Below are 72,089 nucleotides of genomic sequence, written 5' to 3' on the forward strand. Positions count from 1 at the left end.
TTAGCCACTGGACCACCAGTGAAGTCCCACAAGGGCTTTAGGTGGCCTTTACCCCCTGTGGCCAGTTCCCCTGTTTCTGGTTGAGGATACTCTAGCAACCCTCACCCCACCTCCAGGCTCCCAACCTCCCCTCTCCAGATAAATCCAGCTGATCTTAGACTCACCTTATGCCACGTCCACCATAAAGGTCTAGGCCACCAAACCTCCCCACTGGTCCAATCCAGGGTGTACACACACGCCCCAGTGTCCTTGCACATGCCCATCCCTCTCCTTGCAATGTCTTTTTCCCCTTGTGTGATCAGGCCACCCAAGATGGCTGTTCTCTTGCTCTCTGTACATATCCCGCCTGACCCATCACTGCTTCACCTACACTCTACTCCCAAGACTGACCCTCCCTCTTAATCATAGAACCTAAGCAGCAAATACAGCTAGTGTATACTACATACAGCTAGTGACTGTTCTAATTTTCAGATCCGAACATCTCTACCATGAAAGCTTATCAAAGAGAGCAGTGAGGGGCGTGCTCCTCTGCTGGCTTGCCTGGTAACCAAGGAGTCAACCTGTTGTCAACTTTCCCTATAACTGGTAACCTCTACCTCTCTCTAAGAGCAAAGATGGCCACTATGTCCTGCCCACAAACTGCCACACACGGCGGGGTGGCTCCGGGACCTTGTTTGAGACATGTAAGAGCCCCATCCATAAAAGCACTGATGTCTCTGTCACTGACTCCAGGTCCTTTCTTCAGTCGTAAGGCTGAGCAAGCATAGGGCTGACAAGCCAGTGGTACAGCCCAACAGCCCTCTCCCTCACCTGGTAAACACCTGCACAATATCACCACTAGCATCACCCTAATGGACACTCTCAATCTTCTCAGACTCACTTACCCTGCCTTCCAATGGCACATTGTACGTGCCCCGTTACATCCTTTTAATGCTTCACTGGGGGGGGGGGGGGGGGTGGTGACCATTCACTATGCTGAAGTTCCAAAAGGCAGCATCTTTGTCATCTCTGTAAGCTCGTTAAATAACACTGAAAAGACTCGATCTTCAAGTAGTGAATTCAAACAAGACATGTTGCTTTGTTTGTAATGTTTAAAGATGGTTCTTTTCATCGTAAGCAATTTTCCACCTTTAAATTTTCACAATTGAAGTAAATGAAATATTTTCAAGTACAACGTCCTATGGGGGGCCGGGAGGGGGGTTCAGGATTGGGATCACATGTACACCCGTGGCGGATTCATGTTGATGTATGGCAAAACCAATACAGTATTGTAAAGTAAAATAAAGTAAAATTTAAAAAATTTTTAAAAAAAGAAAAATATGATCAGAAAGGGAAAAAAAAAGAAAGAAAATCTAAAAATAAAGGTATTTTATGCTGGAGGGGCTATGGAGAGAAAGGAACCCTCCTGCACTGTGGGCAGGAATGTAAACTGGTACAGCCACTGTGGAGAACAGTAAGGAAGTTCCTTTAAAAACTAAAAATAGAGCTACAATGCTGCTGCTGCTAAGTCGCTTCAGTCGTGTCTGACTCTGTGCGACCCCAGAGATGGCAGCCCACCAGGCTCCCCCATCCCTGGGATTCTCCAGGCAAGAACACTGGAGTGGGTTGCCATTTCCTCCTCCAATGCATGAAAGTGAAAAGTCAAAGTGAAGTCGCTCAGTCATGTCTGACTCTTTGCGACACCATGGACTGCAGCCTTCTAAGCTCCTCCGTCCATAGGATTTTCCAGGCAAGAGTACTGGAGTGGGGTGCCATCGCCTTCTCCAAGAGCTACCATAGGACCCTGGAATCCGACTCCTGGGCATATATTCAGAGGAAAACATGGCCCCAAAAGATATATGCACCCCAATGTTCATTGCAAGGTTTACAATATAACAGTGTTACAACTGTTTACAATGGCCAAGATATCAGTTCAGTTCAGTCGCGTCTGACTCTCTGCAACCCCATGAATCACAGCACACCAGGCCTCCCTGTCCATCACCAACTGCTGGAGTTCACTCAGACTTGCATCCATCAAGTCAGTGATGCCATCCAACCATCTCATTCTCTGTCGTCCCCTTCTCCTCCTGCCCCCAATCCCTGCCAGCATCAGGGTCTCTTCCAATGAGTCAACTCTTCACATGAGGTGGCCAAAGTACTGGAGTTTCAGCTTCAGCATCATTCCTTCCAAAAGAAATCCCAGGGCTGATCTCCTTCAGAATGGACTGGTTGGATCTCCTTGCAGTCCAAGGGACTCTCAAGAGTCTTCTCCAGCACCACAGTTCAAAAGCATCAATTCTTCGGCGCTCAGCCTTCTTCACAGTCCAACTCTCACATCCATACATGACCACAGGAAAAACCATAGCCTTGACTAGACGGACCTTAGTCGGCAAAGTAATGTCTCTGCTTTTGAGTATACTATCTAGGTTGGTCATAGCTTTTCTTCCAAGGAGTAAGCATCTTTTAATTCCATGGCTGCAGTCACCATCTGCAGTGGAAGGAAAGTTATGACCAATCTAGATAGTATATTCAAAAGCAGAGACATTACTTTGCCGACTAAGGTCCGTCTAGTCAAGGCTATGGTTTTTCCAGTGCTCATGTATGGATGTGAGAGTTGGACCGTGAAAAAAGCTGAGTGCCGAAGAATTGATGCTTTTGAACTGTGGTGCTGGAGAAGACTCCAGTCCATTCTGAAGGAGATCAGCCCTACTTGTTCTTTGGAAGGAATGATGCTAAAGCTGAAACTCCAGTACTTTGGCCACCTGATGCAAAGAGTTGACTCACTGGAAAAGACCCTGATGCTGAGAGGGATTGGGGGCAGAGGAGAAGGGAATGACAGAGGATGAGATGGCTGGATGGCATCACGGACTCGATGGACGTGAGTTTGAGTGAACTCCCGGAGTTGGTGATGAACAGGGAGGCCTGGCGTGCTGCGATTCATGGGGTTGCAAACAGTCGGACACGACTGAGCGACTGAACTGAACTGAAATGTTCATCGATAGACAAATGCATAAAAGAAGACATCGTACATATATGCAACGGAATGTTACTCAGCCACTAAAAGAATGAAATAATGCCATTTGCAGAAACATGGATGGACCTAAAGAGTGTCATACGGAGTGAAATAAGTCAGCGAAGGAGAAATATCGTATGGCATCCCTTATATGTGGAATCTTAAAATAAATAATACTAATGAACATACTTACAAAACAGAAAGAGACTCACAGACTTAGGAAATGAACTTATGGCCACCAGATGGAAGGCACAGTTAGGGACTTTGGGAAGGTAATATACACACTGCTATATTTAAAATGGAAAACCAACAAGCTCCTATTTTATAGCACATGGAAGTCTGTTCAATGCTGTGTGCCAGCCTGGATGGGAGGGGGGTTTGGGGGAGAAATGGATCCATGTATGCATGGCTGAGTCCTTTTGCTCTTCACCTGAAACTGCCACAACACTGTTAATCAGCTATATACTCCAATACAAAACATTTTCAGTGTTAAAGGGGGAAAAATGGAATTTTAGGAGGTAGAGGTAGCAGTTCAGAAGACCAGGTCTTCTGGTCCTTTTCTCGTGGCTGACAAGATGCTCCACCAATGAGGAGCTCATGCCCGTAAGAGCTGGATGCAATGGTCCTTACCATTTGGAAGGCAGCCCACACTTCCCCTTCCTCCCAGAGCTTTGTTCAGAAGCAACAAAGCAGACTACCTTTAGATACAGAAAATGTTCTCTGCCTTGTGCTGGGGCTCCCTATACAGACTTTCCTTTCATCCACCTTCAGAGCATTTTTTTGTCTGGCCTTAAAAACCGCTGGAGATACTTCATAAGACTCAACAGACAGAGGCCAAGGTGACACATTCCAAGCTGACTGAAGGAAGAAACAGATGATGTGCACATTTCTTCAAGGCCACATGCGCTCTGCTTAAAGGGCTCTCAATGAGGGAAAGTTGGGCTTTTACTCAGAGTGGAGGGTTTCCATGAAGTCCTGCTAGGAGTCATCTGATTCACTCCTACTTTAAAAGAAACTCAACACACTGCTGCCTACAGGATACTGACCCTCGTTTTGTCTTGAGGCGGGTAAGAGGGAGTAATCATTAAGGACAGTTGTATTAGAGAAACATATTTCAAGGGATTATTCAGTAAAACCAAGCGATTTCTATACATTGAGTGTGACATACAACATTTTACATTTTTGATCTGGGTCCATCATTTGCATATGAGGAAAATTCTCTCTGGTGCTCACAGTTGAGTAACTGAGTTCACCTCTTTCTCATGTCTACTGTAGGGTAAGGGAGTTAGAGAAGGCGAGGTTTGGAAAAAGAATGAGATCGGCACTTTACAGGAACAGCTCACCTTTAATGAGGCGGTAAGGGGCAGCAGTCAGATTAGTGAGCTGCTGCACTAACCCAAGAAAAGAGTAAGTATATATAGGTATATGTGGAAATCTACTGTCTTAAGGGGGCTTGTTGTTCTCCAAGGTTGTTCAGAGTAGTTCTCTCTTAAACAGCTGAGGCAAGGAATTCTGGAGATAGGCCAGAGGCTGGGACTGCCTGGGAGCCGGGCGTAATCAACTTTAATGTCGATTTTTTTTTCCTTCTGTGAGAGATTTCTTTGTTTTGTATAGAATGGTGGGGAGGACCTGGAGGGGAGTTTTAACTCCAGGCTATTTTGAGCCATGTAATTTTCCTTCATCTACCATCTCCTTAAGCAAGTGATACCTGATTGGGTACCAACTGCCCTGCAGATAGAAACTTGGGGTTGGGGAAGGGTCTGGGAGGCCAGAAGGGAATTGGGCAGTTGGCTCTTTGCTACTTTTTAAGAACTCAATAAACATTTTCTAAACCTGTTCTGATACAGATTCAACAATATGGTGGTAAGTGATCATAATCATCATGGAATATCAAAGACCAGGACTTTTATTATTGTCAGATACTCATGCAGAATTTGATGTGACTATAAACATAAGATGTAAGGTAACTTAATTACTAAGGAATCACCTTTTGACCTGCATACTGCCCCAAGGTCTTGTGCCAAGGCTTTGGACACTGTCATTTACAAGTCCCCGCTAATGTAGTCCAAATTACAAGCTGCAGCAAGACTGGCCCCTTATGCTAGTTATCCAAAAAAAAAAAAAGAAAAAAAAAAAAAACCACACTACAGCTTCCTGGCTTAAACCTGTAATTCAGAGATATTTATTTCTTCCTGTACTTCCCAAAACATAACAGGGCTATAGGGAGAAGAAAGTTGGCTTCTGTACTGACCCTGTTACCTGGTATTCTACTCCAACAAGTATAGCAGAGAGACAGTTTCCACAAAGTACCCTTCTGCTGGTAAAGAAGGAAATGCCTGAGGGTGTTGCCTAGATGTTCTTTACTCAAACTAGCAGTGATACATCACTATTCAAGGTGTGCTGACAACTCTCAAAGTCCTCAGTTTTCTCTCTAGAGAAGTTCACCTAAGTTGCCTGAACTGCACCTCCTATAAAAGCTCAAACAGCCAGAAGAACTAAATGAACTTACCACTTGGATTTCCTTTCTTTCTCTAAAGGCACAAAGCATCTCATCGAAGCTATTGATTCAGTACAATAACTTCGATGGACATCAGCTTTGCTTCTAACCGTTGGCAAAGTGATTTCTATTACAAATTCCATGGGGAGGTTAACTTGTCAAGGACTTTGATGAGCAAGGGACTCAAGGATGTTTCTGATGGTACATCAGTGTGATGTCACGGATCTATATTGAAAGATCATATAGACATCAATCTGCATGATGGGGAGGTCTATTTCCTATAAGGTTTTGGGGGAAGACCTAGAACATTTCATGCAGATTGTGAACAGAAACCCACCCCATGAACTGTAAACTAATGCCAGAGGAAACACTGAGGCAGAGATTTTTGAAACCGGATTTCAGCAAGAAGCTCCATTTCCTCTTCCTTCCCCTCCTAGTAATTAAATATGGAGAAGAGAAAGATAAAGAGGGAGGGATGGAGGAAGGGAAGGGAGAGGAAAAAGAGGGGGAGATGGGGAGAAGGGAAAAAGAAGAACGGAGGGAGAGAGCAAGAGAAAGAAAGAAAAAGAGGGAGGGTGGGAGAGAAGAGGAAAGAAAGGACAAGGGGAGAAAGGAAAGATAAACAGAAAGAGCAGAGGGAAAGAGTGGAACAGGAAGGAATCTCTACACTGCTAAAGAGCAGGGCAGCACGCAGAATTCAGCGGCTACAGAACACCTTACCTTACATGCTTGAAGGCTTGTTAGCAGAGGAGTAAACAGTGAAGTCTCCTTATGGAACTTGGTGGTAGAATTTGTCTCTAGGGGGCTTCCCAGGTGGTCCAGTGGTTAACAATCCGCCTTGCAACGCAAGGGACACAGGTTTGATCCCTAGTCCAGGAAGATCCCACATGCCGTGGAGCAACCAAGCCCGTGAGCCACAACTACTGAGCCAGTGCTCTCGAGCAGGCGAGCCGCAACTACTGAAGCCTGAACACCTACAGCCTGCGCTCCACAAGAGAAGCCACTGCAATGAGGAGCCTGCACCCAACAACGAAGAATAGCCCCTGCTAGCCTCGACCACAGAAAGCCCGAGTGCAGAGTGCAGCAACAGCTGACCCCACCACGGCAAAAATAAATAAATGAATCTTAAAAGAGAGAGAGAGAGAGAGAAATTGTCTCTGGCACACACATGCCAGCACCACCACACTGGCTCCCCATCTTACTTGGCATGGTGTGCTCAACTGTGTGAATCTGTGATCTGGAAAATGAATCCAAGTGAGACGCTTTACTTTCTCAACCAGCTGCCAGTGTCTCTGTGCAGAATGAGCTGGGGAGGCCTAGCTGCCACTGCTGCACTCTCAGAGCCCCTTTTTGACACGTGCATATTATTTACTGCTACCATTAATGGGCCTCTAGGCACTAGCTTAGGACGCTAATTTCTCATATCCATTCTATTTCTAAGAATATCTTCCTGCTTTATAATCTGAATATACAGTGTTTAAGGTTCCAAGTTCTCTTCAAAATAAAGGGACATTACACGGTTTGGTGGGTAGGAAAGAGAAGCCTGTAGTAAGTGTGCTTTTTCATTATTAGTACCAAAAAAAGAGCTCCTTTATTGAGGACTTTGGGATAAATTCATTTATGCTCTTAAAAGCAGGAACATTTATATTTCTCTTGTAGGAACTGGATTGCTTTAATAGATATTTTGAATTGTGGATCAAATTTCCCTCTTTGCATTTTAATTTGATGAAAAGGGTAAGTCTCAAGAGAATGAGAAGACAAATCACAGACTGCGAGAAAATCTTTACAGAAGACATATCTGATAAAGGATTGTTATCCAAAATATCCAAAGAAACTCTGAAAACTCCACCATAAATAAATGAACAATTCAATTTTAAAAAGAGCAAAAGACCTGAACAGACAACTCACCAAAGATAACAAACAGCAAATGAGCATCAGATGTCATTAGGGAATTGAAATTTTAAACAGTGAGATACCACCACACAACAATTAGAATGGTCAAAATCTAAAACACTGACAACACCAAATGCTGACAAGGATGTAGAGGAATGCCGACTCTCATGGACTGCTGGTGGGAACACAAAATGGGACAGACTTTGGAAGAGAGTTTGGCAGTGTCTTATAACACTAAACAAACTCTTTTAATACAATCCAGCAGTCACGCTCCTCAGTAATTACCCAAAGAAAGTGAAAACTTATATTCATCCAAACCTGCAGATAGATGTTTACAGCAGCTTTATTCATAACTGCCAAAACTGAGACGCAATCAAGATACCCCTTAGTAACTGAGTGAATAAACCAACTGTGGCACATCCATACATCCATCCAAAAGAACATTATTCAGCATTAAAAAGCAATGAGCAATCAAGCCATGAAAAAGACTTGGAGGAAGCTTGAATGCACATTGCATGTGCATGCTAAGTCACTTCAGTCGTGTCCGACTCTTTGTGACCCCATGGACTGTAGCCCGCCAGGCTCCTCTGTCCATGGGACTCTCCAGGCAAGAATACTGGAGTGGGTTGCCATGCACTCTTCCAGAGGATCTTCCTAACTCAGGGGTTGAACCTGCATCTCTTATGTCTCCTGCATTGGCAGGGAGGTTTTTTACCACTAGCGCTACCTGAATGCACATTACTAGGGGTAAAAGCCAATCTGAAAAGGCCACACAGTGTATGAATCCAACCATACAGTATTCGATGCTATGGAGACAACAAAAAGATCAGTGGTTGCCAGGGGTTAAGGGAGAAGCAAGGTCAATAAAGTTTAATTTATTAAATTAAAATTTTAGTTTAATGAACATTCTATTTATCATGAGAAAATCAAATGCCAAATAGAACACACAAGAAATTCCAAATTATACAGCAAGAAAACCCTTCCCTGGCTTTCTGAGATTTCTAATAGCTATTTACCTAGTATATCTTAACTACATATCCTGTGGAGTGATCACTAAGCAATGTGATGGTCAGATCCTCCTACCTCCCACCTCAGCTTTTCTTAAACAAGGGAGGATTTTACTTCCTCCTTGACTGACTCTGTCTTCTGCCCCAGGTTGTTGAGGGAGTGGTCCTCCACACCCATCCACTATGCCCATCACCAGAGACAGCAAATGCCACAGGGTTCTTGTTATAAGCCTATCTACTATCTTATGTACTCAGATCTGTGCCACATTGTTTTTGTTTTAATGTAATTTCTTAAAAATTTCAACATGCTCCAAGAAATTCTATATAAGGTTTGATCAGATTCCACAATTACTATACTTTGCTTCTTTGCTTTTCTATGTATATATGTCTGTATGTATACATTTCATAAATCATTAGAGAATAAGTTGAAACATCGTGCTCATTTACTCCTGAATACCTTATGATATTTCCTTAAAAATAGGAAAGTGATGAAAGTGAATGAGGAGAGTGAAAAAGTTGGCTTAAAGCTCAACATTCAGAAAACGAAGATCATGGCATCCAGTCCCATCATTTCATGGCAAATAGATCGGGAAACAATGGAAACAGTGAGAGACTTTATTTTGGGGGGCTCCATAATCACTGCAGATGGTGACTGCAGCCATGAAATTAAAAGATGCTTGTTCCTTGGAAGAAAAGCTATGACCAACCTAGAAAGCATATTAAAAAGCAGAGACATTACTTTGCCAGCCAAACTTTGTATAGTCAAAGCTATGGCTTTTCCAGTAGTCATGTATGGATGTGAGAGTTGGACTTTAAAGAAAGCTGAGTGCCAAAGAACTGATGCTTTTGAATTGTGGTGTTGGAGAAGACTCTTGAGAGTCCCTTGGACTGCAAGGAGATCCAACCAGTCCATCCTAAAGGAAATCAGGCCTGAATATTCATTGGAAGGACTGATGTTAAAGCTGAAAACTCCAATAGTTTGGCCACCTGATGCAAAGAACTGACTCATTTGAAAAGACTCTGATGCTGGGAAAGACTGAGGGCAGGAGGAGAAGGGGGTGACAGAAGATGAGATGGTTGGATGGCATCACCGACTCAAGGGACATGAGTTTGAGAAAACTCTGGGAGACAGTGAAGGACAGGAAGTACTGCAGTCCATGGGGTCACAAAGAGTCAGACACAACTTAGTGACTGAGCAACAAAAATAAAGATTCTGTCTTTCATACCCTTGGTACAAACCTCAATACTACTAATAGTAATATATGCTATGTGAATGATGTGAGCACAGGACAGAAAATGAGTGAGCCAGGATCAGAAACAGCCATCAGCTGTCATGACTCTTAAGTATTCTTTAACCTGCAGCAGATCTATAACCTATGTCTTTCATGAATTTCATACTATTGAAGAATACAGGCTACTCATTACATAGAATGTCTGTTAATCTGGGTTTGTCTGGTGTTGCATCATGGTATTTCTTCATGTTAGATTTGGGCTATGCAGTTCTCAAAGGAATATCACAGAAGTAATATTGGTCTTCCAAGGAGTATCATATCAGGAGCCACACATTATTTGTCCCAACACTGGGGATGTTAACTTCAATCACGTTAACATAAGATGCTTCCCTGGTTTCTCCATGATAAGATTGCCACTTTGCCCTTTGTGATTAATTAGTAGTTTTTAAGAATATATGTTGAGACTCCATAAAGAGGCAGTATCTCAAACTTTCAATGCATGCTAAAACCAATGATGACAGTTTTTACCTGAACCAATAGTTACAGTGATGGTTATCATCCTTATTAATTTATTAATTGGCAAACAATTATGAGGAAAACATTTTCCTTCTTTGCCCTTTAATTATATCAGTAGGACTTAGAGTTTTATCTCACTAATGGATTATATCTGACATTATCATTATCATTATCTTGATGCTCAAGATGTCCCAGCTTAGACTAGTGGGAGTCACTTAAGCTGAATTCTATGTCTTACTGACATGTATCCATCATTCTTGGAGTACTGGCATAAGCCAGACATCATAGAAGAAATGGATAAATTCCTAGAAGCATACAGGCTACCAAGACTGCAGGAAGAAATAGAAAATCCAAACAAATCAATTACTAGTAAGGAGACTGTATCAGTAATTAAAAACCTCCCAAAAAACTACAGTTCAAGACCAAATGGTTTCACTGGTGAATTCTACCAAAAATTTAAAGAAGATTTAATACAACTCTCTTCCATAAAATGGAAGAGGGAGAAACATGTCCAAATTTACTTTCCAAAGCCAGCATTACCCTAATACCAAAGTCAGACAATGACATAATAAGAAGAGAAAATCACAGGCCAATATCCCTGATGAAAATAAATTAAGATCACCAAAAAAATTAGCTAACCAAATTCAACAATATATTAAACAATCACATATCATGACCAAGTGAGATTAATTCCAGGATGCAAGGATGCTTGAACATCTACAAATCTATCAATGTGACACACCAAATTAACAAAATAAAGGATAAAAATCTTATGATCAACTCAATAGATGTGGAAAACCACTTGACAAAATTCAACATCCATTCATAATAAAAACTCTCAAAGCGGGTATAAAGAGAAAGATACCTCAACATAATAAAGGCCATATATGACAAGCCTACAGCTAACATCATACTCAGCAGTGACAAACTGAAAACTTTTCCTCTAAAATCATGAACAAAATAGGATGTCCTCTCAACTTTCATTCATTGTATTGGAAGTCCTAGTCAGAGCAATTAGGAAAGAAAACAAAATAGAAGGCATCCAAATTGGAAAAGAAAAAGTAAAACTGTCTTATCTTTCAGATATAAGACTCCACCAAAACACTGTTAGAACTAATACATGAATTTAGTAAAAGTTCCAGGATACAAAAACCAATAAGCAAAAATCTGCTGCATTTCTATATACTAAAGAAATACCAGAAAGAGAAACTAAGAAAATGATTTCACTTACAATTTCATCAAAAAGAATGAAATAACTAGGAACAAATTTAACCAAGGAGGTGAAAGACCTGTACACTGAAGACTGCAGGAAACTGACGGAAAAAAACTGAAGATGACAAATGAATGGAAAGATATGCCAAGTTCATGGATCAGAAGATTATCATCAAAATATCTATACAACCCAAAACAATCTACATATTCAAAGCAATTGCTATCAAAATTCCAATGGCATTTTTCACAGAAATAAAACAAACAATACTAAATTTTTTTACAGAACCACATAAGACCCTGAATAAATACAATAATCTTAAGAAGAACAAACCTGGAGGCATCATGCTTCCTAATTTCAAAGTATATTATAAAGCTATTATAATCAAAACAGACACATAGATCAATGGAACCAGACAGAGAGCCCAGAAATAAATCCACATATATACAGTCAAATAATTTACAACAAACGAGCCAAGAATGTGTGTGTGGGCAGGGGGAACTTTCTCCATAAATGAGGAAAATGGCCAACTACCAGAAAAAGAATGAAACTGTATCCATATCTCATACCATACACAAAGATCAACTCAAAATGGACTAAAAACTTTAAGATCTGAAACCGTAACACTCCTAGAAGAAAACATAGGCAGTAAGTTCCTTGACATCTGTCTTGGTGACAATTTCTGGGATTTGACACCAAAAGCCAAAATTATGAAAGAAAAATGAGCAAGTGGAACTATATTCAACTAAAAATCTTCTGCACAGCAAAGGAAACCATCAACAAAATGAAGGCAACCTACCTAATGGGGAAAAAATTGCAAATCATGTGTCTGATAAAAGGTTCTCAAAAAAAAAAAAAAAAGGTTCTCTATAAACATATAGAGAATTCATACAACTCAATAGCAAAATAACAAAAAACCAAAAGGAAAATGGGGAGAGGCCCTGAATAGACACTTTCTCTAAGGAAGATATCCAGATGGCTAACAGGTACACGAAAAGGGAAAGGCAAATCAAAACCACAATGAGATATCACTTCATACCTGTCAGAAAGGCTATCAAAGAGACAAGAAATAACAAACGCTAGCTAAAATGTGGATTAAATGGAATGCTTGTACACCGTTGGTAGGAATGTAAACTGCTGCAGCCACAATGGAAAGCGTTATGGAGGTTCCTGAAAAAATTAAAAGCATAACTACCATATGCTCTTGCCATTCTGGGTATTTATCTGAACAGTAACTTCTCTGGGCAATAATTTGAAAAGATAATACACTCCCATGTTCACTGTAGCATTATTTTCAATAGCCAAAATATGGAAGCAGTAAGTATTCATCAATAAATGAATGGATAAAGAGGATACAGTATATATATATACACAATGGAATATTACTCCACCATAAAAAAGGAAATCTCACTATTCTGCGACAACATAAATGGAAACTGAGCGCACTATGCTAAGTAAAATTAGTTACACAGAGAAAGATGAATATCATATGGCCTCACTTACATGTGGAATCTAAAAAAAAATTAACTTTGCAAATACAGAGAACAGATTGATGATGGTGGCAACAGGGGGAGGGGGGTAGTGTAACAAAATGGGTGAAAGAGGTCAAAAGTTAAAAATTTCCAGTGATAAAATAAGCAAGTCCTGGGGATGTAATATATAACATGGTGACCATAGTTAATAATACTACACTGTATACTTGAATGCTGAAGAGAGTAAATCCTAAAAGTTATCATCATGAGAAAAAAAAGCTTACACCCACGTGTGATTGTGGATGTTAACTAGACTTACTGCAGTGACCATTTTGCAATACATAAAAATGTTGAATTACTATGTTCTATACCTGAAACAAATGTCATATGTCAATTCCATCTCAGTTCAGTCGCTCAGGCATGTCTGACTCTTTGCGAACCCATGAACTGCAGCATGCCAGGCCTCCCTGTCCATCACCAAATCCCGGAGTTCACTCAAACTCACGTCCATTGAGTCAGTGATGCCATCCAGCTATCTCACCCTCTGTCGTCCCCTTCTTCTGCCCCCAATCCCTCCCAGCATCAGAGTCTTTTCCAATGAGTCAACTCTTCACATGAGGTGGCCAAAGTACTGGAGTTTCAGCTTTAGCATCAGTCCTTCCAATGAACACCCAAGACTGATCTCCTTCAGAATGGACTGGTTGGATCTCCTTGCAGTCCAAGGGACTCTCAAGTCTTCTCCAACAACACAGTTCAAAAGCATCAATTCTTCAGTGCTCAGCCTTCTTCACAGTCCAACTCTCACATCCAGACATGACTACTGGAAAAACCATAGCCTTAACTAGATGGACCTTTCTTGGCAAAGTAATGTCTCTGTTGCAGAATATGCTATCTAGGTTGGTCATAACTTTCCTTCCAAGGAGTAAGCGTCTTTTAATTTCATGGCTGCAGTCACCATCTGCAGTGATTTTGGAGCCCAAAAAAATAAAGTCTGATGCTGTTTCCACTGTTTCCCCATCTATTTCCCATGACGTGATGAGACCAGATGCCATGATCTTCGTTTTCTGAATGTTGAGCTTTAAGCCAACTTTCACATTCTCCTCTTTCACTTTCATCAAGAAGCCCTTTAGTTCGTCTTCACTTTCTGCCATAAGGGTGGTGTCATCTGCATATGCGAGGTTATTGATATTTCTCCCAGCAATCTTGATTCCAGCTTGTGTTTCTTCCAGCCCAGCATTTCTCATGATGTACTCTGCATAGAAGTTAAATTACCAGGGTGACAATATACAGCCTTGACATACTCCTTTTCCTATTTGGAACCAGTCTGTTGTTCCATGTCAATTGAAACTTAAATTAAAAATAATTTTTAAAGTAAAACTACAGTTTTGCTAAATAAAATTACTTCTTCAAAATAGGAGGAATACCAGATACCACACACTCCAATGTTGAGAGCAGCATTATTTACAATTGCCAAGTCACAAAAGCAACATAAGGGTCCATCAACAGAGGAACAGATAAAAAATATGTGGCATATACATACACAAGAGAATACTACTTTTCCATAAAAAAGGATAAAATTTTGCAATTTGCAACAACATGGGTTGACTTTGAGGGGAGTATGCTTCGTGAAATAAGTCAGACAGAAATTTGCATGATATCACTTATATGTGGAGATTAAAATATACAACTAGTGACTAGAACAAAGAAACAGACTCACATAGAACAAACTATTGGTTACTGGAGGGAGAGGGAAGGGGGAGGGGCAAATAGGAGTAGGGGAGTAAGAGATTAATACAAATCATTATGGATAAAACAGGCTATCAGTTCAGTTTAGTTCAGTCGCTCAGTCGTGTCCAATTCTTTGCGAACCCATGAATTGCAGCATGCTAGGCCTCCCTGTCCATCACCAACTCCCAGAGTTCACTCAGATTCACGTCCATTGAGTCAGTGATGCCATCCAGCCATCTCACCCTCTGTCGTCCCCTTCTCCTCCTGTCCCCAATCCCTCCCAGCATCAGAGTCTTTTCCAACGAGTCAACTCTTCACATGAGGTGGCCAAAGTATTGGAGTTTCAGCTTTAGCATCATTCCTTCCAAAAGAAATCCCAGGGCTGATCTCCTTCAGAATGGACTGGTTGGATCTCCTTGCAGTCCAAGGGACTCTCAAGTCTTCTCCAACAACACAGTTCAAAAGCATCAATTCTTCGGCACTCAGCCTTCTTCACAGTCCAACTCTCACATCCAGACATGATCACAGGAAAAACCATAGCCTTGACTAGACGGACCTTAGTCGGCAAAGTAATGTCTCTGCTTTTGAATATGCTATCTAGGTTGGTCATAACTTTTCTTCCAAGGAGTAAGTGTCTTTTAATTTCATGGCTGCAGTCACCATCTGCAATGATTTTGGAGCCCCCCAAAATAAAGTCTGATGCTGTTTCCACTGTTTCCCATTTATTTCCCATGAAGTGATGGGACCAGATGCCATGATCTTCGTTTTCTGAATGTTGAGCTTTAAGCCAACTTTTTCACTCTCCTCTTTCATCAAGAGGCTTTTTAGTTCCTCTTCACTTTCTGCCATAAGGGTGGTGTCATCTGCATATCTGAGGTTATTGATATTTCTACTGGCAATCTTGATTCCAGCTTGTGTTTCCTCCAGTCCAGCGTTTCTCATGATGTACTCTGCATAGAAGTTAAATAAGCAGGGTGACAATATACAGCCTTGACAGAGCCCTTTTCCTATTTGGAACCAGTCTGTTGTTCCATGTCCAGTTCTAACTGTTGCTTCCTGACCTGCATACAGATTTCTCAAGAGGCAGGTCAGGTGGGCTGGGATTCCCATCTTTTTCAGAATTTTCCACAGTTTATTGTGGTCCATACAGTCAAAGGCTTTGGCATAGTCAATAACGCAGAAATAGATGTTTTTCTGGAACTCTCTTCCTTTTCCATGATCCAGCGGATGTTGGCAATTTGATCTCTGGTTCCTCTGCCTTTTCTAAAACCAGCTTGAACATTAGGAAGTTCATGGTAATATATCTCAGTATTGTATAATAACAATAAATGGAGTATGACCTATAAAAATTGTGAGTCACTCTGTTGTACACCTAAAACTTAAAAAAAAAATAAAAAAAATAAAACTTAATATTTTAGTTCAACTATAGCACAATACAAAGTGCTTTTAATAAAATTTTTAAAAGGAAGGAACATCAGATGCAGTTGTAGTCTTATTAGGCCGGTTTTGATCCTAACAAATGTATTTGTGTTTCATTTCTGTTGTGTTTCATACTGTTGTCTCAATTTAAACTAGGCCTATGATTTTGCTATTCTTTGCCAGATCCTTAAAGATATAAAAAATCACTTTTAGAAACCACACAGAGCAAATTTTATTTTTAAAAAGCTTTTTATTCTATATTAGAGTAAAGCTGATTAACAATGTTGTGATAGTTTCAGGTGAACAGCAAAGGGACACAGCCGTACATACCCTTGTATCCATTCTCCTCCAAACCCCTCTCCCATCCAGACTGCCTCATAACATTGAGCAGAGTTCCCTGTGCTATTCAGTAGGTCCTTGTTGGTTATCCATTTTAAATACAGTGTATGTACATGTTGATCTCAAACTCCCTAACTATCCCTTCCCCCAATTCCCCCCCTACCCTGTAGAACAAATGATAAGTGGTATTGGTTTTATCTTTGTCCCATTTTTACTGTTACTTTTTTTTAAATACCTTTTAAAAATTATTTATTTCTATTTGGTTGCACTGGGTCTTCATTGCTGTATGTGGGCTTTCTCCAGGTCCCACACGTACTGTTACTTTTAAAAGAGTTTAATTCTTTGGTCCTTAGAACCACACTTGATGCTCTAGAACTAAAGGGACCTGCCATATTTGTCAACTAACTGGGGCATGGCATTCACTCCAGATTTTCAGCAAATCTTCACCCATCTTGCAAACAGGACGGCGAATTTAACTATTTTATAGCATCTAGCAGCTGTCTTCTTTTGGTCCATATGTCCAGAGTCAAACCTCACTGCCTGCTATACAGCCATAGTGAAGTAAGATGCTTAGCAATCCTATTTTTCTGAGTTTTCCTTTGTCTCCTTTCTAAGTAGTTAAAAAAAAAATTTAACCATCTTGATAGTACATCAAGTAAGTAAACAAAGGGGAATCCCATTCAAATGCTATCTACCACATGCTGCTGCTGCTGCTAAGTCGCTTCAGTTGCATCCGACTCTGCGTGACCCCATAGCCGGCAGCCCACCAGGCTCCGCCGTCCTTGGGATTCTCCAGGCAAGAACACTGGGGTGGGTTGCCATTTCCTTCTCCAATGCATGAAAGTGGAAAGCGAAAGTGAAGTCACTTGGTTGTGTCCGACTCTTAGCAACCCCATGGACTGCAGCCCACCAGGCTCCTCCGTCCATGGGATTTTCCAGGCAAGAATACTGGAGTGGGGTGCCATTGCCTTCTCCGATCTACCACATAAGTAACTTCGTTTTTATCACGTGGTATATTCATAAATGTTTTACTATACAGTTTGTACACAAATTGGGACTAAAGACTGATGAATTGCCCTCCCATATAACTTACTGCTCAACAGAAGACCATCATAAAATATTTGGCAACTAAGCCTTACTAGCCAGAGAAAGACCTACATATGGTTTATCTCTTCCCAGCACTCACTAAATCAGAGCCTTAAAGAGAAATAGGAAAGCTCAATTTAACATTCTCACTACAGAAGACAAATAGTAAAACAGATGGTAGAATATAAAGCAATTTCAGCTTTTTATCACTTGGGTTCTTCCAGAATTAAACATTTAGACCACGATGATTTAAAAACATATCCGTGCAAAAGCAGGAAAACAGAAAAGGCATCCCAATTTTCATGGAATGCAAGCCACAGTCATGGAAATGGAATTTTCATTTGGACCTCAATAAAATCAGAGTGTGTGAAGACTGACTTTTTAATACAAAATTAACACATGACCCAAAGCACTCTGGTGCCTTCTGGTACCCAAATGGGATATGTTTTCAAAACTATGGTATTTTTTTAAGGCTGACTGAACTCTCAGCTGGATGGCAATCTTAAAAAAATTAGTCATATAATTGACTACTTTTTTAATGTTCATTTGGATAGTAAGAGCCAAGGGCAGCTGTAAAATAAACACACTCCAAAACCCTCCAATTCAATTTCACTGTGAAATTTCACTGTGAAATGTAGTCAGAGGTCCATTTGCAGCAAGTCATTAACCAGTATGACTCCAGGCTCAGCCCAAAGACCCAACAAGGAAAGTGGAGAGAACAATAGAGGACGAATGAGGGAAGACAGAGGAGCCAAGAAAAACTTGGATCTTGGGTCCCCTAAATCATCACTGGCTAACCTAAGGAGCCTGATAACACACTCATGGAGAAAAACAAACATTCTCTGAACACAAACTGTCCCAGACTGGCCTTCCCACATAATTACTGCTGCAATGTAACTAACAAAGTATGAAACTATTTCTTTTCTTAAGCAAGAGCAACACCAAGTGATTACAGTAGTGAACTGATTTCAAATAAAATGGAAAATTCTGCCACAGTTCTGTTTTCAAGAAAATCAAACATAACTTGAAAAGCAAATTTAAGCTCTATGTACAAACATTGTCACTTGCAAGGATGTCCCCTGCAGTGGCTTCGATCAGTAAAGAGTAGCAGTCCCACGTCTCTGCAAATGGCACAAATTTTGTTTCTTTTTACTGCTGAGTAATAGTCCATTGTGTATATATATGTACCAGATCTTTTTCCTCCATTCCTCTGTTGATGAACATTAGGTTGCTTCCATATCCTGGTTATTATAAATAGTGCTGCAATGAACATTGGGATTCATGAATCTTTTAAAATTATGATTTTCACCAGGTATATTAACACATATGTGGAATCTAGAAAAAATGGTACAGATGAACCTATTTGTAAAGTAGATACAGAGACACAGACGTAGAGAACAAATATATGGACTCCAAGGTAGGGGAGGAAGGTGGGCTGGAAGGTAGGGTGGGATGAATTGGGAGACTGGGGCTGACATGTATACATTACCATATATAAAATAAGAAGTTACTGTATAGCAGAGAGAACTCTGCTCAGTGCTGTGTGGTGACCTCAATGGAAAGGAAACCCAAAGAGAGGGGATATATATATATGTATACACACACACACACACACACACACACACACACGGCTGATTCACTTTGCTGTACAGCAGAAACTAATACAACATTGTAAAGTAAGTATATTTCAATTTAAAAAAGAATTGAAAAAAAATAGCATTCCATTAGAGACTAAGCTGGACAGGAAGGTTCAGCCTCGCCTATCTGATTCTACTAGTTTAAAGAGAGAAATACTCAATGAAACAGAGTTTTAGGCAATTGGAATGCCCTCCCTCCAGAGTTCCAGGGGAAAAAAAATCAGATTCAAAGGAAATAAAAGTTTAGTTTTTATTACACACCAAGGGACAAGTTATGGAACAGGAAACGCTTATCTCCTGGGCCCTGCCACTTTTGCTTCCTTCCTTTTAACAGGTTTGTTAAATCTGTTTGTTAACCCTGTTCTGCGGTACTGAATACAGTGCTGGATTCAGAGACAGAAACACTAACCTCTGCCACTTCCTGACTGTGAATCGTTCACAAAGATACTCCATCTCCTTGCTAAGTTATTACCAGAATTCAAGAAAGGACGTAACAGTCTGAACCCGGACCTCTAAGCTGTACCATACTAGATACTGAGGTCCAAGAGTCTGTCTCTGCTCTTGCATTAGTGGTGGGGTTTTGGATGAGTGTATGCAAGAGATCTGGGTTCAATCTCTAAACTGGGAGAATCCCCTGGAGAAGGAAATGGCAACCCCCTTCAGTATTCTTGCCTGGAAAATTCCCTGGACAGAGGAGCCTGGCTGGCTACAGTCCATGGGCTCACAAAGAGTCAGACGCGACTGAACAGGACTAACACTTTTTTTTTTCCCCCTTTGGGATGAGTACATATGTGCAAGTCTGAAACAAAAACATGTTTCTCTACAGAGCTAGGGAGCAATTATACGAAAATATGGAAACAGATGTGAAAAGCAAACAGTACATTTCCAAGTAAAATTGAAAGAACCTTGGAGCTTATGGAAGATACATTTAGAAGGTGTGGAGCCAAGGGTTTCAGGCTGGAAGGGGGTTATCCTCCATCCCAGAGAACCTTGCCTCTCTCCCTGCTGCTCAGTCAGTCTCAGTCCTCAGGGGGCTGCTCTCAGCTACCCACCAATTCAACCCCCTCAGGGGTCAGCAATGTCCTTAAGGTGTTCCTCCTTTGGTTTTCACACACGTGAGTCTTTACTTTTAATACATCATTCATGAAGTCTAAAAAGCTCTAATATCTCAAAAGAATGAATCTCTAATGGTAAAATTTCAGAAATGATAACAACGCTTTGAAAGTTTGGGGGATGGGGTATCTGTGTGTTCAGAATACCTCTCATACCATACCCTGTAAACAATTACATTCTTTTACCAATCATAAGACCAGACTTGAAGGGGCTGCTTTAACCTGAAAATCTTCAAAGAAAAGGTGACTCTTCACCTAGGTAGCTATATATTTTTCATTCGCTCATGTCAAGTTGGCCTAAATTAAAAATTTTCTGTTTCCAAAAGGCGTGCACATAGCTATATGTTGGTAAAAAGTTTATTAACTTGAGTTTTTAGCCCTGAGATTTTTTAACTATTCAAGAAAACAGTTTCTACTTCCAACTAATGAACTGAAAGTGAAAGCGTTACTCAGTTGTGTCTGACTCTTTGCAACCCCATGGACTGCAGCCCAACACGTCCCTCTGTCCATGGGATTCTCCAAACCAGAATACCAGAGTGGGTTGCCATTTCCTTTTCCAGGAGATCTTCCTGACCCAGGGATTGAACCCAAGTCACCTCCATTGCAGGCAGATTCTTGACTCTCTGAGCCATCAGGGAACCCCAATGAACTGAGGGCTAAGGCATTAAGGATGTAGCTTTGAGCATCTGTGGAGTTCTCCCCAGTTTTGTGAAAGAAATATTTCCCCAAATATAGCTCAGTCCTTACCATTAATACTCTCAGCCCCACAGAACAGGAAGCAGTCTTAAAGCACAAGGGCAGCAGTTATACCATGGTGGTTTAAAATAAAGCTTTGAACTTGGAGTTGCAGTTAAACCTTCTCTCTCACTTAGCAGTCACATGACCTTGGTCAAGTTATCTAACTTTGCTAACATCTGTTCCTCTATCTATAAAACAGAATGTCCACTCATTTTTATGTACACTAAGCCTATCCTTGTTTATCACACACAAACGTGCAGGTATTTGAGTTTCAGCTTCAGCATCAATCCTTCCAATGAATATTCAGGACTGATTTCCTTTAGGATTGACTGGTTTGATCTCCTTGCAGTCCAAGGGACTCTCAAGAGTCTTCTCTAACACCACAGTTCAAAAGCATAAATTCTTTGGTGCTCAGCTTGCTTTATAGTCCAACTCTCACATCTATACATGACTACTGGGAAAACGATAGCTTTAACTAGATGGACTTTTGTTGGCAAAGTAATGTCTCTGCTTTTTAATATGCTGTCTAGCTTGGTCATAACTTTTCTTCCAAGGAGCAAGCATCTTTTAATTTCATGGCTACAGTCACCATCTGCAGTGATTTGGGAGCCCAAAAACTGAGGATGGGGAAAACCTTCTATGCATCCTTGGAATTCTCACCAACACTTTGCAACAACGTCTAGACCCAATGGAGTCCTCTGCTATTTATAGCTTTCTTCCTCACCTCACTCTCTTACAAGCTCAAATTTCAGACTAATCCATTCATAACCAAACAGTCACCATTAGGGATTTTTAACTGAGGTCATCAAAAAGCTTATAAACAGTTACTTAAGATCAGTCTCTTGAAGGGTCTCCTGACTGGAGATGGAACATCTACAGGATATTAAACTCATGGCATATTAAATAAAGATTCTGCATGAGTTTACATTTCCTCAACTGTGTACACTTTCTAAAATGATGGTGTGCTTCTAAAAGAACAGACTACATGTTATTGAGGCCTAAGCATCAGCAAATAAGGAGGGAAGGAACGAACAGAACCAATCTAACCAACGGAGCCAGAATAAACAGCCCATATAGTTAGGCCTTCCTTTCATTTTTATTTCCTCTTATTTGAAAGGATATTTTCTAATAGAAGCAGAGTTCCTTTGTTTGAAAGCTCTGAATGCTGGGACCATGGTCACTCAACCTGAAGTCATCAATTACCTGGGTATTTTTAAAAATTCTGAAACCCTAGGCCTGGGACTCAAAAGGGCATTTTGAAAGAAGTATAGAGAACAGTTCTTTGTCAATTTCCATTTACTGAAGAATTTTGTATTGAACAGGAATTGGGTTTCCATCTTTTTACGAACAGCTAACAGAGCTGAAAAAAAAAAAAAAACAAAAAGCATTAAGGTAATTATTTTCCTTAAAAAGCAGAAGTGAAACACCAACCCTGGAACTTCAGAGCAAAAAGTCTGCTTACTATCAAAAACAAAAGTTCACCCAAAGGTAAACCAGAAGAGACTGCTGGTCTTTTCAGGCAAAAACAAAGAAGAAATGCATAAGTCGCTGGCTTTGTTACAGCATAATGTTTATAAAACATTTAATGCAGTGTTCTTTGCCAATTAGGAGAGAGTACAGGATTTACCTTTCAGTTTTAATATCTTTGCCTGACTTTCAAACTAGTAACATGAGCCAAAAGGATTAAGGAAACCCTTTCATACATATTTCTACACAACTGTCTTCCTTGGAAATTGTCTTCAGGGTAAAAGGGAATGATATTAGGCCCCTGTAGCAGGGACAAGCTAGATTTCCTTTAGATATAATTGGTACAATGTGAAATTTACTTGTATTTTCATGTCAAAGCCTGATTATCTGACCATCCCCAAGATTCTGTGAGCTACCTAATACTTTTTATATACCTTTAATAAAGCCTTTTCTGTTAAAACTAGCAAGAGGATTCAAAGTTAAAATAAACCACAGAGTCAGTGGTGCCAAAGAGTTTACAGTCAACAGACCCCCAAAGAAACAGAAATGTGAATGATTTTCTCCCTGAACTGGGTTTGAAAGTAGCAAAGATCCTAAGACTTTTAAAGGACCAGTAGTTCATTTTACATGGGGCAAAAGTGTGACCTACATGACTACCTATTGTGAGTCACAATGAGGCACCTACTATTAGCAAAAGACTACATGATCCCTGTTGCTTCCCAGGAAAGCTTAAAGAGAGAAAATGGCAAGCTCAGTATTTAAAATTCTTAGCTTGGGACTTCCCTGGGGGTCCAGGGGTCAAGACTCTATGCTTCCCGATGGAAGGGCTGTGGGTTCAATCCCTGGTTGGGGAACTAAGATCCCATATGCTGTTTGGCCAAAATAAACTCTTTAAAAAATAAGTAAAATTCTTAGCTCTGGGTACAATCATCAAATAAGGGGTTTTTATGACTACCACCCTAAGAAAGAGTCTCTTCTATGTTGCAAGGCTGAGATCACTGAAGTCAAACACAGAAGATGACCTTAACTTGCACCACAGCAATGCAGGTTGATTTCACAGTCCTTCTCTTGAGTACAAGTGAGGGAACTGATCAAGAAAGAGTGCGATCCTAAGAGCTCCAATGGAGTCCATCAGTATCCCAAAAATTAATTTAAAACCACTCATTTCCCCTTGCCAGACAAAGCTGTTCACTCTGCCATGAAGACCAGTCTGTTACCAACTTGCTATAGGAGTGTGTGAGTGCTCAGTCCTGTCTGAATCTTTTGCAATCCCATGTACTGTAGCCCAACAGGCTCCTCTGTCCATGGGTATTTTCCAGTCAAGAATGCTGGAGTGGACTGCCATTTCCTCCTCCAGGGGATCCTCCCAACCCAGGGATCAAACTCGCATCCCCTACACTGGCAGGCGGGTTCTTTACCACTGAGCCACCATAGGTGGCTTGATTGTAAACACCTCACCTAGGCAAGTTCCTTCTCAAGGGGTGCCAATTCTCCCCTTGTCCCATTCTAAATTGCTTCTATACCTAAAACTGGATATATACTCCAGCATGTCCTTTGACGTACATTACAAAATCAAACCATGAGTATACAACAACAAAAAAGGAAAAATCACAAGAATTGGTTAAATTCTATTACAAAAAACACCGAGAATAGATGTGAAAACAGATTCTGGGGATGGTAGATTAGTGGGAGAAGAACATCATGTTAGATTTACTCAAGTCAAAAATACAGAGACAAATAGCAAAAATGCTGGTGCCAATATACTAATTCTGGGTGACCCAGGTTGCTTGTTTTCTTGGTGGTTTAAATCAAATCTGGACTCAATCATGGCCTCCAAAATGAGGCTGAGATACAAGATTATATGTAGTAGAAAAAACATAGAAATCTGGAGGGACAGCTATCACATGCGACATAATTATATCTGTTCCCAATTAGGTCTCCCAAGAAGGCCCCATGTCTTTACCACAGCACTGAGAAATAAATGCTGAGGTCTTCGGAAAGCAGTATAATGGTTGGACTCTGTGGATCAAAATAAACGTGAAAGCTGTCTGTGTAACAGGTCCTACTTTTTCAATAGAGATTATGGGATCCAGAGTGGAAGAGGACAAGAGAGTCACTTTATCACAATAGATAAGACTGGCTTACTAACCATAATAAGCAGCAAGGCTAGAGTAGATACAAATTTAATTTGCTTAAAAGAGTTTACTCCAAAACCACTTGATTGATGAAATTAATGAAAGGTCATCGATATCTCTACAAGACTTATTAAAATGCACATATTCATTTAAGCAAGGTCAAAACATCTACAGGGTGAAAACCACCATAGGATTAGAACACTGAGATCAATGAGAAGTCAGTGGTCACGAACCTGGGAGACAATGCAAGGGATCATCTCTCCAAAGAAGGTCAGGGTTATGTCCACTGACCCAGAACAGGATTAGGGTTATGTCAAGTACTTTTAGTGAATTATCATTATTATGAATTATCTTTAGAGGATCTTAGGGGAAAGTTTGTTTCAAGAGTCTCAGGAAGGCCTATAAATACACCCAAATCTTTCTAAAGAAACTAAAGGGTGCCACCGTTTGGATCAGAAATTGTTAGTTTAGAAGGGCCTTGTTAATTTCAAAATTATAATTGCAAATTGTCTGAAACAAAAAGGAGACTACTGATGCTAAAACCGATGGACCATAGGTAATACCATGACGCCAAACCAAAATTATACCATTAAAAGCTTTAATGTTTCCTAATATTAATAAGCTCTAAATGTAAGAAATTTAAAATATAACATCAACTGTCAAGCTAAAATAAGGAAATCAGATAATTTTTCAGAAAGCAATAAGGAATATATAAAATATATAGAAACTTTCTCTGCAAGTATTTTGTAAATGCATATACCCCTGGAAAACTTGATTAATAGAAAAAGCAAAAATATACAATATTAAGATAAAAAAGGCAGGGGGAGGGGGAGGTGGGAAGGGCTTACCAGGTGGTGCTAGTGGTAAAGAACCTGCCTATCAATGCTGGAGACCTAAGTGACTCAGGTTTGATCCCTGGATCAGGAAGATCCCCTGAAGGAGGAAATGGCAACCCACTCCAGTACCCTTGCCTGGAGAATCCCATGAACAGAGGAGCCTGGCAGACTATAGTTCATGGGGTCGCAAAGAGTTGAACACAACTGAAGCAACTTAGCATACACACACAAGACAAAAAGTAATAACCGCAGGGTTTTACTTTTAATTATGATAAAAATTAAGATTTTAATGATTTTAAAATCATATGAGTATAGATGCAAGTCTATGGAAATGTTGCAGATACAATTTGTAGGTCCCCTCAGATTCACAAGAATGAACCTTCTTCTGAAGTCCTCAATGACCCAGCAGCCACTGCAGCTGTCACCAACACCACCCCATCAGCAGGCATCTCAGATCACTCCATCGTCTCCTGAGGCCAGTGCCAGGCTCTGGAAATATGACCTTCCTCACATCTTCCCATCATGCCAGAAGCCCCGGAAGCTCTAGTCCTCTTAACAGTACTCAATCAGACCCACGTAGGCTCTGATTCCTCCTATCACTGACTCCAATGAATATTCCCCAAAATTGCATCCCACATGGTGGGATCTGGCTTCTGCAGCAAGAGCCAAAGAGGCCAGGTGATGCAATCTGGAATGGCAGAGGGTGAGCTCCCCATGTAGCAAATATTGACCAACAAGAGCAATGAGATGAGAGGGAACTGGCAGATAAATCTACCTCCCTTCCTTCCTGCAACAAACTATTCCTATACTTATTTTCTTGATAGCCTGTCCGGAGTTGCCCTGAGTGACACACCCTTCACCTTTCAGGAGGCAGTGAGCACCAACCTGCATTTCCTTCCTCCCCTTTCACTGTCCCAGGATTGCACCTCCCAATAAACCATTAGCACTCAACCCTGGCTTCATCCTCTATTTTCCAGGGTCTTCAAGCTAAGACAGTGATCAATTTGAAAATGCAGAGAAAATAGTTGACTTTACCCAAATAAAAACTACTGTATTTGACTAATAGGAAGTAGCAAGCTTGAAAAGATTAATAATCACAAAAGACGTTGGAAAGCCAAGGTCTACCACTTTTCAAAAAATAGCAGGCCCAGATGATATAGCAGCTGGATTATCTCTACTTTTTAAAGTACAAATAATTCCTAATTTATGTTATTTATTCTCAACCACAGAATTCATTTTATGCATTATCATGTTCTTATTAACATAACATAATGAAGAAAAAACTCTAGGCAAATTTCACTGATGAATAGGATGCCAACATTTTAAATGCTATCAAATAAATTCTGGCAGTGCAGTAAAAGAACAATTCATCATAAAGATTTTTTATAACAAGAGTTTTTTATTTTTATTTCAGTTGTGCTGGGTCTTTGATGCTGCATAAGGGCTTTCTCTAGTTATGGCAAGCAGGGGCTACTCTTCATTGTGGTGCATGGGCTTCTTATTGAGGTGACTTCTCTTGTTCCAAAGCAAAAGCTCTGGGAGCATGGGCTTCAGTAGTTGTCGCGCGAGGGCTTAGTTGGTCCACAGTATGTGGAAGCTTCCCGGACCAGGGATGGAACCCATGTTCCTTGCATTAGTAGGTGGATTCTTATCCACCGTACCACCAGGGAAGTCCAATCATAAGGATTTTTAAATCATTAGCAGGTCATATCCATATCAACATGTATGAGAGAATTCAGTAATTTTCTCTCTATAGCACAAGATTCTTGAAGACAATCTCTAGGTCCATCCATGATGCTACAAATGGCATTATTTCATTCTTTAATGGCTGAGTAATATTACATTGTATATATATATACCACACCTTCTTTATCCATTCATTTATCAATGGATATTTAGGTTGCTTAGGCATCTTGGCTATTGTAAATAGCACTGCTATGAACATTAGGGTGCGTGTATCTTTTCTCCAGATGCATGCCCAGAAGTGGGACTGCAGGATCATACAGTAATTATTTTTAGTTTTTTAAGGAAGCTCCATTCTGTTCTCTATGGTGGGTGATATTTTTCTATTGTTCTTGTTCTTTAGGACAGCAATTTGCAATGTGGGTAGCACATACTCCAAGGAATAAGCCAACAGATGCACTGGAAAATATATGCCATTTATGGGGCATTTTGCCTTGTTCCTTGAAATTTCCATTTTGCGTGTAGCATCAATAAGGTACTACCATATGTATTATTCAAAAACATCTAGAAACTGTTATGATTATTATTATAATCAATAGAGAAGAATCATTCCATTCAGTTAGCTGTGTTTTTCAGGACTGAAGTTATGCTTTTCTTGACTTATTACAGAAAATAATAGAAAAATATTAGAAAAAAATAGAAAATAATAGAAAGAGTCCTTCATAAGAGAATAGTAAAGACAAATCAGATTTTTCAACCCACTAGTCAGAAGAATGCTTGTGAAACTGGAGTATAACACTGCGGGATTTTTTTCTGTGGCAAGTAGCATGCTCCTCTTGGAGATGAGCAAAACCACTTGACTAAAAGGTCCAATGTCAGTAAGAAGCAGAACTCTTAGAGAGGGTACCTTGAGCCCCCATCTTCTCATTCCCAAATCTGTTGCATCACTTTCATTTATGCTATAGCTGTATCTTTCTGGGTCCCTTAAAACCCTGTTGCAGTGGAGGAGGCAGGGAAGAGTGGCATAGAGTTAATATGGTTTAACTTAAATGCAGAGTACATCCTGTGAAATGCCAGACTGGGTGAATCACAAGCTGGAATCAAGACTGCCAGGATAAAGATCAACAATCTCAGATATGCATATGATACCACTCCAATGGCAGAAAGCAAAAAGGAACTAAAGAGACTCTTGATGAGGGTGAAAGAGGAGAGTGAAAAGGCTGGCTTAAAACTCAACATTCAAAAAACTAAGATCATGGCATCCAGTTCCATCACTTCATGGCAAATACATGGGGAAAAAGTGAAAAAAGTGGGACTATTTTCTTGGGTTCCAAAATTACTGCAGATGGTGACTACAGCCACAAAATTAAAGGATGCTTGCTCCTTGGAAGGAAAGCTATGACAAACCTAGACAGCATATTAAAAACATTACTTAAAAGAAACATTTTGCTGACAAAGGTCCATATAGTCAAAGCTATGGTTTTTCCAGTAGTCATGTATGGATGTGAGAGTTGGACCATGAAGAAGACTGAGCAATGAAGAACTGATGCTTTCGAACTGTGGAGCTGGAGAAGACTCTTGAGAATCCCTTGGCCAGCAAGGAGATCAAACCAGTCAATTCTAAAGGAAATCAACCCTGAATATTCATTGTAAAGAATGATGCTGAAGCTCCAATACTTTGACCACCTGATACAAAGAGCCAACTCACTGGAAAAGATCCTGATGCTGGGAAAGATCAAAGGGGAGGAAAAGGGCCAACAGAGGATTAGATGGTTGGATGGCAACATGGACTCAAACGGACATAGGTTTGAGCAAACTCTGGGAGATAGTGAAGGACAGGGAGGCCTGGTGTGCTGCAGTCCATGGCATCACAAAATGTCGGACGTGACTTAGTAACTGAACAACAATGGGATGGGGGTACCTAGAACGGCTTCAGTAGCTTGAGTTTTAGATCTCCTGCTTCTCTTACTGGATGAGTAAACTTAGGAATTATTTTCATCTCTCCAAACCTCAATTTCTTCACTTTATAAAGAGAACACAGTAATCTCTACCATGCTTACCTCAAAGGGTTATCAAGATGCAATGATATAAAGTATGTCACTATACCTTACAAGTTGTCAAGGCTTTACAAAGCCAGGCACTGTTTTTATCCGTAACATTCAGAGGAGGGGCCTTGGGCAGGCATGGAGCCCAATATAATCTCGGACCTTTTGTATTTATACAGTGAAGGCACTGACACTCAACTCCTCCATTTACAGACTGTTTAATGTGGAAAACCAAAGAAACTGCAGATTCCCTAGCCAGGAGCTGCGAACAGTGAATCCCTATTCCAACACAGCTTAAAACTGAACCAAGGCAAGAACTTAAGGATACTAAGGAAAAAGGGACAGTTTTTACCCATCTGTGGTTATGGAAAGCAAATGATTGTATGCCCCCAAATCAGAAGGAAAATAAGGGGAAAAGATGTTCAGTTTGGGCATTCTTGGAGAAGAAACTGTGTACACAATTCCAAAGGAAATATAAATGTCCCTGTTTCAAAAAGCATCTTTTGGAAAGAAAAACAGAGCCATGTTGCTTCTTTCTAGCCAAGCTCAGAAACTCTTCATTAAGTCTTCTTCATGGGAAGTTAATGTAACGAAAGAACTCCTGGAGGAATATTAAGAACTAATACTTTCCTTGGACTCACTTAATTCTATAATATGCAGATAGAATTTTTACTTTAATAGCCATCTAGGGACTATTTAATACTTTAACATTTTCCCCTAACCATTTCTGCAGCTTATGGTTTGCTACTCAGAGGAGTGGGGGAAAAAATATGACTGGTAATGCTGTCAGGCGAAAAAGGGAAACTTTTCCATCATTCATCTCCTACTTCCTTATTATATGGCTCCTGAAGGGTTGTTGCCTGAAGGGTTTAATAGCCAAGGAATTAATTAAGTCTGTTCTGGTAAAAACATTGCTGCTATGGCTGTGGTTAGTGATTTCTTTAGCATAAGTTTTAAAAGCTAAATCATCACCCAGTAGTGAAATGTTCTCTGTTGGTTGAGTCCTCCTCTTCATTATTCTCGTAAGTTAACTGCAATTTCAGGGTTTGGTGTCTGTTTCCATTATGTTGAGTAGGTAAGTGAGCCAAAAGAGTTCTTAACATTTCTGAAAGTCCCACCAAGTCAACCGGTCCAAACCTGAGACCACCCACTAAGACGGATATAAAGACTGCTTGGTTTGAAGACTAAGATGATAAATAAGCCAAGTAAAATAAGATGAAGGGACCACTTTTAGGCTACTTCCATCCATAAAAGGCTTTCAGAATACAATCACTGTATTGTCTCATAGAAGTGTTTAATGCTTGCTCCCCAGACAGTGACCCAGAGTTTCTTAGAAGAAAACCACTTCAGATTGACAGCTACAGGGCAAAGTGTAAGTGGTCCAAGGAATCGACAAGCAAAAAGAAAAAAGTCAACAACAATGAACATAGTGACTGAGGACATCAACCAAAATCAGAACTTTAATCAAGTGTCCCCAAAAGAGTCTATCATGAGATTTTGATTTTTCAGAATATGAACGGCACAATTTAGGGACATGGTAACAACCTAACAGGCAGATCTAGACAGTCTGCTTATGACCAACCTAGGCAGCATATTAAAAAGCAGAGACATTACTTTGCCAACAAAGGTCTGTCTAGTCCAGGCTATGGTTTTTCTAGTGGTCATGTATGGATGTGAGAGTTGGACTATAAAGAAAGCTGAGCACCAAAGAACTGATGCTTTTGAACTGTGGTGTTGGAGAAGACTCTTGAGAGTCCCTTGGACTGCAAGGAGATCCAACCAGTCCATCCTAAAGGAAATCAGTCCTGAATATTCATTGGAAGGACTGATGCTGAAGCTGAAACTAATACTTTGACCAGCTGATACTAAGAACTGACTCATTGGAAAAGACCCTGATGCTGGGAAAGATTGAAGGCAGGAGAAGGGGATGACAGAGGATGAGATGGTTGGATGGCATCACAGACTCAACAGACATGAGTTTGAGTAAATTCTGGGAGTTGGTGATGGACAGGGAGGCCTGGCGTGTTGCAGTACAGTGGGTTGCAAGGAGTCAGACACAACTGAGCAACTAAACTGAACTGAACTGCTGCTAAATCGCTTCAGTCGTGTCCGACTCTGTGCGACCCCACAGACGGCAGCCCATCAGGCTCCCCCATCCCTGGGATTCTCCCGGCAAGAACACTGGAGTGGGTTGCCATTTCCTTCTCCAGTGCATGAAAGTGAAAAGTGAAAGTGAAGTTGCTCAGTCGTGTCCGACTCTTAGCAACCCCATGGACTGCAGCCCACCAGGCTCCTCCGTCCATGGGATTTTCCAGGCAAGAGTGCTGGAGTGGGGTGCCATTGCCTTCTCCAGAACTGAACTGAGACAGTCTGCAATTTTATTGGATTTTTTTCTGTAAAAATTTAATTTTTTATCCTTGGTCTTAAAGACTAGAAAAGGCTGCCTGTATTCCTAAATGGCAAAGTACAGGCTTCTAACACAGATTATGATCAGGAAGGTCTCTTGAGCAGAAGAGCAGGACGTTGCTTTCAATGGCCTTCAGCATCATAACATATATATCAGAACTTCCCTAGTGGCCATGTGGTAGAGAATCTTCCTGCCAGTCCAGGGGACATGGTTCAATCCCTGGATCAGGAAGATCCCACATGTCACGGGGAAACTAAACCCACAACTGCTGAAGCCTGTGTGCCTAGAGCCCTAAGATTCACAAGAGGAGCCTGCACACTACAACTAGGGAGTAGCCCTTGCCCACTGCAGCTACACAAAGCCCACACACACCAACGAAGGTCCCATGCAGCCAAAAATAAATTACAAATACATATATACATATGCACACATGCATATTGAGAATTTAAATACATTTCAGTGACATGAAAATATGTCACATAAGAAACGATGTATAGAAGTACCTCAAACATGATTTTCATCTCTAGTTACTAAAACAAGAAACCTGGGAAAAATAAAAAGTAATAATAACACATGATTCTGGATCTCATTATCAGCCAATAACATAGTGAACTAGAAGGCTGAATGCCCATTGAGTTTTTGTTATGAATCAGAATCAAACTGCACCGAAATCTGTTTCTCTTTCAAAACAAGCTTGCACTCCCCTTTTTTGTTGCATCCCTTTTTAAAAGTACATTATTTGGTTCCATGTGTGCTACTAATAACTTTTATTGTCCTTGCTAGATGGTCAACCAGTATCTCCTCCCTCTTTGACATCTATCAGTGCAAGAACGCAAAAAAAAAAAAAAAAAAAAAAGATACTTCGAAAAAGACATGCTGGCATTAGTTTGGAGTTCTAAGAGAAAAAGTAAATAGGAGCAATGAAGCAAGAATAAAGCTTCTCACTTGAATAATAGTGGGAAGTTTCATTCATAATGAAGGGCATCTGGTATCAACTGGAGAGTCTTAAGACCTGTTTTAAGATCAGCCACTGAAATCTGGATGCTAACAACACCTAAGTTTTTATCTTCAGTCTGCTCATCTACTTGGACATACCTAATAAGCTTCTTGAAAGTAGTCAGAGCGTTAGTCACTCAGTCCTGTCTGACTCTTTGCAACCCCAGGGACTGTAGCCCACCAGGCTTCTCTGTCCATAGAATTCTTCAAGCAAGAATACTGGAGTGGGTAGCCATTCCCTTCTTTGGAGGATCTTCTGAACCCAGGAATCGAACCCAGGTCTCCTCCATTGGCAGGCAAATTCTTTACTGTCTGAGCCACTAGGGAAGCCCAATTACTTTCTTGCCCTACCCCAAACCCACCACACCTCACTCCTTTCCCACCCTCCTGAGTAACGAATTGGTATGATAATTTCTGACATGTTTCTAAGATAGCAATTTAGCCCTGAAAACTTGAATACACTTAAGGAGGTTAACATTCTTAATTGGAAACTTTAATAGGAAATTCTTATATGGCATGTGTCTGAGATCATTACATATATTCATCCATTGAATCCTCATAACCTCATGAAGTAGATAGCCATCCACATGTTTACAGTTGACAGAATTAAGGCACAAAGAGGTTAAGCAGCTGGCTCAAGAACACACAGCTAGAATTGGTAGAGTTTTAATTTTAAACCAGGTAGTCTGGTTCTAGAACCCTTATCCTAAACTCCCATCCTAGGCTGCCTCCTAAAAATAAGCAAACACACCAAAAACGCAAGATTCTAACTTGGTCACTCAACTCCTTTTAACCTCATACCTACTTTACATTGAGAGTCCCTTGGACTGCAAGGAGATCAAACCAGTCAATCCTAAAGGAAATAAACTCTGAATATTCATTGGAAGGACTGATGCTGAAGCTCCAATACTTTGGCCACCTGATGTGAAGAGCTGACTCATTGGAAAAGACCCTGATGCTGGCAAAGATTGAGGGCAGGAGGAAAAGGGGACGACAAAGGAGGAGATGGTTGGATGGCATCACCGACTCAATGGACATGAGTTTGAGCAAACTCCAGGAGATACTGAAGGACAGGGAAGCCTGAGGTGAGGCAGTCCATGGGGTCACAAAAGTCAGACATGACTTAGCAACTGGACAACAACTACTTTACATTGATTATCTTTGGAATTTTTAATCATTTCCAGTTTGGTCTCAAGCTCTCAAAGATGCAAGAAAAAGATGAGCAAAACAAAGCCTTTGGATGGAAATAGTAAAAATGTGCTGAATGAAAAAATGAAAGATATACTAGGACTCTCTACTTTCTCAGGGCCATCTACTGGTTAGCTTATCTGCATCCAGCAAGCCCAGCGCTTTCCTGCTACTCTCCTTGCTCTGAGCACAGGTTTTCCATGGACTTATGTCTTTAGCACTGGCTGCCTTGAACCTGGAGGTAATCTGGCACTCGTCTTTCCTTGGGTCTGTTCCTCTCTCCATCTGCTCTTCAGACCCTGCGTTCTCTGAGCATTCTCTAAGGAAGCCACCCTGGCTTCTGCTTTCCATAAAATTTTGGTGAAATATTTTAGGCGTGTAAAACTGTTACAAACAGCATTTAGCTAAAGAAAGAAAAAATGAGAGCAAGTGCTTCAACTGAAGCCCCTGTGAACCCTGCACGATCCTTTTTTCTTCTCTTCTCCCTGAATTAACCACTATCCTGTGCTGGGATACATTTTTACACTTCTAATAGGACTCCAGAATACAAACAATATCGAGTTCTACATGATTTTAAACTGTATAAAAAATGGTATCTCATTGTACATGTTATTCCCTCAACATTATAGGCTATTTTTAAATTTTTTAAAGTCTTTATTGAATTTGTTACAATATTGCTTTGGTTTCTGGTCGCAAGGCATGGGGCATCTTAGTTCCCCAACCAGGGATTGAACCAGCACCCTCTGCATTGGACGGTGAAGTCTTAACCACTAGACCACCAGGGAAACCCCCTAGATCATTTTAATAATAATAAGTTCTAAGGATGTAATATACCGCATGATAAATATAATTAACACTGCTGCATGTTACATGTGAAATTTAAGAGGTAAATCCCAAAAGCTCTCACAAGCACACAAAATTTTTTTCTATGTCTTTTTTATCTATGAGATGACATATTTACTAAATTTACTCTGCTCATTACTTAATGAAGTATGTAAGTCAAATTGTAGTGCTGTAAACCTTAGAATTACACAATGCTATAGGTCAATTATGTATTCAAAAAGCGGCAGGAAAAAAAGTCATCATAATAATATTTAAAGTGAACAACTTAACCCCACAGCTTAAGAAAAAGAATGTTACTATTACCATAGGCTCCCCCTTGATCCCACCCTCCTCTCCCTTGACTCCAAGAGGTTAACTATTACCTTGACTTAAGCATTAATTTTTTCTTAAACAGCTGCTACCACTTTTGTCTGTATACCTAGAGCAAGTATTACTCAGTTTTGCCTGTTTATCATCTTATATAATGTTTGCATATATTCTTCTAATGACTTGCTTTCTCCACTCAATACTTTGGAAATTCTTCCATGCCAGTTCACACAGCAGTAATTCCTTTCTTTTCACCATGGCATAATACTACATAGTGCTTTGCCGATACTGGGAAAGATTGAGGCCAGGAGGAGAAGACGGCATCAGAGGATGAGATGGATGGATGGCATCACCAATGCAATGGACATGAACTTGGGCAGACTTCAGGAGATTGTGAGGGACAGGAGGCCTGGCATGCTGCAGTCCATGGGGTCACAAAGATTCAGACATGACTGGGAGTGTCTGAACAATACCACAAGTACTACCTCATATGGCAATTCCACTAATGACCTAGTCTCCTATTGATGAGGTTTGATTTTGTTGTTTGTGTTGTTGTTTTCATCTTTTGGGACGGGGGTTATAAATATGCTTGACCATGCCTATGGCAAACACATGAAAACATCACTCCATGATTGTTCTGTAACTCAGGTTTTGGTGGGGAGTAACTTTAGTCACTTCTGTATTTTCTAAATTTAGATTTAAGTTCAGTCAACTCAGGATTTTCCTCCCTGATTCTTTCATCAGAAATGTAGTCCCGGTGGCCTTATGGAAAGTCAATTTCGTACAGCAAGGAAGCTTCTGGTCCATTGCCATACTCTATCTTCCACTGACATCCTCCACGATCCATCTCATCCTACTCTGGTTACTTTTGTTGTGTGATTTTGGTCTTCATCCTTCTCTGGTGGCTAGCTCAGAGATGTCACAGATTCTCCCTCTTAGCCTTTCTGTACTTTTCTCTAGAGGAAAATAAGGCTTCCCACGGCACTCTGTGGCCACAAACCACTGGAGCACCACCGAGGCCTCTCTTCCGAGATTCACACTGGCCAAGAACTTTTCCACAGGTCTGTCTTCTCTGACTTTATCAGGAAGAGAGGCTTAGAAGCTACCTGGGGCCTTGGGGACATGAACAAGAGAATTCTCTAAAGATAGAAAGAAAGTGAAAGTAATTCAGTCTCCCACTCTTTGAGACCCCATGGACTGTAGTCCATGGAATTCTCCGGGCCAGAATACTAGAGTGGGTAGCCTTTCCCTTCTCCAGGGGATCTTCCCAACCCAAGGATCTAACCCAGGTCTCCCACATTAGAGGCAGATTCTTTACCAGCTGAGCCACAAGGGAAGCCCAAGAAGACTGGAGTGGGTAGCCTATCCCTTCTCCAGCAGATCTTCCCGACCCAGGAATTGAACTGGGGTCTCCTGCATTGTAGGTGGATTCTTGACCAACTGAGCTATCAGGGAAGCCCTAAAGTCTGAGACTGCAGTCAAATGTTAGTCCCTCTTGAGGGTCTGAGTTAATTAGCCTAGTCCCTGGGATGACTTGAATGCAAAGGGAAGACTCTTGTGGAATAAACCAGTGAGATTATCCGAAGGCTCAGCTTCAGTACCATAGACACTCTCCAACATGGCAGCCACTTGCCACATATGGAGATTCTAGTTTAAATGGTGAACAATTAAGATTAAATAAAACTTAAAATTCAGATCCTCAGCTACATCATCCACTTCTGAGGTTCTTTCCCTCACCATAGAAAATTCTATCGGACAGCACTGTCTCAGAGGATGTTTGCACAAGAGAGAGCCAAGTGGGTACTCCAAAGAAAAGCATCAGTCCCTAATAGCAGAACTGATTTTGCCATCAAGTATCCAGATTCACCCTGGTTTCACCTCAGCATTTGGGAGAATGGCTGGTGGGCTCTCACCAGGGGTAATGGTCAGTTTTTGAAAGACCTCAAAAATCACTCCTTCCCTCTTTGGCTAGAGGGAGAGGATGCAGGAAGGGGCTGTAATCATAGGTCATTAGACTGACCTGAGCCAGAGGGGAATAAGACACTGTCTTCTGGCTACTCCCCCACATGGCTGGTACCTGTGACAAAGCAAAGCAAGGTAATTCTCCACTGCAAAATGTGCACTGCTTAATAACACCAGCCCATTTCAGCAAGTCTCACTCATATAAATTGAAAAGTTGCATGTTTTTTTTTTTTAATTTTATTGGTGTGTAGTTGCGTTATACTGTACAGAAAGCAAAGCATCTATATGTATATTCTGTCTTTTTTGGATTTCTTTCTCATTTCGGTCACTACAGAGCACTGAGTAGACGGTACGTTCGCATTAGTAATTATTTCATGCTGTTGTTGAGTCGTTAAATTGTGTCTGACTCTTCTGCAACTCTATGGAATGCAGCCCACCTGGCTCCTCTGTCCATGGGATTTTCCAGGCAAGGATACTGGAGCGGGTTGCCATTTTCTTCTCCAGGGGATCTTTCTGAGCCAGGAATCGAACCAGAGGCTCCTGTTTGGCAGGCAGATTCTTTACCACTGACCCACCTGGGAAGCCCCTGTCTATTTTATACAAAGTATCAATAGTGGGTATGTATATGTCAATCCCACAGACGGCAATGGCACCCCACTCCAGTACTCTTGCCTGGAAAATCCCATGGGTGGAGGAGCGTGGTAGGCTGCAGTCCATGGGGTCGCTGAGTCAGGCACGACTGAGCAACTTCACTTTCACTTTTCACGTTCATTCATTGGAGAAGGAAATGGCAACCCACTCCAGTGTTCTTGCCTGGAGAATTCCAGGGACGGGGGAGCCTGGTGGGCTGCCGTCTATGGGGTCGCACAGAGTCGGACATGACTGAAATGACTTAGCAGCAGCAGTATATGTCAATCCCAATTCATCCCACTCTCCTTTTCCCTTTGGTATCCACATGATTGTTCTCTACATCTGTGCCTATTTCTGCTTTGTAAATTAGATCACCTATGCCAATTCTTAACACGTTTCAGTTTTAAATGTCATTCTCTGCACTTCGACGTGTAGACTTGTCAGTCACTGTATATTGATCTATTTTAACTGCTAACCTAAACCCTCCTTCCATGCGCCTTCTTTTCTCAACAACTTTATAAAAAGAACTTCGTAGCTCTCGTGGTTATGCAGTATCTCAAATTTTCTTCTCTCCCACTGTTCCAGGCTTGAGCCAGGTACCCCAGGTGGTATCCTTCTCCCTCCCCTGGATTGCTCTGGACAGCACGGGGGCAGCCCTGCACGCTGCACATCCAGGGACCTCTGTCCTTGGAGGATCTGAAATCAGTCAGGGAGGGGAAAGGAGAGGGAGACTGGATACGTGGAAGAAAGGAGAATCCAAGCTATTCCTCCTCCTCAGCTCCCTCTGGGCTGTGGCTCATACGACCCAGCCTACAGTGACCTCACTCCCCACAGAGGGACTCTGGGCTCTGGGCTCTAGGCTCTAGGCGCATCAACTCCTTCCTCTGTCCCTCCCGCCAAGGAGTGACACTAGCTTCCTGCCATCCAGTATCAGGCTTGGCTCCCCACCTCCTGCCTGACTTCTCAGCAGTTCCATCACCCAGCCTGACGAACATTAATGACTCAGTGTGAACTTTGAAACAACCCTACAAAATCCATTCCAGCTCTCATGGGAAAGCTGCCAAGTGTCTTCCCCAGTAATTGCAAAGCACTCCCATCCCTCCCAGAAAAATATCAGTCTGTCTCTGTAAGCCAAGTTCACAAAATTAAACTCTTTCCCTAAATTGCATGCATATATGGGTACATGCACTGTATCCTGGTCTGATTCTTTTTTTAATTGTAATCTTCCAAAGCAAGGGAGAAATACAAAAACCCACCCCCCTGGGCTTCCCTGGGGGCACAGTGGGTAAAGAATCCATTTGCCAATGCAGGAGACATGCATTCGATCCCTAGGTAGAGAAGATCCCCTGGAGAAGGAAATGGTAACCCACTCCAGTGTTCTCGCCTGGAAAATCCTATGGACAGAAGAGCCTAGCGGACTGCAGTCCATGTGATCGCAAGAGAGTCAGACACAACTTGGCAACTAAACAATAACTTCATCCTAGAAGTGGCCCAGTACCTGTGTCTTGGATTTTTCTACCCAGATATACAGTGTTATAGACCTGATGTCTTTTACTCAATTGTGTAAACGTCTGATGAGGAACTCTAGCAGTCCAGGGATCTCACATTAAGAGGTCCCTCAATTATCTACAAAACCACAGCATTTTAATGTTCTAGATCACAATGCATTATGACTATGGGTGAATCCACTATGAGTGGATTGCCATTTCCTCCTCCAGGGGATCTTTCTACCCAGGGGATTGAACCCAGGTCTCCTGCATTGCAGGAAGACTTTTTACCATCTGAGTCACTAGGGAAGCCCAAGGGCAGCACTATTTTTAACCATATCACAATGAAACAGCTATTTTATATTAGCTATTTCTTTACCTGTCATCTTCAAATGTTTTAGCAACACAATTTTGAATAGATCTACAGCCTTCCCTGGTGACTCAGACAGTAAAGAATCTGCCTGCAATGCAGGAGACACAGGAGACCCAGGTTCAATCTCTGGGTTGGGAAGATCCCCTGGAGAAAGCAATGGCTACCCACTCCAGTATTCTTGCCTGGAGAATTCCATGGACAGAAGAGCCTGATGGGCTATAGTCAATGGGGTCTCAAAGAATAGGACACAACTGAGTGACTAACAGTTTATTTGCCCTAAATCTTCCATCTTGCTTGAAAAGGTACGTTTCTGTTTTGTCCCTGTTGTTTTGCTTTTTAACAAATCATGCCATAGCTACTTCTAACAGAGATGGAAACACGCTGTACTTGATCAGCTATCAGCTTCCCTTAAATTTCTGTATTTTAATTCTTGTATTTTCAAATAATGGATGTACCAGACTTAACCATTTGAAAGACAAGCCTAATCAATACAGCACACAGTATGCCACCAGCCAGGCCTGCACTGTTCATGTTTCAGGATTATTTAACAGATGTCAGAAACTGCCGTTCCAGGCCCATGAAAATGGTGGAGCCTCTCTTGATCTTAAACCCACAAACACACACACACAAAGCAACTTTGCAAGAAAAGAAAATTTTTTTAACTTTCTTTGGTCTTCTGAACTTCAAAAGGCAACCACAACTTCATTCCGTTTTACATTTTTTTCCCCTTCTCCTTTACAATATCAATTGAGGTCTCTCTTTCTACATCTTTTTAGGGAATTGTTACAGATGCTTCTGGGATTTATAAAATAATTTCCTGCACATTAATGCAAAAATTCTGTGACTTCCCAATTCAATAGAAACAAAAGTGATGATTCCAATTTGAATGCTCTCTCTTTTCTTTCTGATCTTTGCCTCCTGTTCCTTTCATCTCACCTTTTCCATTTCTGAGCCTCCAGATCAATCTTTTCCTCTGTTGCTCCATTCTACCCTCTGACCCTTGCACAAAACAGGAATTCAATCAAACACATTCTTGCTCAGTCGTCTTTTCCTTGGACCTTCTGTCAGTCATTGACTCTCACTATGCACTCTTTTCACAGTTAAGACAGGTCTCGAAGAATTACCCACCACAGCACCTTTTTATCCATTAAAGGATATAACCTTAACATTGATCTGTTAAGATCTGTACGTTTTTTTATTTGCATTTGTTTATTTAAATTGTTTTGGCCGCACCACACAGCCTGTGGGAGTTTAGTTCCCCAACCAAGGATCAAACCTGAGCTCCCAGCATTGGAAGTATATGGTCTTAATCCCTGGACTGCCAGCAAAGTGCCAGATTTGTGTATTTTTACAAAACCAACCTGGTCATCAGTAAAAGGAGAAGGATAAGATGGCAGCTGGAAGACCAATTGGGAGGTAATTACAGTGCCCACAGAAAATATCGTAAGGCCCCGTGGAGGCAACAGAAGCAGCCTGGGAGAGAAGATGGAGTTAAAGGACACTGAGAAATAAAACTGACAAGACTCAGTGTCTGGGATGTAGGGGCTGGGGGAGAATAGGTGGCAGAGAAAGACTCCTAAGTTGGTCTTTGGTGGCAGTGCAATGCTGTCTTTCAGGAGATACGAAGAAGAACAAGTTTTAGTCAAAACACGATTCTTTCAGTTTAGATAAATATCTTTCTTCTGGGAAACAGTCCTTGGCTTCTGTTTCATTGAATTCAAAGTAACCTCTCTCTCATTAATTTTTTGGATATCCTTCTAAAGTGTTCATGACAACATAAGAAAATCTGCATAATGCATTCTCACTAAAATTAGGGTATCATGCACAGTGATCAGTTTATTACATCTTCCATATTAACCATTTGGGGAGGTATATAGTAGTATCACACGGCAGTGTTGATTTGTACCCCCCTTATGATTAATGGTGTTGAGTATCTTTTCAAGTACTTTTTTGCCATTTGTATCAGGCTGCTACAGCTGCTGTAATATATTATCATAAGCTTGGTGGCTTAAAATAAGAATTGTATTCATTCAGAGTTCTGGAGACAGGAAATCTGAAAATCAGCATCACTGAAATAAACTTAAGGTTCATCATGGCTCTGCTTCCTTGGAAGTCTCTACAAGAGAATCCTTTCCTTACCTTTTTGTTGTTGTTGTTATAGCACAACTCATATTTCAATTGGACAGAAAAAAATGAGTATCATTTACAGTATCTTAAGATAAACTGTCTTTGAATGAGAGTTGTTTTTATAGTACACTGAAGTCTACAAGATGTAAAAAGTTACTATTCTAGAAAGTTTACTACTGCACAAAATGAAGACTGATGAAATCAAACAGCAGGTAGGGGCGGGCCTGTGGTTTCTCACGTTTCATTAGCTGCTGTAACAGTCCTTCAGGTGGCTGAGGGAGTTTCAGATTTTCTTTAGACATCATTAGGTGTCGAAGCTCTTGAGGACAACTTTGATGCTATTATTAATTCTGCCATCTTGGTAGCATTGATATGGCTCTAATGGGGCTCCACCACCCCCATTAGAACTATTAACTCCTTTCATATTAATTTTTGTTATAAATTTCACAAAGGGGGGTGCTTCTGAGTATTGGGGTCCATATTCTATTTTAAGGCTGTATTTTTAGTTTTTATAAATTGTTCTTGAGAGCCCAAACATCCCTGCCCATCTTGTAAGTGCCGTGTCTTCATCATCTTCTAGACTTTGACTAACTGTGCTATCTCCTACACCTTTCTGGTCTTCTTCCAAAGTTGGAAATTGCAAGGAACTTTTACTCCCGAGCCCATGGTGGCTGCCACCTTGCATCACTGTCACTCCCTTCCTTATGCCGCTTTTAGTTTCCAGAGCTATATTCCTCGAGTTCCTTGGCTCCAGGCCCCTTCCTCCAGCTTCAGTGCTGTGGGCAGTCTCTTCTGTTTCTGCACCTATACCCTTCCATCACGCATGAACAAGGCAGAAGTCCAGGACATTTTTATGACCTGGCCTTGGAAGTCACATAATATCACTTTCATAACAGTCTAGATGAAGGCAGTCAAAAAAACCACCCTAAAGAAGACTACAAATGACCAATAGGTACACGAAAAGACACTTAGCATCACTAGTCAGAGAAATGCAAATTAAAGCCACAGTGAGATATCGCCTCACAGTCTTAGGATGAAAGTGAAAGTCGCTCAGTCGTGTTCAGCTCTTTGCAATCCCATAGACTATACAGTCAATGGAATTCTCCAAGCCAGAATACTGGAGTGGGCAGCCTTTCCCTTCTCCAAGAGGCCTTCCCAACTCAGGGATCGAACCCAGGTCTCCCGCATTGCAGGTGGATTCTTTACTAGCTGAGCCACAAGGGAAGCCCAAGAATACTGAGGTGGGTAGTCTATCCCTTCTCCAGCAGATTTTTTTTTTTTAATTCTCATAATATTTTTTTTAATTTTAAAATCTTTAATTCTTACATGCGTTCCCAAACATGAAACCCCCTCCCATCTCCCTCCTCATAACATCTCTCTGGGTCATCCCCATGCACCAGCCCCAAGCATGCTGTATCCTGCATCAGACATAGACTGGCGATTCGATTCTTACATGATAGTATACATGTTAGAATGCCATTCTCCCAAATCATCCTACCCTCTCCCTCTGAGTCCAAAAGTCCATTATACACATCTGTGTCTTTTTTCCTGTCTTGCATACAGGGTCGTCATTGCCATCTTTCTAAATTCCATATATATGTGTTAGTATACTGTATTGGTGTTTTTCTTTCTGGCTTACTTCACTCTGTATAATCGGCTCCAGTTTCATCCATCTCATCAGAACTGATTCAGATGAATTCTTTTTAACGGCTGAGTAATACTCCATTGTGTATATGTACCACAGCTTTCTTATCCATTCATCTGCTGATGGACATCTAGGTTGTTTCCATGTCCTGGCTATTATAAACAGTGCTGCGATGAACATTGGGGTACATGTGTCTCTTTCAATTCTGGTTTCCTTGGTGTGTATGCCCAGCAGTGGGATTGCTGGGTCATAAGGTAGTTCTATTTGCAATTTTTTAAGGAATCTCCACACTGTTCTCCATAGTGGCTGTACTAGTTTGCATTCCCACCAACAGTGTAGGAGGGTTCCCTTTTCTCCACACCCTCTCTAGCATTTATTGCTTGCAGACTTTTAGATCGCAGCCATTCTGACTGGTGTGAAGTGGTACCTCATTGTGGTTTTGATTTGCATTTCTCTAATAATGAGTGATGTTGAGCATCTTTTCATGTGTTTGTTAGCCATCCGTATGTCTTCTTTGGAGAAATGTCTATTTAGTTCTTTGGCCCATTTTTTGATTGGGTCGTTTATTTTTCTGGAATTGAGCTGCATAAGTTGCTTGTATATTTTTGAGATTAGTTGTTTGTCAGTTGCTTCATTTGCTATTATTTTCTCCCATTCAGAAGGCTGTCTTTTCACCTTGCTTATAGTTTCCTTTGTTGTGCAGAAGCTTTTAATTTTAATTAGATCCCATTTGTTTATTTTTGCTTTTATTTCCAGCATTCTGGGAGGTGGATCATAGAGGATCCTGCTGTGATTTATGTCGGAGAGTGTTTTGCCTATGTTCTCCTCTAGCAGTTTTATAGTTTCTGGTCTTACATTTAGATCTTTAATCCATTTTGAGTTTATTTTTGTGTGCGGTGTTAGAAAGTGATCTAGTTTCATTCTTTTACAAGTGGTTGACCAGTTTTCCCAGCACCACTTGTTAAAGAGATTGTCTTTACTCCATTGTATATTCTTGCCTCCTTTGTCAAAGATAAGGTGTCCATATGTGTGTGGATTTATCTCTGGGCTTTCTATTTTGTTCCATTGATCTATATTTCTGTCTTTGTGCCAGTACCATACTGTTTTGATGACTGTGGCTTTGTAGTAGAGCCTGAAGTCAGGCAAGTTGATTCCTCCAGTTCCATTTTTCTCTCTCAAGATCGCTTTGGCAATTCGAGGTTTTTTGTATTTCCATACAAATCTTGAAATTATTTGTTCTAGTTCTGTGAAAAATATGGCTGGTAGCTTGATAGGGATTGCATTGAATTTGTAAATTGCTTTGGGTAGTATACTCATTTTCACTATATTGATTCTTCCAATCCATGAACATGGTATATTTCTCCATTTATTAGTGTCCTCTTTGATTTCTTTCATCAGTGTTTTATAGTTTTCTATATATAGGTCTTTAGTTTCTTTAGGTAGATATATTCCTAAGTATTTTATTCTTTTCGTTGCAATGGTGAATGGAACTGTTTCCTTAATTTCTTTTTCTACTTTCTCATTATTAGTGTATAGGAATGCAAGGGATTTCTGTGTGTTGATTTTATATCCTGCAACTTTACTATATTCATTGATGAGCTCTAGTAATTTTCTGGTGGAGTCTTTAGGGTTTTCCATATAGAGGATCATGTCATCTGCAGCAGATCTTTCTGAGCCAGGAATCGAACCAGGGTCTCCTACATTGCAGGTGGGTTGCTTTTTTTTTTTTAACCAACTATCAGGGAAGCCCACACACTGTTAGGATGGCTATTATTAAAAGGGCAAGAGATAAGTGTTGGTGAGGATGCAGAGAAAAGAGAACACTTGTGAACCGTTAGTGGGAAGGCAAATTGCTATTGCCATTATGGCAAAGATTTTTATTAAAGTTCCTCAAAAAAATTACAAATGGAACTAAATCATATAATCCAGCAATTCCATTTGGGGGCATATAAGCAAAGGAAATAAAATCAAGTTCTCAAAGGGATATCTACACTCCCATGTTCACTGTGCCATTAATCACAATAGCCAAGATGTGAAACCACCTTTGTGTTCATCAAGGGATGAATGGATGAAAAACGACGTGGTATAAACCATCATGGAAAAGAACATGGAAAAAAATAACTGAGTCACTTCACTGTACAGCAGTAATTAACGCAACATCGCAACTCAACTATACTTCAGTAGAAAATAAACTTTAAACATTTAAAAGATGGGGTCATGGATACATGTATATATATGGCTGCATCCCTTCACTGTTTACCTGAAACTATCACAACACTGTTAATTGGCTATATCCCAGTACAAAATAAAAAGTTAACACACACACACGCACACACAAAGATGTGGTGAAAAGTACAATGAGATTATTCAGACATGGGAAAGAAGAAAGGACTGTTTCTGTGACACAAGTGGAGCATGAGTGCATTATGCTAAAGTAAATAAGTCAGCCAGAGAAAGACAAAATACTATCTGTTCTCCTTAATCTGTGACATCTTAAAAAGCTGAACTCATAGAAGCAAAGTAAATAGTAGTTGTCAACAGCTGAGGGGTAGGGAAGATGGGGAGATATCCAAGAGTGCAAATTTCCAGTTGTGAATAAACACTGGGGATATAATATACAGCATGGTGACTACAGTTAATCATATCATATTATATACCTGAAAGTTCCTAACAGAGTAGGTCTTATATGTCTCGCCCCAAAATAAAAGGATAATTATGTGAAGTGACGGAGATGTTCACGAACACAATTATGGTCACCATTTTGCAATACTCACAGATATCAGATCATCACATTACACAGCTTAAACTTACACAATGTTACATGTTCATCAGATCTCAAATCTGGAGGAGAAATGAAAATTTTGCATATACTGTCCGTTCAGTTCAGTTGCTCAGTCCTGTCCGACTCTTTGTGACCCCACGAATCGCAGCACACCAGGCCTCCCTGTCCATCACCAACTCCTGGAGTTCACTCAGACTCACGTCCATCGAGCCAGTGATGCCATCCAGCCATCTCATCCTCTGTCATCCGCTTCTCCTCCTGACCCCAATCCCTCCCAGAATCAGAGTCTTTTCCAATGAGTCAACTCTTCGCATGAGGTGGCCAAAGGACTGGAGTTTCAGCTTTAGCATCATTCCTTCCAAAGAAATCCCAGGGCTGATCTCCTTCAGAATGGACTGGTTGGATCTCCTTGCAGTCCAAGGGACTTTCAAGAGTCTTCTCCAACACCACAGTTCAAAAGCATTGATTCTTCGGCGCTCAGCCTTCTTCACAGTCCAACTCTCACATCCATACATGACCAATGGAAAAACCATAGCCCAGACTAGACGAACCTTAGTCGGCAAAGTAATGTCTCTGCTTTTCAATATGCTATCTAGGTTGGTCATAACTTTTCTTCCAAGGAGTAAGCGTCTTTTAATTTCATGGCTGCAGTCACCATCTGCAGTGATTTTGGAGCCCAAAAAAATTAAGTCTGACACTGTTTCCACTGTATATACTGCATATACTGTAGGGCCTAGTAATTCACTACATACCCAACAGAAATGCACACATATGTACCAAAATTACATACCAGAGAATGCTCATTGCTGCACTGTTTGTAACAGCCAAAAACTAGAAACCACCACAAATTTTTCCATCAGTAGGAAAGCTAGTTGTATGTATCTCATGAGTATGTATGTATCATGACACTTGCATGCAGCTGTATGCAGGGGTGAAAAAATGAGTCAGTCACAACTATATGCCTCAACATGGATGAATCTCACATACATACTGTACAACTGCATTTACATAAAGTTCAAAACAGAGGCAAATCTAATTATATGAAGAATTGATGCTTTTGAACGACAGTGCTAAAGACTCTTGAGAGTCCCTTAGACAGCAAGGAGATCAAACCAGTCAATCCTAAAGGAAATCAACCCTGAATATTCATTGGAAGGACTGATGCTGAAGCTCCAAAACTTTGGCCACCTGATGCCAAGAGCCTATTCATTGGAAAAGACCCTGATGCTGGGAAAGATAAGAGGGCAAGAGGAGAAGAGGGTGACAGAGGATGAGATATAGGATGGCATCACTGACACAATGAACATGAATTTGAGCAAATTCTGGGAGATTGTGAAGGACAGGCTAGCCTGGTGGGCAGCAGTCCACGGGGTTGAAAAGAGTTGGACTCGACTTAGTGAGTGAACAAAAACAAACGATGCTAAAATAAACATTTATGTTTTCTCACGTACGAGTTTCCAAGGCTATAAAACTGAATACACTATAGTGTTAGACAACAAGGACCTACTGTATAGCACATGCAAATCTGCTCAATGTTATGTGGCAGGGTGGAGGGGAGGAGTGTTCAGGGGAGAATGGCTACATGTGTATATTCAGCTGAGTCCTTTCAAGTTCTCCTGAAACTATCACAATATTGCTGATCAGCTATACTGCAATATAAAAGTTAAAACAAACAAACAAACAAACAACTACAATGTTGTAAATTAGGATGGTGTTTATCTTTGGAAGAAAAGGGCCTAGTGACTGCAGGGAGCTCTGGGAAGTCTCCTGGGTTACGGATAATGTTCTATTTTGTGATCTGAATTGTGGTCACCACTTTAGGGTAGCTTGTTGAGGCACTGTCTACTTTTCCTTATATAGATCAGCAAGCAATTATTTGTGTGTATAAGACTGTCACCATGTCCTCCTCCTCTTCACCCCCTTGCTAGCATCTCTCCATGGGGTATCCCATCATTACTCACTCACTTGAGGGACAGCACCACTTATGAGCCAGGATCAGCAAGTCCCCTCTGAGAGTGGAAGGTCAGCCCCATCAGGCTTATTAGGACAGGGGTTTAATCAGTTTGATTGGCGGAGTCCCCTTTGTGTATATTAGTTGCCCAACCATGTTTGACTCTTTGTGACTCCATGGAGCCCACCAGGCTCCTCTGTCCATGGGATTTCCCAGGAAGAATATTGGAGTGGGTTGCCATGCCCTTCTCCTGGGGATCTTCCCAACCCAGGAATCAAACCCAGTTCTCCCGCAATGCAGGCAGATTCTTCAACGTTTGCACCATCAGGGAAGTTTTGGAGTCCCTGTTAGTACTCCCCAGTTCAGGACTTTCCCGTGCTGTATTTAAATTTCCAAAGATACCTACACTACTGATGGCCATGAGGTCCCTGCCCCAGAACACAAGAGGCTCTCCTAGATCCGGATATCTGGCTCTGCCATCTGGAAGCGATGGTAGGGAGCTAGAGGAAGAGCCTGCAACAACCCCAGGATGCCTGAATGAGAGAGATGCAGGTCAAGTCTGAACAATGTGCTCCGGCTACATACTAACTACATGACTACTTATTTTCTCAGTTGTAAAGCTGGGCTGCAGTGACCTTAGCATACTATTTTGGGTTATGAAGATCACTACCCTAAGAACTAAATACAGAATTTATGTAACGAATTAAAATGTTCTAAGTGAAAAACAAACTGTATATACTATCATTTACCATTGCTAGAAATCTAAGTCTTCCTTTGATTTAATCAAAGTTCTGAACATCTACCCTTGTGGTATGATACCTGAAATTATGTGCATGCATGCTCAGTTACGTCTGATTCTTATAGTCACATGGACTGTAGTCTGCCAGGCTCCTCTGTCAATGGGATTTTCCAGGCAAGAATACTGGAGTGGGTTGCATTTTCTCCTCCAGGGGATTTTCCTGACCCAGGGATCAAACCAGCATCTCCTGCATTGGCAGGCAGATTCCTTACTGAGCCACATGGGAAGCTGGGTATGAATATGGCCAATAAAGTTTTCTAAAAAATCATTTTTTAAAAAATGGTTGAACCTGGGCCAAGAGGGTGGGACTGGAACTGATTAATAGGGTGGGGTCTGTGGCTTTTATCTATAGCCTTCTGCAATATATTTTTTAATCAATTGCATGTATTTGTATGATCAGTTCTTTTAAGATCATACCCAGAAAAATATTAACATAACCAAGATCCCAGCTGTTCTGACCTTCACAAGTGCTGACACTTCAGGTCTCACATTATCCAGTATTTAGAACCCAGATTCTTCACAGGTTTTCCTAAGAAAAATAATCATTGCAGATTTAATGATTTTTTTTAACAATTCTTTATGATGATTTCTAAGACCATGGGAGAGGATCACAGTAAATACAATCGTTACATTCATGTTTTCCTAATTATAATTTATCTAAGTAATTTGATTTTGAAAAATTAAAGACTATAGGAGGCTTATGGCGAGAAGCAACTCCCCCCCACCCAACCCACTCTTCACACTTCTACGTCATCCCTGAGGGCCAACCTCTTCTCATTACTTTCAATTAATTCTACGTTCAGTTCTTTTTACAGTTTTTATATGAAAAACCCTCCATTTGAAATGTCTCCCTTTCAAGCCTCCCCTATCTTCAAAGATGCATCCTCTTTGGAAGAAAAGCTATTGACAAACCTAGATAGTATATTAAAAAGCAGAGACATTACTTTGCCAACAAAGGTCCATATAGTCACAGCTATGATTTTTCTAGTAGTCATGCATGGATGTTGAGAGGTGGACCATAAAGGCTGAGCGTAAAAGATTTGATGCTTTAGAATTGTGGTGCTGGAGAAGATTCTTGAGAGTCCCTTGGAATGCAAGGAGATCAAATCAGTCAGTTCTAAAGGAAATCAACCCTGAATATGCATGGGAAGGACTGATGCTAAAGCTGAAGTTCTAATACTTTGGCCACCTGATGTGAAGAGCCTACTCATTGGAAAAAACCTTGATGCTGGGAAAGAGTGAGGACCGGAGAAGAAGGGGGTGACAGGATGAGATGGTTGGATGGCATCATGAACTCAGTGAACATGAGTCTGCACAAACTCCAGGAGATAGTGAAGGACAGGGAAGCTTGGTGTGCTGCAGTCTATGGAGTCGCAAAGAGTAGGACATGACTGTGTGACTGAACAACATCTTCTCAACTTTACCCCCAGCCACACTGCAAGGACCTGAAGCCCTCTTCCCAAAGAGGAACCTGAATAGAGATTCAGTGGGTTCCCTGAGCCTAGGGGGCTCACCTACAGGTCCTGAGCAAGCTTCTCCTCTGCAGAGCCTTGCATCTCGCTTCAAGGAATTTTATACCTGCTGCTCATAAGAGTTTCTCCTGACTTTATATTACTCTGTATTTTATTTATATATGTAATCAGTAATGGAAGTATGCTCAGATGCTCCAAAAAATACCAAGAAGGATGGTTCACTCTAAGAAAAACAGAAGGAAAATATAATTTGGGTAAGTGGGCAGACTTTTCAGATAGATGGAAAGACCTGGAAATAGCAATATAACACAGTGTCTTGGGGGAAAACCTGTATTTTTGGAGTAGAAAACTCCAGAAGAAAAAATACATGAGAGAAGTGAGCCTTAAAAAGTTAATAGGAGTCAGATGGTCCTTACGTGTGAGGCCAAAGAGCTGGACTTCAGCCCATGGTCCAGGATTTGACCATTTAAATGCCTGTAAATGCCAAACTGATCATGCAAATTAGAGAAGTGAAATCATGCAAATGAGAAAAAAAGACAGAAAGTGTGGGTCTTCTGGGAAACTGGGGAGACAGTGCCCTTCCAGATGGAACAGTTTGATAATTTTTATACAAAGTGTAAGATTAGTGTTGCCAGGCATACCACTTTAATAACAGCAGACTATCCAGATTTTTCTATCAAATTCTCTGGTTTTTAAATGTTGGCAACTATTAACTGTTTTCTCAGGCTCACAGTATGTGGTCAAAAAAAGTATTATATATTCTTTAAAGTTGGTTTCAGCCAACAGATCATTTTTACCTCCCCTAGAAGCAAAAAGGAACCACCATTATGAAACTTAAGACAGGGAGGACCTATGGTCAGTCTGCAGTTTTAAAGATTGCTCTGGTGGAAGAATACAGGATGGATTGATTAGGAGAAGGAGAAATTGAAATCAAATGTGGAGAAACCTATCTGAAGGCACCTGCAGATCAATCTTTGGTAATAGATGTACTGAGAGTCAAATCTAAGGCACTGCACTTTTATCATCGATGATTAATTTTTCAGAGCAGGTAGGTGAAATTGCTCTGAGCATTTCCACCAGAATTTGACCCCCAATGATCCCTAAGAACTTTCTATTTTGTGTAAATCTTGGGTGTGACAATCAAAGACAGAATGGATTTATCTCTTCGTTACTTTCCATAACTTCATTTTTTCTTATAAATGTACTTGCTAGTATTAAGAAGAAGATAGAGTATACATCTGGCTTTAGAAAGGCAGCTTGTTGAAACTCTACCCCCTGCTTCTGTATTATATCAATCGTAGAAGCAAACAAAGGTATTTTCTGCAAATGGTTCCCATGTGCCCACATCTCTGAATGTAAAATAAACAATGTAGGCCATGAAAACAGAGTATTTTAAACAGAGCACTGCAGCTGGGGAAACTGTCTAAATATGAACCTTATTTTTATAGTCACTTAACAATGTCCTTTATCTATTAAATTAACTTTTAAAGAGGAGAAAATGGGGAGATGGAGGGGAGGGTACAAAATGGGGACAGAGAGAGGTTATCCATCGGTTTTCCCAAAACACCTAATACTTCCATTTCTTTGAGTTCAGATACCAATATATTTTTCCATCACAAAGTTACTGTGTCTAGACAACAGATAAAAAGATATTAGCCACTTTCAGTGCATGTTTAAGAACTGTTCTTTACTCACTAAGTCGTGTACAATTCTTTGGGACCCCATGGACTGTAGCCTGCCAGGCTCCTCTGTCCTGGGATTTCCCAGGCAAGTAAACTGGAGTGAGTAGCCATTTCCTTCTCCAGGAGATCTTTCTGACTCAGGGATTGAACTCACATCTCCTGCATCAGCAGGTGGATTCTTTACCGCTGAGCCACCTGGGAAGCCCATAATTTTAAGAATATTTTGGACCAAATCTGGTCCTGCAAACCTGATCAAATCTCATCTTTGTGTCATGTTCAAACCAATGAAGTCAGAGAGAAACAATGTTCCCCAGCTCTCCAGACAGAATCAGACAGGTGCTGGCCGTGCTTAGTCCCGTCCCAGTCTCCACATCCACAGGCTATGCCCAGGCATCTCCATCCCACTGGTCCCCAAAACGAAAAAGGAAAGAGATACAATGTCAATGTGGCATTTTATATCAGATTGGCTTTGAAGAGAGTTCAGTTAGTCTCAGCCATTTGCAAGTCAACCAGCACATGAAGAAGTCAAGGGCTCACAAGCAAGAAAGGAGGAACCCTGGCCTGCTTTCCCACTAAATTCTGAATTCTGGGCTCTGTTCCCACTTTCCACTTGAAGATACATACATATGACTAGGATCTGGGCATCAGAGGCCTGACTCTCCCTTCTGTAAAATTGCTTTTCTCCACAGAGATGAAAGTCAACATTTCCACCTGCCATGTACATTTGGGGCAAGCTTGTTCCGGCTTCTATATGTAAAGGGTCAGCTTGCAGAGAGTACAGTTCCCATGTCTGAGGTCAGAGTGAAGAAAAAACAAAATTCATGTCAATCTTTCTGGAGTAGTGATGAAGGGAACTGTGTTCCACATAGCCTGAGCTGAGAATCAGTCAGCAGCTTCTCAGGGCAAGTTCAATGAAATTGGTTTTAACCCACAACGTGCTCAGGATATTCCAGAACGTTCTATGTAACCCACCTGCACTGTTCCCATTTTCCCCCAGCTTGTGCTTCTTTTTTAACTGAAGTCGTATAGATATAGTGCTGCTTTGCCAAATTCTCCAGCTTTCTCCACTCAGATTTATGAAGTTCCATTTGTGCAGCCCCCAGATAGTAAAGACCGAGGCAGGCGCCTCTGATTAGTTTTGCCGTTTCAGTGCTGCCTGCCTGCTGCCTCAGGCCATTGACAGACTGTGGGTATGTTCACAGCTCTTTCCTTCTATCCTTCAGCCTTTATGGAAAATGCAGGAAGTTTGAGGCCTCTTATTTTAAATGGCGACCTGCCAGAGACAGGCCTATTTATATATGTAAGTGTTACATATGGTATCAATTGAGTAATGGGAAAAGAATAGATTGTTTATTAGAGGGGGTTGAGAAAATCGCTCATTGTACAGGGGAAAAAAAAAAAAAACAAATTCTTATGAATGTTGAGATTCCTCCCTGCCATGTTGTTGGAGAAAAGAGGTAAAAGCAGGAACCGAAGTACAGCTGACTCATGAAATATACAGCATGTGTGTGTGACTCTTTGTGACTCCATGGACTGTAGTCTGCCAGGCTCTTCTATCCATGGGATTTTTCAGGAGTGAATACAGGAGTGAGTTCCTATTACCTCTCCAGGGGATCTTCCCCACCCAAGGACCAAATCTGCTACTCCTGCATTGGTGGGCGGACTCTTTACCACTGAGCCACCTGGGAAGCCCTGAAATATACAGACTGGACTTCAATAGAGCTTATCAAAGTCAATCCACACAGAGCACATGGTGCTCTCTTGAAGGATGATGAGTTACAGTCATCAGCGGGACTCCCATTGGCTGCCTCAAGACAGCCACCAGTGAAACCCATCAGGCTCCAAGTCTTGATCCAACTCCTCTTCACCTGGAGCACGTGAGGACCACTCACTCCGACTCCCATCTCCTGTAAGCACTGCCCCATCTCCCCTAACCCAGCTGTCTTCCTCTGGTCTCAAGGGTACAGCTGAGGCCAATCTCATTCTTCAGGTTTCTCGCTAGTTGTGTAAGTTAGAGTCTAAATTCTAAGTCTAGATTTCTTCAGGACCTCTCCTGTGACTTTCAAAACCTTGTTTATTGGAAGAAAAAGAGAAAAATGCTGAGATTCAGTTTTCTTGCTCTCTTCCTTAAGGCAACAAGAACACCTTAGAACACCACAAGGAACATCAATATTGTGGAGTACTGCAGAATTATTCAATAGCATGTGGAATAATGCTATTGTGGAGAATCAATAGCATAAAGACAATTGCTTCTAGAGGTTACAAGACTGCATATAAATAACTTAGCAACATCCTTAAAGAACCACAGAAGAAAGCATGCATGACCTCTCATAAAAAAAAAAAAAAAAGCTGGAGGAGGTCTTGATCCATCTAACTTCTCCCATCTCTGATCAAGCTGTTCTCCTGCTTGGGAAATGAAGTAGTGCGAGAGCCCCATCCTATGGTACAGACAGCCTCACCAAAACCATGTGTTTGGACTAAGAAAGCATCAACAATTCTCCAAAAGAAGATGGAAGCACTTTTCCAAGAAAGGATAAGATTAAGTTGGATGTGAACTTGGACAAACTCCAGGAGATACTGAGGGACAGGGAGGCCTGGCATGCTCCACTCCATGGGGTTACAAAGAGTCGGAAAGGACTTAGAGACTGAACAACAATAAAATTGTATTTGTTACACAAGGAGCTATTCTAGAAGTCATCCCAGAAAAATTTTCTGAAAGTGTTTAATAAATAATTACTTACAGAATACACCTTTTTACAACTGGAGAGATAAGAAACGATCCAGGTTCATATAAATATAGTTGGATATATATCCTGTGCTCTAAGTCCTGAGAACATTTCTCAAAGGTTATGTGAGCTGGCAGTGCACTCGAGGGTCCCAGGTACCCCATGTTTGCACACAGCAGACCCAAGGCCTGTAGCTTCTTTCAGCCTCCAACCACCTCCTTGTCATCAGCAACATTCGGGACCTTTCTGCCCTCCATCCTCTACCTCCAAAACCAGCCAACATGGCTTTTTGTGCTTAGCACCTTACTGCCCATCAACCAGGAGATCCCAGATCCATCAGATAAAGTTCACCCGTCAACCCTCGGGTCAACCGAATCTGTGGGCCTCCCACACTTACCTCTCCTGGGGCTTCTGCTGCTGCTGCTAAGTTGTTGCAGTTGTGTCCGACTCTGTGCGACCCCCTAGACGGCAGCCTACCAGGCTCCCCCGTCCCTGGGATTCTCCAGGCAAGAACACTGGAGTGGGTTGCCATTTCTATTTCCACCCAAAGAAGTGGGTCTGCAGGGCTTACGCTGCTTCTTCTGTGAATGGGCTGAGGAGAAGCGTCAGAGTACCTAGCCTCCCTTGAAGAGGCAAATCCAGGGTGTCAGACACACCCCTTCCAGGACAGGCAGAATCCGCCCCCATAAGTGGGGTGAAACCCTGGACGACACGGAAGCCGCCATGGTCTGGGAGGAGAACCTGAACCAAGCAGTTTGAGCTCTGCCGGCACAGACTCCATCCAACTTCCTGGAAGCTGCCTCCTTAACTAGATGAGCAGGTGAAACTCATCTAGAAGATAGAGCCCACCTGCCTGCGCTCCGCAGCCTGGCAGCCTCCAGGCTGGGCAAATACCCCTCACCCTCGCACGCATTAACTAGGAGCCTCGGGAGCCCAGCAGCCTTTGCGGGGCCTCTCTGGCAGTCCCCCAGTGTCAGGCTTTCTGTCCAAGCCTCTCCCTGCAGCTACTAGGCAGCTTTTTAACCATCTTGGAGTTCTAGCCCAAGCCATGGAGCAGATGGAAACAATAAAGCTTTTCGCAGGGGAAAACAAAAAATTCTAAGCTTGCAAACTATTTGCATCAAGAGGTTTCTTTCTACACACTGTATAATCCAAAAATCCAGTAATTTCAGCAAGTTTGCTAACTCAGTGACCACATGTAGACCGTCTGTTGCCCTCAATCAGAGAATGTACCAGGCTCAAAGGACAGAATCAATTGCACCCCTCACTCCAGCTCTTAAAATTCCTCAAAATGGAGGGCAGCATTACAGATAACCAGGGAGGCCTCAGTTATCCTGGAATTAAGAGGAAGAGGATTCTTGGAACTGAACTTCTGTGGCAGAAATAACAGCCATGCCCCTACCCATACAATATAGAAGATGGCATTCTAGAATTCTGCAGTATTATATTGAAATGCCGCTAGTAAAACAACAACAACAAAAAAAACAGCAGATTTTCTTTTTGTCATACCATGTGGCTTGTGGAATCGCTAACCAGGGATCAAACCCTGGGCCTGCAGCAGTGAAAGCACAGTCTTAACCACTGACCTAAGGAAAATTCCCCTGACTTTCTTAGTAAAGAAAACCAAAAGACCTTTTATATTGTCTATAAAATCAGACAGTATATCAGTTTTAGGAGTTTCAAAACGTTCATGATTCTTTACCAGTGAAACCAGCATTTAATTCCCATGATTAAACAACAACAAAAGATAAATGATTCTTTGGAAGCTTATTTAAGTCCCCTCCTACCAGTCCCTGAACAAACAATATCAAGCAGGTGGCTGCAACATTAGTGACATGTAAAAAGAGAGTTTGAGGACATGCTTACAGTAAGATCAGTAACTACATTCATCAGCTAGTAACACTTCAAAGGACTGACATAGCTCTGTGACTATTCAACACAGGTAGCTCAGCTTAGACTTCAGATGGTCTTATTCTGTAGGTAACATAAAAGATGTGGGAAATTGCAAAAATTGCCTCAAATCCTATCCCCCTGCCAAAGTAGATTTACTCCTGAATCTATGTTGGTCATGTGACTCCCTTTGGCCAATGTAATGCAAGCAGAAGCTTAATACTTGCTTTCACACTGGACTTTATCCTCGGCTGTTCTTGGAACTCTCCCACCATGTAAACAAACCTGGACTATTTTGCTGGAGCATAAAAGACAAGTGACCCCGTCACCCTGGTTCGACAGTCAGCTCACCAGCTGATTTTCTGATGAATTTCTCAAGCTGCAACTAAATATTTGTGTTTGAACCATCACTGTCTATGCTGATGGGAAAAGTCTTCACTGTCTTGCTCAAAGGTAAGTTCCGTGATATTGATTTATTTGGCATACAAAATAGGATTTTTTTTATAAGATCTTACTATTGAGTACAATTTCATTAAACAGTATATTAGTCTGCTAGGGCTTGCATAATGAAATACCACAAACTAGCTGGCTTAAACAACCAAAATTTATTTTCTCATGGTTCTGGAGGCTAAAAGTCCAAGATCAAGGTGCTGTTAGGTTGGTTTTGGAGGAGGCTTGTTTCTGGTGGATAAATGGCTACTTTCTCACTATGCCCTCATACAACCTTTCTTCTGTACACAGGTGCAGAAAAAGTTTCTTGTATCTCTTCTTCTCCAAGGACACCAGTCCCATCAGACAGGGCTCCAAACTTTCTGCCCTCATTTACCCTTGTGCATGTGTACCAAGTCACTCAGTCATATCTGACTCTTTACGAGCCTATGGACTGTAACCCACCAGGCTCCTCTGTCCATGGGATTCTCCAGGCAAGAATACTGGAGTGGGCTGCCATGCCCTCCTCCAGGGGATCTTCCTGACCCAGGAACCCACGTCTCCCGTGGCTCCTGCACTGCAGGCAGATTCTTTACTGCTGAGCCACCGGAAAAGGCCCATTTAACCTTAATTATCTACTTAAAAGCTCGTTCTTGATATACAGTCACACTGGGGGTTAGGACTTCCACATATGAATTGGGGCAGTGGCAGGGACGGACACAATAACTCTAAGAGTGATTTTTAAATTTCAATAATAACTATTTATAACAATATTTACTAATAACTTACCATGTGCCCTAATCTATACTACGTAGTTTATACATACTTTCTCATTTGATATTCACAGCAACCTTCCAAGATAGGTATTCCCATGGAAGGTGAGGTACCTGAGGCTTAAGAAAGTTAAGATGCTTGCCCCAAAAGACACAAATGGTGGGTGGTAGAGTTGGTCTTAATCTAGGTCTTCCCGACTCTAGAATCCAAGATCTCAGTTCCTGCGCCATGCTGCTTTCATTTTCAACTGTTTTCATATACATGATTCAGACTGAAATACTATAAGAACAGTCATTTCCTGGAGAATTAAAATACAACGATGAAATATAAAAAAAAAAAAAAGCAGACATGGTGAATATGGGATCTGGGTGGCCTTTTCTATATGGATTTTTTTCACTAAAGATAGTTTTAATGTTTATTCATGTTGTAACATGTATGAATCCTGCATTCCTTTTTTCCCCATAGTAATTAAAAATAAATAACATGCCATTTACCATTAAAAAAAAATACGAAGATGTGTAAGTGATTATGCAGACAAGTAGAATGTGCAAATCATGCTGAAAAAGCCTGTATTCTCATTCAATTAAATAGAAACTCTTAGGTCTAGGAGTCCAAGTCTTCCAAAATTTACCCAGCCCTACATTTCCAATGATATTTCTCATTACAGTTCACTATCAACATCACCACCATCCACTCCAGAAGGGTACCCTACAGCCCAATAATAACATAAAGAAAACGAAGTCACATCATATGACTGGAAACACTGTAAAGGTAATGTATTTTAGACCAACCTGTTCTTTACCCCGGGAGAAAAAAAAAAAAAAAAAAAAAAGGCCATACAGAGTTCAGAAGGAGAAGATTCTAGGACCCATCTCTCCTACTTTACCAGTCCCTCCAGTCCTTAAAGCAAAATTCTCGAACAGATCTACAGTCTCTAAAATCACGTTACATTTCAGAATTACTCTTGAACATGATATCAAAATCTTGTTTTATTCTTTTGAAAAAAAGCAGGAGTAGCAGTTTCTTAGAGGTCAATATAGACTTTCTGAGAAGACATTTCTATGACTGTGTGGTATGTATGAAGCAATATTTGACCAGTTTATTCAGATGAATGATTTAGAGAATGTCTCTCTTCATATGAAACTTCAGAAGAGGAAAGGCTGCTGGAAAAAAAAAAATGTTCATCTAAGAAAATTTCTCTGAAGAACAGAAGAGATCTGGCTATTGTTCAGAGTCATTTGTCAGGTGGCAAAGACATCTGCAGACCACATGTTGCTCTTCAAGGTCAGGAGAAGGCTTTGGAAAGTGAAGTCTTAGAATAGCTATCCTGTGGATGGCAATTCAAACTAAAGCTATCTAAGTCTCTGGGAAATCAGTCTTACCCTTTGAAGGACCATGAAAACTATTTTCCTCCAACTTTTTGATGATTAATTCTCAAGCAGGTTTACAAGCATAACTCCATCTGCTCATCTTTGATTTCTCTGACAACTATCCTACAGTTTGGAAGCATCAACCATAGGATTTGCAGTCTTGTCAACTGAACTGTTTTCTTTTTAAATGAAAATACATTAAAAAGCTTTGGAGGAAAAACATTTGGCCATAAAAGCTTGGTTTTATTTACATGCTGAACAAATGAGACCCAAGAGGGAAAAAAATATAACCTTTTCACTGTTATACTGTGACAAGTTCTTAAACAAATTTCCTGAGATTTCCCTGGCAGTTCAGTGGTTAAGACTGCACTCGTGCACTGCAGAGAGCACAGGTTTGATCCCTGGTTGAGGAATTAAGATCCTACATGCCTAGAGGCCAAAAAAAAAAAAAAAGGATGTGGTTAAACAAATGACAAAATTCAGTATCTTCAGTTTAAGTAACACCATGTGACATATTTGGAGAAGGAAATGGCAACCCACTCCAGTGTTCTTGCCTGGAGAATCCCAGGGACGGCGGAGCCTGGTGGGCTGCCGCCTATGGGGTCGCACAGTCGGACACGACTGAAGCAACGCAGCAGCAGCATGTGACATATTAGTATCCAACTGACTTGTTCAGTGTTGCCAGTCAGTGTCAAAATCTAGAGGGAAGATCTAAATATTTAAAAGGATGTGTAGCTCTATTTATTGGTAATTGTATTATCAATATTTGCACCAGAGTGAAAGAATTATAGGAATTAATATTAATTAATTAAGAATTATTGCTAGTTTATATCTAAGTCAAAATTAAGTCTCAATTCATCAATTTCAATGGTCTTGAAAGACATTCTCTCCATTCTTCAGAGGCTTCCATGCACTGCGTTTCAGAATTTGGATTCTGGATTTAGAGTCTGTTTTCATATAAGATCTTCTATAACCCTCTCTCTGTCCATTTTTTCCACCTAAAAATGCCACAAACTTGTAACAAAGACATTGAACCTTTACAACGTGTCACAATACTGTGTCACCATGAAAGGAGGCACAGTTTCCCAACTATAACCATCGGAAGTTTAATTATGATTTCTCTCAGCAAAACTCATGAACACTATCTAATAAACAAGATACTTGGAAACAGAACACTAACATCTTCCAACTCAGCGTTCTTATGAATCAAAGATTAATCTGATGTTTGGATGAATTTTTCTCTCAAATGTGCATGTATTAAACAAAAGGGAAAATAATTAAATCAAAGCATTTTAGGTTTTGTTAGCTATTAGGACTGCTATTGAAGATACTATTATATCTATTACATTATAATATCTATTGGTTCTTCTCAGGAAGGAAATACCTCCTTCAGTTTTCTTTTTAAAAACATGCATTAATATCAAAATAACAAATCTTTTCAATGATAGTTTTAGTATCATTGTATCAAGCATTAAAGTTTTTCAAAGGCTGATAACCAACTTACATAAGCCTGTTTATGTTTTTATGATCTTTTTGAAATTTAAATATTATTTTTACAGAAACCAGCTTTATTGATAAATTATCTTTTATTTGAAATTTATATGTGTCTGTGTGTGTATATATATATATATATATATATATATATATATATATAATGTTTAATCTTTCCTCACTCTGCCGGATCTCCTTGATTTGACCCTTAACAACTATAGAAATATCTCATGAGTTTTCTAGTTCAAACGAGTTTGTCTTCGCTGCCTCCACACTCCCAAAGCAGAGGGCTCAGTTTCTATCCCTTGTAGGGGAACTAGATCTCATATAATGTAACTAAGAGTTCACAAGCCACAACTGAAAAAAGAAAGTAAGACCTAGGGCCCGCTGGTCATTGTCTTTTCCCTCTGTGTTATACTGAAGCTACACCCACCTATCAGGTCAAGTTCATCTCACCTAACACAGGTGTGACATAGCAAGAAATATACATTTGGTCTCTACTTCAGGTTCCTGACACAGAGTTCCTGAATCCCTTGGGATTTCCCCAGTCATTGTTCTAATGAGGTGACTCTTGGTGGCTCCCAGATACCTTCAGGATGGTGGCTGCTCACCAAAAGATTAAGCCATGATAGCTTAGTTTGGAATTTTTTTTTCCTAGCCCCATAAACCATTTTCCAGGGAGGAGAGAGGGGCTGGAGAATGAATTAATAACCAATCATGCCTATGTGATGAAGTTTCCATAAAAATCCCAAAACCATGGGGTTCATAGAGCTTCTGGGTTGATGAACACATCTACATCCTGGGAAGATGGTACTCCAGACCTCCAAGGAGCTTCTTTCCCCTTGAGCTCCTGCACTCAAGACCCTTCCAGATTTTGCCCTCTGTACCCCATCATCCGGCTGTTCTTCTGTATCCTTTATTATATCCTTCATAATAAACCATAAATGTATGTAATGTTTCTCTGACTTATGTGAGCCATCTAGCAAATTATTGAACTGGAGAAAAAAGTTGTGGGAATACCTGACTTATAGCCAGTTGGTCAGAAGTACAGAGAAGACATCCTGAGATCTGCTATTGGCATCAGAAGTGGGGGGGGGGGGGGGCGGGTAGTCTAGTGGGATTGAGCCCTTAACCTGTTTGGGATCTCTGCTAATTCAGAACAGTTAGTGTCAGAGTTGGACTGCAGCACCCAAACGGTATTGAGACAGATGAAGAATTTCTTGGTTTGAGGGAAAAACAAAACAAAACAAAACAAAAAGCTATACATATTTGGTGTCAGAAGTGGTCCATGGGTAGGGAAAAATGTTTTTTCCTTTTAATAGGGATTCTGGCTTTCCTTATTGTAAGGATCCTATAATTCTCTTCTCCTTCCTCCTTCAGGCCACTAACTGGCATTTTCTCTGCAGAGAAAAATCTCCTTGATACCGCTATTGTTTAGGGGGATGACCAGCGATTGTTTCGCTGTGTTAATCTTTGAGAAATCAAAGTATAATTGTCATCATCACTTAGCAAATGTAAAACTGGAGGGTTTCTCTGAAGGAACTTTCGACATCTTCTAGCGAAACCACTTTCAAGGAAGGAAATTTTAAGGAAGAAGAACTGATTATTTTAAGGTGCTAATTTTTTGTTTCATTGTGTGTGCTTCATTTATGTGGCACGATGATATCTCAAAGCGTTAATGATGCACTCCTTCGCACATGCCCAGTAAAACGACTGATCCTCCTAGGACTTGTCAGTGTATCTGTGACTGTAAAACAGGGAGAAGAAAAGATGTCATGATCTTAATCTCTAACTCATAGGAAAGTGCACTCCTCGCTCCTACCCAGATAGGACAACAAAACATTACAAAAAGTAGACACACACTGGAAGGACAGATTTTCCTTGTTCTCCCTTATTCCTCACTCCAAATAAGACAAAAACCTCTCAGCAGAAGGAAAAAGGAGAGCTTCAGGAAGGGAAGCAGCATGGTGGTGGCATGGTGGCCAGTCACCAGAAGAGAGAAGGCAGTATGGAAAACCTTTCATTGGGGAATCCCAAAGTAAAGAGAACACGTGTTCAGCTCCAATTTCAAAAGCCCCAGACACACAGAAGCACTCTGCATTGTAAGGGGACAAGTCTCTGGAGACTGCAACCAAGAAAAGTTAGAAATAGCCCCCTGGGTTTCCCTGCAGCTCCTAAGGGGATGGTGAAGACCCAGAAGTTTCCATGAGCCCCACATGCATAGCCACAGTGTCCACCGGCCAGACCATCTGCAGAGCAAAGGTGCAACACATTACTTGGGCCTTCTGACATGAAGAAAAGAGAATATCGAAGCTCAATTTCAGAGCCATAATTTTTGCCAGGTTGTAAGAAAGAAGAAAGAGAAAGTGTTAATCACTCTGTTCAGTTCAGTCGCTCAGTCATGTCCAATTCTTTGCAACCCCATGGACTCTAGCCCACCAGGCTCCTCTTGTCCATGGAGCTCTCCAAGGAAGTATACTGGAGTGGGTTGCCATTTCCTTCTCCAGGGGATCCTCGCAACCAAGGGATCGAACCCTGATCTCCTGCATTGCAGATTCTTTACTGACTGATCCAGCAGGGAAGCCAGATTGTTTGGTGTGAATTAAAAAAATACAAGCAGACCTGGCATTTACTCCCCAGGGGAAACAAGCCAAGAAAAGACCAAGAAGTGAAGTATCCCTTTCTTAGTTATCTGGGGTAGCCCTTGTTAGTTTGGAACTGGGGACCTGGGTAAGGGAAAAAGCACCTGGAAGAGAGCATGGCAACCCATTCCAGCATTCCTGCCTGGAGAATCCTGTGAACTGAGGGCCCACAGGGTCACAAAGAGTTGGACACAACTGAACGACTGAGCACACAAGGGAAAAGGACAAAGATCTTGAGATGGGCTCCTGTCTACACTGGAATCACTTACACTGAAGTTGACATGGAAATGAGGAGACCGGACTGAGATAAAGAAAAGGAAGACGTGGACCAGACCAAGCGGAACACTACCAAGCACCTGAGAGCTTGGGATGGTGGGGAACCAGCTGCTAGATTTTAACCAAGTTTTTTAAAAAATACCACTAAAAACACCAACTTTGAATACACAGTTAACTCCCATTCGGTTTTCTTCGTTTTTATGCAGACCTTAAATTATAGCTTTTTTAGCCACTGGGGGCTCAGATGGTAAAGAACTGACCTGGGTTCAATCCCTGGGTCAGAAAGATCCCCTGGAGAAGGGCAAGGCAACCCACTCCAGTATTCTTGCCTGGAGAATGCCATGGACAGGCTACAGTTCAAAGGACCACAAATAGTCGGACACTACTGAGCAATTAACACTTTACTTAGCATATATAAAATACACCGAAAAGGTAGTAACTCTGCAAGTCTTTTTTTTTTTTTTTTAATTCAGGCTTGCTTGTGGCCTCTCCTGTAAAATTAGGCAGGAGAGTAGACTTACCCTAGCAGACATTAATAAGATTCATCAAATGCCAGGTGAGGTTCAGATGCTTCTACTCAGCACTTGCTCATGTCAGAAAGCCACAGAAAGCTGTGTGGCCAACAAGTCACATATGTTGTGATTAAGGCTAAGCTTAAGGCTTATGGTAAATTTTGGATATTTTAAAAATTTTTTCTCATGAGACAAAGTAATTACCTTTAAAAGTAGAAGTGAATCACTGGCTAAAGAATTAAATCTAATGAGAAAACAAGATTGTAAGTAAAATAAGATTGTCTCATGACTAAATCGCCAATTTGGCACAAAGTGATAATCAAGAATCAACCATACCACTGTAACAACACTGTAAGAAATGAAAGCAAATGTCTTTAAGTTTCACAGGAGAGCTTTTAAAGTCAAGAAAGTTACAATGAGAAATATCCATCACTGAAAGTCATTTCAGTGTATCTAAGACCGCTCAACTTCTTGTATTTCATTCAGTGAAGCTGTACCATCTCTGCTGCTGCTAAGTCGCTTCAGTTGTGTCGACTATGTGCGACCCTGTAGACAGCAGCCTACCAGGCTCCTCCGTCCTTGGGATTCTCCAGGCAAGAACAATGGAGTGGGTTGCCATTTCCTTCTCCAATGCATAAAAGTGAAAGTGAAGGCACTCAGTCGTGTCCAACTCTTTGCGACCCCATGGACTGCAGCCTACCAGACTCCTCCATCCATGGGAGTTTCCAGGCAAGAGTACTGGAGTGGGTTGCCATTGCCTTCTCCGCGTACCATTTCTAACCTTGCACAATTACAGGATTTGGAAACAAAACACAGAAGTTCAAAAGGTAAGGAACTCAGATGATCCTGCCTGGTGTCAACAGCACAAATTTTTTTGTGAACCAAATGTAAATCTGATAATGAAAACTAACTCCTTAATGGGAGAATCCAAAGGTTTAAGTGAGGAAAAGACAAATTCTATCAGAAAGAGCTTGTTTGAGGTTCAGCTGTGTTAAATAAATGACATTTTTGCATTGTTTAGTGGACAAGTCGTATCCGACTTTGTGACCCCATGGACTGTAGCCCACCAGGCTCCTATGTTCACGGATGTCCAGGCAAGAATACTGGAGTGGGTTGCCATTTCCTTCTGCAGGGGATCTTCCTGACCCAGGGGTCAAATCTGCATTTCCTACAATGGCAGGTGGATTCTTTACCACTGAGCCACCAGAAAGCCCAAGCTGACATGTACAGAAACGTAATTACCCTTATTTTCTGCTAGCATTTCAGATGAGACAAGTACAAGTTACTTAGCAACCTTCATTCAAGGAAACTTAGTGTCAAGCAAAATGCCCCCACAGATTTGCAAATACATACCCCTGAGGACCCATACCATGCTGAGTAGCACCACCATTCTTACCCGAAAATACACATCAAAATACATCTGGTTAATTCCCTTAAAACTTTTATAATTCAGCTGAATGAAAATATGAATTGGCTGATCTCTGCATTTTGCATGTTTTTTATATGAAGTAATCGAAATGAACCCAAGGAAGACATACTAGATAAAACACAACAGGGGGGGAAAATGCTTTTAGATTATGATATTGAACAACTTACCAAAAATGAACCATGTATATACTGAGGCTATAGAAAGAGTTGTTCAGATAAAAGCAGTTACTGAAACGTGCTGGTGGTCACTGCACTTGTGCTGAAAGGTTGTGCAGCAATTCTGGAAGAAGTTGGATAAAGCCATAAAAACTGTCAAATTTATTACAGGTCTTACAATGAATATAACTTAATTGGACCTGCTGGAGTAGCTGGACACTGTTTTCAACCAGTTGAAAGGGTTCCTTTGGGTTTCATGCTCCCCCCATTATAGCTCACAATAGCAGAAACAACACTATTTTTACTCTTGAAATTTTGAAGGAATGTGACAGGACATGTCACTAGTGAGATGTCTTCAAATGGTGCCATTAAACTCGGGGTATGATGACATTGAAAAACAATGTCAGCCAAATATAATGATGATTTAAGCTTCCTCCAGAGTCCATTTATCAACTTCTTTAAAAAAGTGAACCCTCTCCAATAAGGAAGGTGAGTGTTATTCAAGAAATTGTCAGTAATTTAATGTTGATGCATACATTTCCCCACGTGGCTCTTTCAGACCTTGGGATCAGTTTAACTGAAGGGATCAAGACTGAGACAGCAAAATGACATGTTTACATTTAAAAAAAATCATTTATATTTACCGATTAGTGTGCACCAGTATTTTTCTCCATATGGTATTACTAAAAAAACACAGAAGTGAATTGGTTACTAGTGTTAGTACAACCCTGAAAATGTCATCTGTCACTCTTATTACAGTTGAATTGATCCCCCCATATGATAGGCTGAAATCCTAAACCCCAGTTCCTGTTAATGTGACCTCATTTGTAAATAGGGTCTTTATATTAAAAAAAATAGAGTCTTTGCAAATATAATTAAGGTGAGGTCAGGTTCAGTTGGAATGGGCCCTCAACCCAATGTGGGCTCCCCTGTTGGCTCAGATAGTAAAGAATCTGCCTGCAATGCAGGGGACTCAGGTTGGATCCCTGGGTCAGGAAGATCCCCTGCAGAAGGGACTGACTACCCACTTCAGTTTTCTTGCCTAGAGACTTCCATGGATAGACGAGCCAGGCGGGCTACAGTCTATGGGGTTGCAGAGTCAGACATGACTTAGTGACTAACACTTTCACTCAACCCAATAACTGATGTTCTTAGAAAACAGACAGAAAAAAGTTCTCCATGTAAAGACACAGAGACACAAACACAGAGGAAGGACGGCCATGGGAAGATGAGCAGAAATTGGAATTATGGTGCTGGGAGTTGAGGAATGTCTGGGGTGGCCAGAAGTTGGAAGAGGCAAGGGAGCATCCTTCCTCAGACTTTGCTAGCAGCATGGACCTGACCACACCTTGATTTGGGACTTCAGCCTCCAGAACTGTGCTGCTGCTACTGCTAAGTCGCTTCAGTCGTGTCCGACTCTGTGCGACCCCGTAGATGGAAGCCCACCAGGCTCCCCCGTCCCTGGGATTCTCCAGGCAAGAACACTGGAGTGGGTTGCCATTTCCTTCTCCAGTGCATGAAAGTGAAAGTGAATTCGCTCAGTCATGTCCGACTCTTCGCAACCCCATAGACTGTAGCCTACCAGCCTCCTTCGTCCATGGAATTTTCCAGGCAAGAGTACCGGAGTGGGGTGCCATTGCCTTCTCCGTCCAGAACTGTGAGGTAATAAAACTTCTGTTGTTTAAGTTTGGGACTTTCCTGGTGGTTCAGTAGTAAAGAATCCACCTTACAATGCAGGGGACAGAGGTTTGATCCCTGGTCAGGGAACTAAGATCCCACATGCCTCAGAGCAAGTAAGACCCCTGCCACAACTAATAAGCCCACGTTTCTAGAGTTTGTGTGCCACAAGGAAGATTCTGCAAGTTGCAACTCAAACCAGATGCAGCCCAATAAATAATATTAAAAAAAAAAAAAAGAGAGATACCAGCAGTTTGTGGTAATTTGTTACAGCAGCCTTAGGAAATTAATATGACTCCCATTTCAACTGTTTATAAAGGTTCAAACAGCCAGTTTTCATGGCTTAACTCTCTCATGAAGATTAACTCTCTCATGAAGATTAACTTAGAATTCATGTATTATCTTTTATCTAAATGATGTACAAGAGTTTATGTAAGTTTACAATTTGATAAGAGGACACTGCAGTGGAAAAAAGAACAACAAAATTAAATCAAGTTTAAACTGATTTAAGCGGGCTCAGTTTTAACCATATCATCATACTGATCAGTTCACCACGGGGTAAAGAGAAAGGAAAAGATCTGCCCAGGAAGACAAAACGAATTTGCAGTAGGTATTGAGGTCGGCTTTTATATCTCTCGATTTCTAATCCAGAGTTTCTCCCCTGCCCTTCTGCGATGAGGCTTCACTCCCCAGGGCAGGAAGCCAAGAGTGGTTTGGGAAAGCACAGAAATACATAAATAGCATGATTCCCACAAAATGCTCTCAAGAGATTGCCTTTCATACCTCAACAAGTGTACATTCTTTACCCTAGACCCATCTGAGATTTGTCATAAATTTAAAAAATAATTCTCACGTATTTGGGTAGAGAGCTAAATTCTGATTTTCATGACAACAAAAGCAAACTAAAAACAAACAAAAAATGCATCTATTGAGAGCGGGAAAAAACAGCGGGGGGACTTGTGATGGCTACCACTTCCAATAGGAAGGAAAGAATAATCATTTTTCACCCTAGGATATTACTGATTAAAAGAAAAAATAGTAGTAATATCCTCATGTATTTTTATTACATTTGTGTCGCCGACAGACATGGCTTTCAGGGGTTATTTGGGTCCTTACTTGGGATGATAGAATCCCTGATACTGTGTTTTGGATGCTGTTCAGAAGTTTGATCCGGTTAAATTTCTTGGCTGAGGTCTTGCCTTTGTTGAATTCTTGCCAAAGACTGAGGTCATAAGGCCCTCACTAACAGCACGCAGCCATCTCTCCAAACAGAGGAAAGACTCAAATTGGGAAAAGAATGCAGAGGCAATGATGCCTATTTGATTTCTACAAATCATCAGTGATACAGAGGGTCAAGCAAGCAGGGCAGAGCTGGAAACATTGTGTTTCCATTTAAAGAGGAATGTTAACAGCATGGGAAAACTCGCAAATATGAAGGTGGGCGGACTTTTACTGAGACTCGGGATTGAAGGCGGAAAGCTCCCAGCAGCAGCAAGATATTGATACCCTAAGCAAAATGGAACTTGTAAACAGGGCTGCTGCTTCAGGAAAATGTGAAAGAAAGTTAAAGCGTTAGTCACTCGGTTGCGTCCAACTCTTTCTGATCCTTTGGACTGTAGCCCACCAGGCTTCTCTGTCCATGGAATCCTCCAGGCAAGAATACTGGAGTGCGCTGCCATTTCTTTCTCTAGGGGATCTTCCCCACCTGGCGATCAAACCTGGGTCTCCTGCATTGCAGGCAGGTTCTTTACCACTGAGCCGCAAGGGAAGGAAGGTACAGAGGAAAAGGTATGGAGCCCAATGTGATAAAGGAAAAATAGTTCAGTCCTTGCATAGAGAGAAAAAACCAAAATCCCCAAAACCTGCAAAGCAGCTTGTTTCCCTTATTGAACTGCCGACACTCACAGTTCTGAACTTGAACGTGACCCTGAGAGGCTGGTGGGTTACCCTCACTCCGGGAGTCCTAACACCTTGTTTTCTGAATCGCACTGTCTTCCAGCAGATTTAGATCTTGCTGTAGATCTAAACATCATCACTGCCACCTGGAAACGGGAAAAGTTGCCCAGAGAAGCAGGCTTTGCACACTGTTTGGCTGTACAACAGGGGCTGCCGGCACTGAGTCTGTTTTCAGGCAGGCTTCACGCACTCCAAATGAAAGGCTGAGGGGGCTGGCCGTGAACACAGGTTAAGATTATTTCATCCTGGGCTTCCTCTACGACTCAGTGGTAAAGAACTCGCTTGCCAATGCAGGAGACACGGGTTCAATCCCTGATCCAGGAAGATCCTACATGCCTCAGGGCAGCTAAGCTCGTGGATCACAACTACTGAGTCTGTCCTCTAGGGCCCGGGAGCTGCAACGACTGAGCCCACGTGCCACGACTACTCTACACATGCTCCAGAGCCCATGCTCCGCAACAAAAGAAGCCACCACAGTGAGAAGCCACCACTAGAGAGAAGCCCTTGCTCATCGCAATGAGAAACGCCTGCACAGCAGTGAAGGCCCAGCACAGCCGAAAATAAATAACTTTTTAACACAAAAGATTATTTCATCTTTCAAGCTTTCAGAAAAAAGCTTGTCACCAGATTTGTTGAAAGAGATTCCATCTCACGTGAGGGATTTCTTGGCATGAAGAACCTTTTCTTTCATGTTCTCTTAACAGTGTGCGCCACATTTCTTCAAAGAGCAAGTTTTTCCTCTCAAATAAAAAGCAAGAACACATAACACAGAACATATAACGATCCTAAAATATTCCCTGATGGCTCAGAGGTTAAAGCGTCTGACGCCAATGCAGGAGACCCGGGTTCGATCCCTGGGTCAGGAAGATCCCCTGGAGAAGGAAATGGCAACCCACTCCAGTATTCTTGCCTGGAGAATCTCATGGACAGAGGAGCCTGGTAGGCTACAGTCCACGGGGTCGCAAAGAGTCGGACACGACTGAGCGACTTCACTAAGCAAAGCTATATGTGGGCATCCCAGTCCCCTAGCTTTAGAAAAACCTGAATTATCAATACATTTACATCAAATATCAAGGCTTCACCTGAATATGTCTTTTTTTTTTTTTTTTTTTTTTTTTGGCTAATAAGGAAACAGTCTTTGCTTTTTTCTTTTTCAGTCTTTGCTTTTTTTCACCTGAAGTCATCATTGGGCTTCTGAGGTAAAACCAAAGATGCATTGTGAAAAAACAGACACGCAGCTCCTGGGAAACTTCAGATTTGTGTTTTGAAATTAATTTTACTCCTCCACAAAAAGATTGTGAGGAAAATGGGAATATCATTCTACTATAACTGGGGCAGACAGAGAAGCCAAACTTTATTTAGCAATTCCATGATCTAAGACTAGACCATTTCTTTAGACACTCACATAATGCCAAAATATATTCTATCCAAATAAAACCTAAACACCAATTGGACACAATCAGTTTTTCCCACCACAGCAGCTAATACTGGATTCCTAACAGTACTGTCATCCTTGCTCAAGTGACCCAGCAAAGTGAAAACTGTTTAAGTGTTAGTTGCTCAGTTGTGTCCGACCCTCTTGTGACCCTATGGGGATTTTCCTGGCAAGAATACTGGAGTGGGTAACCATTTCCCTTATCCAGGGAATCTTCCCAACCCAGGGATTGAACCGGGTTCTCTTGCATTGTAGGCAGATTCTTTACTGTTTGAGCCACCAGGGAAGCCCAGCGATCAAGGGGTTCAGCACCAGATATCTCATCAATGAAACTGATCACATGCCATGAGCTCAGAATCAAACTGCAGCCCACGCCTTCCCTGATGAGCTGTGCCACACCTCTCTCCAGCTTTGTCTTGGGAGTCAGGAAATATCCACCATTATTCATGGCAACTAGAAACTGAGTTTTAAATGTCTCCAATAACAAAAGCCAAGACTACGCGTGCCAATAACATTTTTTGCAACTCCAGTTCATTGCATGCCTATTAGGTGCCAGACGACATGAACACCAGAAGGGGAGTGGGGAGGAAAAGAGAAATAAAGCTATTCTACTCCAGAGAAGACTGGAGCACTGATGCAAAGGTGGACACAAATACGATTGGTATTTTGGTGCTGATCCCAATACAAGGCAGTCTCACCGAGAGAAGGGCTCCAGAGAAGGCTGTGCTGAGGAAGTGGTGCTCAAGCCAAGATGAGATGTATGATGGATGAAAAGGATGGATGTATGATCAAGGCCAGGTAACCAGGAGGAAATGTATAGAGAATGTCCCAGGAAGACAGAACAGCATGTTTACAGACACAGAAGCAGAAGATGGCACGGAGTGCTGGAAGAACAGAAGTAAGTGCAGTAGGGCTTCTCTCTGTGAGCCAGATACTCACCTAGAAAGGACAAGAGAGCAGGGAATCCCCAGGTAATCCGAATGCCAAGATTCAAGACATTTACTGAGCTTCTATTTATAAGTGCTTAACTGGCTTTCGTCTCCCAGGGCCAGACATTCTGGAGTGCGAAGTCAAGCGGGCCTTAAGAAGCACTGCAGTTAACAGAGCTAGAGGATGACATTAAATTCCAGCAGAACTATTTGAATCCTTTAGGGATGATGCCATCAAGGTTTTGCATTCATTATGCCAGCCAATCTGGAGGACCCAGCAGTGGCCACAGGACTGGAAAAGGTCAATCCTCATCCCAATTCCCAAGAAGGGTAGTACCACAGAGTGTGCTAACCATCAGGCAAGTGTACTCATCTCCCATGACAGTAAGGTCATGCTTAAAATCTTGCACGCTAAGGTTCAGCATTATGCAAACCAAGAACTTCCAGATGTCCAAGCTCGGTTTAGAAAAGGAAGAAGAACTAGAGATCAAATTGCCAACATCTCAGGATTTGAGAGAAAGCAAGGGAATTTCAGAAAAATATCTCTGTTCCATCGACTATGCTAAAGCCTTTGACTGTGTGTATCATGACAAACTGTGGAAAACTCTTAGAAAGATGGGAATACCACACCATCTTACCTATCTCCTGAGAAACCTATATGCAGGTCGAGAAGCAACAGATAGAACCCTGTGTGGAACAACTGA

General features: G+C 41.3%; 1 pseudogene; it reads right to left on the minus strand.

Annotated features, from left to right (window-relative positions):
• Window positions 1-16,196: 16,196 nt before the first annotated feature.
• LOC132659476 (ubiquitin-conjugating enzyme E2 variant 1-like) lies at window positions 16,197-55,203 on the minus strand (annotated as a pseudogene).
• Window positions 55,204-72,089: the final 16,886 nt, after the last annotated feature.

This window comes from Ovis aries, chromosome 3 (assembly GCF_016772045.2).
Source record: "Ovis aries strain OAR_USU_Benz2616 breed Rambouillet chromosome 3, ARS-UI_Ramb_v3.0, whole genome shotgun sequence".
In the NCBI taxonomy this organism is placed as follows: domain Eukaryota; kingdom Metazoa; phylum Chordata; class Mammalia; order Artiodactyla; family Bovidae; genus Ovis; species Ovis aries.